The sequence below is a fragment of the Mesoplodon mirus genome (assembly GCF_964341445.2).
Source record: "Mesoplodon mirus genome assembly, chromosome: 11".
Classification (NCBI taxonomy): Eukaryota; Metazoa; Chordata; class Mammalia; order Artiodactyla; family Ziphiidae; genus Mesoplodon; species Mesoplodon mirus.
Window position 1 is genome coordinate 40962112 of NC_138987.1, and position 72089 is coordinate 41034200.

General features: G+C 48.7%; 1 protein-coding gene and 1 pseudogene across 2 annotated transcripts; both read right to left on the bottom strand.

Moving 5' to 3' along the window:
- Positions 1–34195: 34195 nt before the first annotated feature.
- On the bottom strand, positions 34196–40139 carry RTL6 (retrotransposon Gag like 6). Its single transcript, XM_082634697.1, has 2 exons — positions 39803–40139; positions 34196–39585 (listed from the first exon to the last, which is right to left on the bottom strand). Exon 2 carries the CDS (start codon positions 39269–39271, stop codon positions 38552–38554), a length of 720 nt encoding a protein of 239 aa, XP_082490823.1. The 5' UTR covers positions 39272–39585; positions 39803–40139; the 3' UTR covers positions 34196–38551.
- A 7656-nt stretch (positions 40140–47795) lies between these two features.
- Positions 47796–48211, bottom strand: LOC309811560 (ufm1-specific protease 1-like; annotated as a pseudogene). Its single transcript has one exon. The product of its transcript is annotated as an ufm1-specific protease 1-like (transcript).
- Positions 48212–72089: the final 23878 nt, after the last annotated feature.

The window sequence follows — 72089 nt, forward strand, 5'->3', positions numbered from 1 at the left end:
GAGGGCTGCTCCCCTACCCCTCGACGCTGCAGGGCGCTCTGGGGCTGGGGGCACCTTCAGGGGTGTCCCAACCTGGGGCATCAGCTGGTCAGTCCCTGGGCCTCCCGCTGGGAGGGGGTGAGAAGTGGAGGGGCCAGTTCTCTGTGTCAACCGTAGGGATGGGCACGCCTGTCCCGAGGGGCATGTGGGTGACACGCGACAGTTCCCACCACAGAGAGGCTGACTAAATTGTCTGCATAAAAGTGGAAACTCCTATGTGGCAAAAGAATGAAAACAAAGTGAAAAAGACATATGCCAAAGGAAGAGAAGTCTCTTGCGACATATATAACGAAAGCTTAATAGCCTTCTTTTGCAGGAAGTGTGCTAGAAAACAGTAAGAAAAACACAAACAATAGAAAAAGAGGTAAAATAGTGAACGAGTAAAAAATAAAGAGATGTGTTCACCTTCACCAGTGATCAGGGAACTGATAATTAAAACAATGCCGTCTTAGTTCTCACCCATCAGAATGCCAACAAAGAAAGGGTTATGATGTTGCAGTCAGAGGAGCTGGCACTCTCTCAACGTTCCGGGCTCAGGGGGTCCATAGGGTCTGCTTTTGTGAAAGGCCAGGGCATCAAAATCACAAATGCAAGCACCCTCTTGAGTAAGAAAGTCCACTAGTTAGAGCCCCTAGTATAAAATATTCATCAGGGGACTTCCCTGGTATCGCAGTGGGTAAGAATCTGCCTGCCGATTCAGGGGACATCAGTTGGAGCCCTGGTCCAGGAAGATCCCACATGCCGCAGAGCAACTAAGCCCATGTGCCACAACTACTGAGCCTGCGCTCTAGAGCTCACGAGCCACGACTACTGAGCCCGCGAGCCACAACTACTGAAGCCTGCGCGCCTAGAGCCCGGGCTCCACAACAAGAGAAGCCACCGCAACGAGAAGCCCGTGCATCTCAATGAAGAGTAGCCCCCGCTCACTGCAACTAGAGGAAGCCCGCGCGCAGCAACGAAGACCCAATGCAGCCAAAAATAAATAAATAAATAAATTTATAATAAAAAAATATTCATTAGGTGCCCCAAGATAACTGTGCATTTTGTTACAGCATCACTTGTCATGGAGAGAAGCCGACACCACCTAACCGTTCAAAGGAGCTGCACAGCACGTGTGCAGAGACCGTGGGTCTATTTATCCTGCTCGGGAAAGATGCCGTGAGTTGTTACAGGAAGACGATCCAGAAAGCATACTTCTCGTATGAACTTATGTGGCAGGAAAGCGCCAGCTCTGTACAAGCGTGTGGGAGTGAGAACACGTGATGCAAGCGTGGCTCTCCCCACTCTGCAAAAGGCTTGCTTCACACCTTCCCTCTTTCTTCCCACCTCCCACGTCCCACGTTCAGCCGGCGACCTTGCTTCGTTCTTCACTGAGGAACCAGAAGCAACCAGGTCAGGCCAGTCCTTGCCCAGCCCACGTGCCCACTCTCCTTGCAGGTCTGTAAGGCGGACGCATGTCCCTGCCCCTGATGCAGACCGAGTTCTCCCCTCCCCTCAGCAGCCTTTCCCCTCCTCTTCCTGCATCATCCAAACTCCCCCTTTCCTGGATCAATCCATCAGCACACAAGTTTCTGCTGGTAACTAGAGCAGAATGGCTAATGGGGAGAAGAGCTTTCTGCTGAGCTAGGGACAAATTTGAATGCACAGCCCGGCACTGCTGCCTGGGACCCCCAGGCAGCACTGAGCTCTGGACACAGTGCCCAGCTGGGGAATGCAGGATGCAGCTGGCAGGGCCCAGAGCCCTGGCACTGTGTCACCAGCTTCTCCAGGGCTCACTGCGGCCTGGGAACCTGGGGGCAGGCTGGGGGCGGGGATGTGCTGGCAATGTGGGTGCAGCAAACCACACGCTTGGCTTCAACGAACCCCTCCTTCAGAGACAGAATCCTCACACCTTTTTCACAGGGAGAGACTAACACTCAGACAAGTGGCCCAGCTGGGATTTACCCAGGATATTGGACTCAGGGGCCATGACCCGCCTCCTGCCCCGTGCTTCCTGCATCCTCCTGGGTGGGGGGCAACGTCCTATGTGGAACTCCTGAGACTCATTCATTCCTGTGACCCAGCTTTTGCTTTGCTTTTGGTTTTGACAATTTTTTACTAATGTGTAACAAACACACAGAAAAGTTCACAAAACATCAGTGTCCAGTTCCCTGAAGTTTTCCAAAGTGAGGACCCCCACGTGGACACCCCCAGACTGAGGAGCAGAACCCTCTTGTCTCCAAGCGTCACCCAGCTGGTAGCCCGTGTCAGAGTCCCCTTCTTTTTTAAGGCTGAATAATATTCCATCCCGTTTTGTTCTTGACAAAGAAAAGACACTGTCCAGTTATTACGTTACTACACAAACCCTGACGAACCCTGGAGAATGTGCCAGATGCCACAGAAAGAATGGGGGTACCTGCAGAAGCAGCCCCTATGCAGCCCTGTGAACTGGAGACAAGAATGGACACTTTGCCTTAGGCTTGAGGCAAGGGGACGCGTCCATACAGGACGGCTCTGAGCAGGGGCAGCGCACGGCATGTGCTCAGTAAGGATCTGTAATTACCAGACTTGCTGCGCACTCTGACAGGGCACTTGACAGGCCCAGTTAGGATCCGTAATTACCGTACTTGCTGCGTGCTCTGGCAGGGCACCTGACCGGCCGGTGCCTGGCACAGAGTGGATGACCCCTAAACGCTGCCATGAGGGGCACACTGGTGACCTGGCAGAAAGCCAGCCAAAGGCCTCCCTCATGTCCCTTATTTAACTCACCCCACCTCTGCAGGGGAGGCCCTCCAAGACCCATTGGACAGATGAGGACACTGAGGGAGGGAGAAATGGGCTGCTGGTGATCGGAAGTGCAGGCCTGGCTTTTTTGAGTCCTGTACTGGCCTCCTGTCCCCATGTCCCCACCCAGAGGCAGCCACAGCTTTATAGGAGTGGGAGTAGGGCACACAGAAGGAGGGGATGAGCTGCAGGCGGGAGAGAGCTGCAGGGGTGAGGCTCTACCCCGCCACACACGCCTTGCTGCCACCCGTTCCATCTATGTTGGAAGCTGGGATTCAGGCGTGTGGGTGTTGGCCCAGGGCTCAGAGGCCCAGGCTTTACTTCCAGAAGTTTCTAGTCCTTGCCCAGACCTTTCACTGGCCCAGGAGAGCTCAGTAGAATCTGGCCTAGCCGGGGGGAGAGAGGTCAGCCTCTGAGCAAGGGAGGGGGCTTGGACTCTCCCACGGACCAGCAGACACAGAGGCCCCTGAGGGGCTCCACGCGTGCTGGGCAAGGGCAGAGCCCATCTGGGGTTGACGCGTCAGGCTTTGACAAGCTGGAAGGTCCTGGGTCCCCTGATGGGGGCAGAGGGACAGTTCCCCGCAGCCCAAGAGCTGGCCCTCCAGGCACCTTTGCAGGGGAGGGAGCGGAGGCCCAGGGAGGGGGCCCAGGCTGGGGCCACACGGCCGGTGAGAAGTAGAAGTAGGCCCAGCCTCTCAGGACTGCACCTGGCGGAGATGGGAGCCATGTTCCAGGGGCCCGACCAGTGGAGACAGATGGAAAAGGGGTGGCAGCTTGGCAGGCAGCCGTGTGGCGGGCTGGCTGCAGCGTTACCTGGGGTCACGTTAAACTGGAAGTGACAAGCCACAGAGTGAGGGCGCAGATGGCAATTCATCTGCTCCTCTGGACGGGAAATCTATCCAGCAAACGCCGGGCTCTCCCACCTCCAAAGCTTACACTTCATGGGGAGAAATAGGAACAATCTGGGTTCTTCTGCCACTTTCCTGGGGCCCGGGGACCAAGAACAAGGGCAGGGTGGAGGTACAGAGGGCTGCACGGGGGAAGGTGTGGGGAGCAGAAGGCTGGCCTCAAACCTGCAGCCGGGTCCGGGTGACCCTCAGCCCATGGATCGTATCCCATTCCCACCCACGGTGAGGGGGTTCTGCCCTGGGCATCAGAGTCTGGAGTCAATGATAACGATGTTCTTGATGATATTGGGCCTCTCCGGGTGTGCCCAGCCCGGGCCCACCTCCCTTGAGGCTCTGGGAGGGAGTGATGGGATCCGCCAGGGTTGCGGGGGGAGACCCTGCCTGGTGGGACCCTTGGGGTCCGCCGACCCTGGGCTCAGCATGAGGTAGGGGTTAAAGCCACCAAAAGTCACCAAAGCTCAGAGCCTCCCCAGGGAACGGTTTCCTCGCAGAGCTGTGATCTGTCACCCCCCATACCCCCTAACCCCCGCTTAAACCTCCCAGTGGCTTCCCAGGACTCAGGGAATGAAACTGGCGCCCCCGGCCCGGGCTCCTGTCTGGTCCCCCCCGGCCCCCAGGTTGCTCGCCCTCCGCCTGCCATCACCCCTCTCACTTTCCCCATCATCGAGCCCTCTGTCCATCTACTGATGTGCTCATTTGTCATCTGGGTGCCCTCCGCCCCCAGCTCCAGCACGGAAATTCCCTGGAGGCAGGGTTTTGTCTATCGTAGGGGCTGCTAACACCTAGCATGGGCCTGGCCCAGAGCAGGTGCTCAGAAACGCCGGTTGGATGAGTGAGGGTCTAAGAGCGGTGACCCCGACACCGGCTCGATGGTCTCCTTCTCGATGCTGCGATGACCACAGGAGCACGACTCCCCAAGTCCGAGGCCAGGTTGTGCAGCTGCTTGGAACGTGGTGTGGGCCAGAGTGCAGGGTTGGGATCCCAGCTCCGCCGGTCACTCGCCGTATGGCCTTGGGTCAGTTACAGATGCTCCCTGCCTCAGTCTCCGCACCTGTGTTATGGGACAGCAATAATAGCCCTTGCTGGGCCCTCCTCTGTGCCACGCACACTTCTAGGTCCTAAGAACCATCGTTTAATCCAGACAACAATCCAATACGTTTATTGTCCCCATTCTTCAGCTGAGAAAACTGGGGGCCAGAGAAGTCTTCACCTGCCCCAGGTGACAAGGCTGGGAAGAGGCACAGCCAGGACTCGAGGCAGGACCCCTTGGCCAAGCAGCCCGGCGTGGGTGGGGTGGGACTGGCGGGCTCCACACTGGCCCTTCCCTTTGCCACAGTGCTTTGTGAGACAGAGGCCACCTGGACGGACTTAACCGCTAGGGGGAGGAATAGGGGTGAGGCGTCGAAGGGGAGAAGGGGTCCACTGCCTGGCCCTCCCCCAGAGGCACACTCCTCCTGTGAGCGGTGTCCATGTATCCGTCTGCCCTGAGAGCCCACCCAGAGCCGACCATCTCCTGGCACCACCGGCTGCCACCCCCCGCCAGGCGCCCACTGGGTCCGCTTCTCTCTCCAACTCTCAGCCTCCCAGCCCTGGCTCTGCAGCTGCCCTCACCCACTGCGGCCTCGGCCAGGATGCTGCCCACCTGGCTCCCAGGTGATCAGAGGAGAGCGGTCACCAGCAAGCACCCGTTCTCTTGTGGACCCCGAACTCCTTCAGAGCAGGCCTTGCCCTGTCGACCTGTCCGAACACCCACACCCGGGGACGCTCAGTGGAGGGTGAGCAGGCAGAAGCGCTCCGGCCACGGCGGCACAGCTGCGAGGGTTATGGCCAATGGCCGGCAGAGAAAACCCACTCTTCTTCTCAACAAGGCCACCTGCCAGGAGCCAGGGATGCCTGGAGGGCCAGAGAGGATCCAGAGCATCTCCCTGGGAGCCAGCAAGAGCCTGGGGGTGTGAGGGCCTGAGGGTCCCAGGCTCTCCCCACCCCAACAGTCAGACCCAGTCAAGCCCCTGCTGGTCCCTGACATGCTGTGTGGCTTTGGGCAGGGTGACCCCCTCTCTGGGCCACATCTCCAGGATTGGAGCAGGTGAGCCTTGGGGGCCCTGGCAGCCCAGCGGGGCACCGCCTCGGGCCCCTCAGACCATTTCCCGGGAGCGCTCTTCAGCAGGACCTGGGGACAAATCCACGTGCAGACTCTCCGTCTGTTCATCAGAGTCAGCCTGCAGGCATCACTGCCTCGGTCCTCGAAGGCCCCATGTCTGGAGGAGGCGCCTACACGGATACGTTCCCCCCGACCAGCTGTCCACCAGAGGCTCCGCCGCTCACTTGTCCAGCCACTCCCAGGGGAAGCAGGACCTTCCAACCTGTGTGTCACCGTCACCATGTGAGTCAGCATGGGAAGAGGCTCCCTGGGCCCGGGGCCACATGTCCCCCAGGGGCCCTGGATCCAGGTGCAAATCCCACCTCCAGCTCTACTGCGCAATGCTGTCCAAGTCACAAACCTTCGCGGAGACTCAGTTTCCTCACCTGTAAAATGGGAATGACCATGTCTGCTCTGCTTGCCTCCTTGGGATGTTGGGAAGATTGAATGTGAGCATGAATGAGAAAGCACTGGCAAACTGTAGAGGGCTGTGCCCAGGGTGGGGAGCATTGTCCAGACAGCTGAGCTTCAGGGCTTCCGTGGCCAGGTACCAGCTTTGAGGGGTCTTGGGTCTGCCAGCTGCTGAGTGCAGTGCACACTTGCTTGCTTGCATCCTGGGCCTCCATTCCAGCAGGACCTTCAAGCTCAGTTAGGGTCTGGGTGTGAATAAGCCCAGTGGGAGTGGCTGAGCTCACTGAGACCCTTACAGGCAGAGCCGATGGGGTTTTGGGCCAGGGTTTGTGCCGAGAAGCTTCCAGAGCCTTCCTTCTCCCCTTTCCTGTTCCAGAGCTTGTCTGAAACCAGGGCCCTGAAAATCTCAGAATTGGGGTGCTAGGGGAAGGCCAGGCAAAGCATGGGGGGAACCCAAGTTTTCCCTCTTCCAAGCATTTAGGCAATGGTGTGGGCCTGCTGGACAAGAGGCTGGTGAGGGAACCAGGAGGGAATTTCTTTTTCTAGATCCCTCCTGAGTCTCTGGCAGCTCCAGCGCCCCAGCGTCCCTCCTTCCTGCCCCCCGGCTGTGGCAGACAGGCCAGATGGCCCCTGTGATGGACTGTGCAGCCCTGGGTGGCCCAGAGCGCCTTCCCAGCATCCCTGCGCTGCCACGGGCTGGACCCCTGAGGATTCTCCCTGCCTCCATGGGAGGGATACAGGCTGACTGAATACAGTCAGCCCTGGCCTAGGTCCTCCCCACTTTACCTACCCAGCTTCCATCCAGCCCCAGCTTTGTGGGAGGTGGGTGAACACGAAAGCCTGGGGTCCCGGTTTCCATAGCAACTGCAACAGCCAGAAGACTCTGGCTCAGGCTCCTAGAGGGCAGGGGCTGTCCCCTGGGGCCCAGCAGCCAAGCTGTCCTTTCAAACCCTCTGGGTTTTTGTCCCCCGCCCCCCTGACTCTGGGCTCCTGGGACAGTGCTCTGTGGGAGACTGGATCGAGGGCAGGAGCTGGCCTCAGTCTCAGCCCTGGGCCTCAGATACCTGGCAACAGGCCCTGGGGATGGACCTGCCCACATCAGGGCAGGATGCAGCCTAAGGCAGAGGACGGATCTGCCATGGGGGCACCGTGCACCGTGAGCTTAGGGGCAGGCACAGCGGGTGCCGTCAAGGCAGACAACACAGACCCCCGTCTGATGCCTGAGCCCCTGCCCTCCATCCACCCTGAGTCCCAGCACCCCGCAGGGACCTTGTGGGCCAGAGAGTGCACAAGCCCTGGAGAGCTGCAAAGGGCAGGGATCCCCAAAGAAGGAGCCCCTGGGGCCAGGGCGGCCCCCCCTGTTCACCTCCACCCCACCTTCTGCTTTGGACTTGGCAGACTTGACAGTCTGCTCTCCGGGAGGCAGGTGACCTCGGCCCTGCTTTGCAGGGACAGACGTAGGGGCCCCAAGGAGCTTCAGACCTGGCCAGGGACCTGACCTGACTCCAGGCCTCTCGGGTCCCCACAGACTTAGAGCGGACCTCAGCTCTCAGAGGACATGCCTGGGGATATGGGCACAGCATCCTTCAGGCCTAACGGGCAAATGCTGCTGAGAGGGCAAGGGGACCAGACATCCCCAGGGTGCCAGGGTTCACTGCCTCACTGCAACCTTGGCCACAGCCACCTGGGTGAGGGATGGCAGCAAAGCCCATCCTGAGGGTTGAGGTGGTGGGTGCACAGTGTGGCCAGCAAGTGTAGACAACATTCCCAGAGGACCGGCTGGAAGAAAAAGGAGAGAGACACTGGTGGGGGGGGTATGCGGAGGGGGTCTCCTGAGCACAGTGGTGTGGGGAGGGGCAGAGCTGGGGCATGAGTGGAGGGGGCTCTTCCCTTCTCCATCCCCCAGCCCCGCGCATGCCCCGCCTGGCCCTGGCATCTGGCATCCTCCATCCTCCTGTCGTAGGAGTCCCAGGTGACCCCTCCCAGGAATTTGCTCTGACTTGCTGTCAGTTCCACTCTCTGGCATCCATGGTCCAGCGCTTCCCCATCCCCAGGGAGCTCCCGACGTGAAGGGGAGAGACAGTTTGTGCACAGGGTTGAGGCTGCAGAGACAAGCTGCTGGATTCAGCCTTATTTGTTCTTGAATTACAGAGAAGGGAAAGCAAAGTGCAACAGAGCCGCATGGGGGTCGGGCGGGGGGAAGGTGACTGGCCCGGAGCGCTGCACCCCCTACAGATGATTGCACAGGGACCCCACTCCAGCCCAAAGACCCCACAGGCCAGCAGAGGCCTTCCTCAGCCCCTCCTGGCCGTCAGCCCCTGCCTCAAGCCCTCCTCAAGGCTCTCCCCGGCTGTCATGCAGAGGAGTACTTTTTCTAATAACCTTCAGCGTCTCTGACTTTTATCATTCAGCAGCGGCTTTCAGGATTTACTGGGATTTCCCCTGACATGCTTTGACAGTTGCTTTGAGGAATTGGACAGTTTAGCTGCAGAACTCAATTTATCTGCGAGCGGCACGTTCCGATCCCCGGGCCACCAGGCACCTCTTCATGTCAGCTCTCGGGGACAAGCCGCATGCCGGCTGTGCTTTTGACAGACTAAGTGGCCGCCCAGAGTGGGGAACCAGCCGGGGGCGGCCGCGCTGCAGTCAGAGGCTTCTCTGAGGACGCCTGGGAAGCTCGTAGTATATTATATGATCGTGTTCTCCGTAACTAGGGTTTGGGGAAAAGCAATTCTGGAGCCAACTCAGAGAAATGGAGATGATTTCTCCAAGAGATGAGAGCTGAGCTGTGGCCCTGCTTCGTGCAGGATCTCGGGGGAGGAGGCTTTTTCTCTCTCGTGTGCAGACAGAAGGTGTCTTTGGAAAGCCGGGGTGAGCCTGGGTTATGAGGATGAGGCTGGAGCTCCCGCCTCAACACTCAGAATCTCTGTCTCCCCTCTGAACACTCCCGCCGTCTCTGTCCCACTCGCGTCACGTGTCGCACATCCTTCATCCGGCTCCTGCTTCCCTTGGCCCGTGTGGATCTCTCCCCACCTGGGGTGCAGGTGCTCTCCTTGCTTCTGAAGCCCAGGAAACCGCTTCCTGTTCCAGACTCAGCTCTCAGGTCCCCCTCCCAGGGGAGCTCGGCCTGAGCGCCCTTCCTCTCTCCCTCCTCCGGGTTCTCAGCCCTTTGTGCAGATGAGATGGCCACGGGGAGCACACTACATACGTGCTTAGGCACCCGCTGCATCCCACTCCAGGCACATCCTCCATGCCTTCCAGGACACTGAGAAAAAATGCAAGGAAGACGTGTGCTCAACATCCGTCTTGGAGCTCCTACTAAGTGCCCAATGCCGCTAACAGCTGGGTCTGCACCGTAGCAAGACAGACCTACCAGACGCTCCCTCCCCGACTATTCCTCTCAGAACCCAGATCAGATGAGCAACGTGGCTGAGGTCACCTCCGTCTGGAGCCGGTGACAGGCCCTGGGATGGCAGGCGGGTGAGTTGGCCTCTGCCTGGCCACATACCATGTGAACCCCCATCCCTTGCTGTCCCTCAAGTCTCCTGTCTCGGGCTGCAGGGTCAGGTGCCAAGGCCACAAAGAGAAGGCGGCATCCAGCAAGCCCTGTGGAAGCAGAGGCCAGGTGTGGTCATCTAGTGTTGGGAGAGGAAGGGCAGGCAGGAAGAAAAGAGGTGGAGGAGGAAAGACGGAGGGACAGAGGAAGGGATGAGGGATACAGAGATGGAGGGACGGGGGATGAAGGGATGGAGAGATGGAGAGAAGGAGGGATGGAGGGAGGGGAGGAAGCAGGAAGAGGGCAAGGGAAAAGAAGCTTGAGCAATTCTCGGAGGAAGAGCCTACATTATCGTGATGATGGCCATGAAAACTGCCCTTAAGAATCTTGCCGGGGGGCTTCCCTGGTGGCGCAGTGGTTGAGAGTCCACCTGCTGATGCAGGGGACGCGGGTTCATGTCCCGGTCCGGGAAGATCCCACATGCCGCGGAGCGGCTGGGCCCGTGAGCCATGGCTGCTGAGCCTGCACGTCCGGAGCCTGTGCTCTGCAACGGGAGAGGCCACAACAGTGAGAGGCCCGCGTACCGCAGAAAATAATAATAATAATAATAAAATAAAAGTTAAAAAAAAAAAGAATCTTGCCGTGGATACTGGCTCTCTGCACCATCCTTTCTGTATTCTTGGGACTGCAGAAGGAGGTGCTGTCTGGCCGAGGTCTCCAGAAAAGCTCTGGAATCCTCCCGCGGCCAGGATGGTGGGGTGCATAGAGCCTTGGAGCCTGTCACATCACTCCATCGCTGATCTGCCCCCAGGCCCAAGGAGAGACGCATGGGCCCAGCCCCGGGGGATGGGGGTGGTAACAACAGTCACCAAAAGGAAAAAGTGCCAGAACAGTTCAGCTCAGTCCCAAAGGGCCAGGCGCATCGGACTGGGGGTCCCTCTGGGTTCTCTAGCCTTGTTCCCTCCAGACACCCATCCTCTCCACAGAGGGTCTGGTGGTACTTGTGGACACACAGAGAATTCTGCCCACATTCCAAGCCCTGGCTCTGGGAGTGCTCCCAGGACACATCCCAGCCTGATGGAGGCCGACCCAGAGGACAGAGGCAGATCTGGGCTTGGACTCAGACAAGTGACCTCTCTGAGTTTTGCCTTCCCCAGCTGTCAAATGAAATAAGCTGAACCCTCCATGGCGTTCCTGTGAGCCTTGAGTGTCTCCCGTGGGAGTGCTTTCAAGGAGCCTGGGACATGGCAAGCGCCTGCTGCGTGGACTCTTTTGGTGCTTCTCCTACCTTTCCTCCCAGGTTTCCAGGAGGACTGTGCGAAGCCAGGCTGTCTGCACGTGGTCAGCCCTTGATGCCCCTCGGCAATAGGATTTTCACTCCCACTGCTTCCCTTGCACAGACTCAGGCAAGGGCCCCCCAGCAGATAAAGAAGCTTCTGGGGGCTTCCCTGGTGGCGCAGTGGTTGAGAGTCCACCTGCCGATGCAGGGGACACGGGTTCGTGCCCCGGTCCGGGAGGATCCCACATGCCGTGGAGCGGCTGGGCCCGTGAGCCATGGCCGCTGAGCCTGCGCGTCCGGAGCCTGTGCTCCGCAACGGGAGAGGCCACAACAGTGAGAGGCCGTGTACCACAAAAAAAAAAAAAAAAAAAAAAGGCGTGAAAAAATAAGCATAGTAAGCAAAGAAAAATGTTTATCCTTTCCAAAAGGAGAGGCAAAAGAGGGCAGGTCTAGCACTTATAAAATCTTCACTGCATTTAATAAACATTTAGTGAAACCCTGCTATGAGTTAAGTGCTGAGTATGTATCAATGAAAAAGCTTCAATGTCTGACCTTAAGGAGTTTACATTCCAGAGGTGCATTGGGTCACTGGACCCATGGCCGCAGCCATACACGGCGCTCTGTAAGGGGAGCTCATGGGTTCCTGTTGGAGGGGTTTAGGGACAGTCTTTCTGATAAACTGACATTTAAGATGGAATCTTAGGGGTTTGTTGGACCAAGGCAGAGGGCAGCTGAGAAGGGAGAAAGAATGGTGTCTTGGAACATAAATAAAACTGTGTGGCTGCATCTACGTGTGTGTATGTGTGTGTGTCCATGTGTGTGCATCCTGTGTGTGTGAATGTGTATGCACATGTATCCCATGCCTGTGTTCATCCGTGTGTGTGTGTGTGTGTGCATGTGTTTGGCACACGGTAGGTAAGCAGAGTCCAGCTGACACCCTAGGACATCCTTCCTGCAGTGGAGTGAGCCCTGTGGGAGCCCATGTGGCCACCCTGGGAGCATCTTCCTTGACCACTGCATTTGGAGGGGGGACCCGGGGGCACTGGCTCTGTCTGTCCAAGGTCCAGGCCTGTATCAGGGCTAAGCCCCCGCACCTGTCTCCAGATCTAGACACCTGTCCCTCTCAGGCCTCAGGTGGCCCCTGGGGATTTGGTTCCTGAAGATGCTGTGGGCCAGGGACAAAAGCCAGGGTTCTTTCTGAGTCATGGCCTGAAAGTTGGACGTCAGCCTTGAGATTTCCGTCTCTTAGCAACCATCTTCCCCAGCCGCTGCCTCCAGGCCTGGGTTATCTGTCAGCCGGGGGTGCAACCACAGCAGTGTGCACCCCAGGCTGGTCTATACCTGGTGGGGGGACTTTTCCAGTGGGCTTCTTGTATTGGGGTCCCTTGTGTCGGCTCAGCCAGGAATGTAGAGCAGGGGTATCAGGAGGGCCTGGCACGGCCCCCCAGCTCCCCAGCTTCCCTCCCCCACTGCAGCTCCCACCTCCCACCTCTGCTCATGGGAACTCCAGCTTGGGGCAGAGAATTTCGCTTTTGCAGCCTTGCCAAGCAAAGTCCATTCCTGGACTTGAGGCCCCAGGCAGAAAGAGCTCCTTTGACCAAAGCTGTACTTTCTTCTCTGTTTGCAGGCTTGTCTCTGCAGGAGCTTTACTGGTGCTGTAAGGAAGCAGCCACATCTGCCCACCTCCAGATGTTTCTCCACCAAACCCCCAAAGGCTCCGGCTTCTGCAAAGCCAGCTGCTTCGCTCCCGTGGGACCAGGGCTGGTGGCCCCAGAGAGGCCCCTGGCACCAGCTCCTTACTCTGCCCTGCCTGCTGCACACAGAGGGCTGCATCCCCTGCGACCTGCAGCTTCCAGGCATCTGTTTTCATGTCATCAAACAGGGCAATCTTTGGCTGATGGTTCAGAAAATGGTCAACAGCTCTGGCTCCAGTAGGGCGATTCCTCCAGGGCCCAAATGGCATCCGGCTTCTCTCCCTTTTCCTCTCTCCTCTTCTTCCCCTGTGCCTTGGTCTTGCTCTGTAGATGTCATCTTCTATGGCTGGGAAGTTGGTCCAGCTGAGCCTCACTCAGGAAGCCAGGGAAAGTCCCAGAGAAGACCCTGATTGGCCAGTTTGGGTCACATGCCCACCCCCGGAAATCATCTCTGGGGGCCAGCTTCTGGCACACACCTGTTGTTGGCAGGATTAAGAGCCCCATGATTCATGGTCCTCCCAGGAGAACCACCTGTGTCAGCCTATTGTCTGGTCTTTCTAGATACCTCTCCTGGGTCCTTTCTCAGATATTACAAGTAGGCTTGCTCCCAACCTACTTTGCCCAATTGTCTTCTCTCTGTCCATCTCTCCATCCACAGCACCCAGCTCTCCAGTCAAACCGACCCCTGCCTTTTTTCCCAGCCCACCCCCTCTGCTCCTCCGTGCCTGTGTCTGCCCATCTTCACCTTACATATCCTCCCAGGCCCAGTTCATATGCCACCTCCTCCAGGAAGCCTTCCCCAACGCCTCTTTAGAACTCTCCCCTCACCCAAGCCTCATTCCTCTTATTGTCCCTCCACCCTCCCCACAGGCTCTGAGGCTAAAAAATACAGCCACACAGTTGCCCGGATTCCAGACGCTTGAGGGCAGAACTCATTCCCCATCTGGACCTGGAATGGCCTTGAGTGTAAGCATCCCTTTTTGTGTCCCCTTTATTTTAGTTTGTTCCTAAAAAGACCATATGAGAGAACGGAAGCCTGTGTGAGTGAGACAGGCCTGAACTCTCGTTCCCGACCTCCTCATTTGCTCATCATTAAGCAGCTCCTATATGTCTGTAACAGTCTGGGGCTTTGAGAATAGAGCTGCCAACAAAACAGTCTCTGTCTTCATGGAGTTTATGTTCTAATTTGGAAAGGTGGACTTAGGTAAGTGCTATGGAGAAGGGACTTAGGCAAGAGAAGGGAACAAGGGAATGTCTGCATCCAGCGATCTACCCATCCATCCATCCATCCAACCATTCACCTACCCATCCATCCATGAATCCACTCAATGACTCCTTGATCCATCCTTCCATCTCCCCAACCATCCCATCCACCCATCTTCCATCCATCCAACAGTGACTTACCAAGCTCCACGCCAAGCCTTGGGCTGGGTGCTTTAACTCAGACATGGTTTTTGAGATCAAGGAACTCACATTCTAGTGAGACACACGGGCATGGATGCAATTCACTGTGGTACATTATGCTGAGTTCTTCAATTCACCTGGTTCAAGCAAAGTGCTACAGGAATGAAAGGGAAGCTGCAACTGATTCTGACCCTGGAAGCCAGGCCTCTCAGAGGAGGTGTTTGACAGGGCTCCCAGGGGATGAGAAAGAGCTCACCACCAGGGCCAAGGGAAAGGCATTTCAGGAAAAGGGAATAGCAAAGGCACAGAAGCCTAGAAGACATGCCTCATTTAGGTAATGGAGTATCATCTGAAATGCCTGCAGTGTTGGCTAAGACAGGGAGGGGAGGCAGGCAGGGGCCAGATAGTTAAGGGTCCTGTGGTCCATGCCAAGGAGATTAGGCTTCATCTGAAGGGCAGTGGGGAAGCACTGAAAGTTTTTAAGCAAAGGAGGAAGGTGAAGATTTTGAAAGCCATCTGTCAACATGCAGAGCAAGGCTGGATGTGGGAGGGGGAGGGTGCCATTAGGAGGAGGCTGCAGTGGTCCAGGCAGGAGATGATGGCAGTGGGCGGGTGGCGGGGTGTGGAGGAGATGGAAAGAGAAGAGCTTCAGAAGGGAGGGTGTGTTGGGAGGAGCCCAGACATGAGGGTGGGTAACAAAGCCAGTCACTGAGATAGGGAGCAGAAGAGGAAGAGGGGGTGTCATGGTAGAGGATGAATTCCACTTAGTGGCTGCTGAGGATGACCCTTCTATCATTGATCCAGGAGGAGATGCCAGGAGGGGCTGAAAAAATAGGAGATGCTTGGCTTCTGCCATACCCTGTCCTCCAAACTCTTCTCGTGTCTCCCCTCACGCTCTCTCTGCAGGACTCTGCTTCCACAACCTGTCCCTTTCTAATGCCAACATCCCAGCCTTTCTCTGGGCCCCTTCTCTTCACCCCAGGAGAACAAACATCCATTGCAAACAAAGTTCTCCAGCTAACTGAGTGTTTCCAACTCCCAGACTGCCATCTTCAACCAGATGTCTCACCTGAACTCCAGACAGATGGTCCATCCCACTACAGCAGTTAGTACTGCCTGTGACAGAGTTCTGAGCCCAGGGGCAAATGAGGGGCTTGTTATGGCTCATGAAAAAGTCCAGAGGTCCGGTTCAGCTGCTTCAGTCCGACAATGTCATCAATGCCTAGGCTCCTTTGTCCTTCTGCCCTGTGCTCCTCAGCCTGTGACTATGATCCTCATTGTCACAAAATGGCTGCTAAGATCAAGCCACTACCTCTGCATTCTGGGCAGGAGGAAGGACACAAAGATCCAAAAAAAAGAGGAAGTGGTATCTAACTCTGGTACTTTAACAAAGCTTTCCCAGAAGCCATCCCCAGTGACTGTCACACCTTTTTAGCCAGAATGGTGCTGCTGGGCCACCGCTAACTACAAGGGAGGCTGGGAGAGAAAGTGGTTTAAATGGGCATTTTGCAGCTCTGACCAAAATCAGGGAGAGTGGCTATTAGCTAGGTGACCGGCAGCATCAGCTACCACCTCTAAGAGTTCACTCTAGCTTTGATTACCTCAAAGACAGGGAGCTTGTTCTCCCCCAGGGTGGGCGGACTGCAGCTGGGACCCTGAGCGGAGGCAGCAGAACTCCCAGGCTCAGGCTCTGGAGCTCACAACTTCTGCTTCAGGGGCAGACTCTCTGATAATTTCACGGACACACCAGGACTCTCAGATTCTTACCAAGCATGCTCGATGCCAGCCATCAAACGGGATACATTCATTTGAACCACATTTCTGGGTAATGATGCTTCCTTACACAAAACCATCAGGATTGTCTCCAAGAAAAATCACCACCTGGACCACACAACAGTTTTTCCATTATCTCTGTGTAACCAGCCTCCGTGGAGTGATAAACAGCCCAGAGTGAAACGCTGCTTCTGCAAATTGAACTCTGTGGGGTTGGAGGACTACCATTAGTTAATTGTATTCCCAAATTTTCCATTTATCTCCTGCCTGCCACTCCAGATCCCAGGCGGATGTGTTTGTGCACATTTATGAATACACATTTCTGGCTCAGCCCTTAGCTTCCTCTTTGAGAGGCTCTCTCTGGCTATCTCTGAGACCTCTGCTCTCTCCCTCTCTGTGTGGGTTTGCTTGAAGGATGGCCTTGTCCAGGTGCTAAAACTTTGCTTTAGATACGCGTGGGTTTGCGAGGTCCCAATCTGGGGAGGTGGAGCCCAAAGGCAAGGTGCACACTCTGGCCTCAGAGCCAATTACCACCTTACACGAATCCTTACGTTAGCATATCACCTGCATAATGGCTGGTCTATTTGTAAGCCACCAAAGGGACAAAGTCCAGCCTGAAGTTCTCCTCCAGTCACAGCACCCTCTTTTTTTTTTTTCGGTACGCAGGCCTCTCACTGTTGTGGCCTCTCCCGTTGCGGAGCACAGGCTCCGGACGCGCAGGCTCAGCAGCCATGGCTCACGGGCCCAGCCACTCTGCGGCATGTGGGATCTTTCCGGACCAGGGCATGAACCCGTGTCCCCTGCATCAGCAGGCGGACTCTCAACCACTATGCCACCAGGGAAGCCCCCACAGTACCCTCTTCGATTTGAGGCTATTCCTACAGAAAGGACTTCTTTGCATGGAGGGGAGACAGGGCTGGAAGAAGACCTACATGTGGGTCACCCCTGCCCTGGACCCCTGGGGTGTGCAGTTGATCCAGCATCTGTGGGAGCCGGCGGGGCTGTGAGGCTGGTCCCAGGGGTCTGGGGCAGTCAGCAAACACCTTCAGCTCAGCACGGAAATGCGGTCATGCTCCTTCTTCCTCCAGGCTTGGAGGCAGACAGAAGCCACTCCAAGATGCTCTGAGAGCTCAGACCAGGAAGGGACATCAATTCTGCATGTATAGATCCTGTGCCCCTGCCTGCCTGCAGCAATTGAATCTGTTCACACATCCCCCAAGCACAAAGTGATGGCAATAGTCACAGCAGGAAGTCATATAAACGTGCGAGTCCTTCCACTCAGAAGGTCTACTTCTGGAAATTTATGCTGAGCACATAAGTAAGGGCATATGGGCAGAGCCGATTGCCGCCACACTGCTCACAATGGTGAAAATGTACCCAGGAACTGAATGGCTGACACTAAAATTGGTGATGCCTGGCAACATGGCAATATTCATTCACAAACTAAACCACTCAACACACAGTGCTAAGTTCTCAAAGGAGGTTGTGAAAAGTGGTTAAAAACATGGCCTCATTTCTGTTAAAAAATAATTATATCCATCCATACACATACACACACACACACACACACACCCCACAATTGATTGAGCAATGGTTTCTTAGATACGACACCCAAAGCACACAGACAAAGAAAAAATAGATAAATTGGACTTCGCTGAGATTAAAAACTTCTGTGCTTCAGAGGATACCACCAAGAAAGTGAAAAGACAACTCACAGAATGGGAGACATTGTTTGCAAATCATATATCTGATAAGAAATTTGAATCTAGAACACATCAAGAATTCTTACAACTCAATCCTAAAAAGACAACCAGTAAAAAAAAAAAGAAAAAAAAAGGGCAAAGTTTGTGAACAGACATTTCTCCAAAGAAGACATACAAAGGGACAATCAGCAAATGGAAAAGACACTCAACGTCATTAGCCATCAGAGAAATGCAAATCAAAACACAATGAGGGACTTCCCTGGTGGCGCAGTGGTTGAGAGTCCGCCTCCCGATGCAGGGGACATGGGTTCGTGCCCCGGTCCGGGAGGATCCCACATGCCGCAGAACGGTTGGGCCCGTGAGCCATGGCCGCTGAGCCTGCGCGTCCGGAGCCTGTGCTCCGCAACGGGAGAGGCCACAACAGCGAGAGGCCCGCGTACCGCAAAAAAAAAAAAAAAAAAAAAAAAAAACCACAATGAGATGGGCTCTGGGAGAGTTACAATTAAAAAGACAGATAATTGCCAGAGTTATCAAGAATGTAGAGAAACAGGAACCCTCATACACTGCTGGAATGTAAAATGGTGCAGCCACTTTGGAAAACAGTCTGGCAGTTCCTCCAAAGGTTAAACATAGAGTTACCATATGACTCAGCAATTCCACCCCTACCTAACAGAAATAGAAATATGTCCACACAAGAACCTGTACACAAATGTTCATAGCAGCATTATTCACAATAGCCAAAAAGTGAAAACAACCCAAATGTCCATCAACTGATAAATAAACAAAATGTGATATATACATTTATATAATTTATATATTAGCCATTATCAGATACATGATTTGCAAAAATTTCCTTCATTATGTGGCTTGTCTTTTCTCTTTCTCGATGGCATTGTCAACTGGGGGGAAAAAACACACACAACATGAGAGCTGTGAGTTTCAGGGGTTTTTTATTTTATTTTGTTTTGTTTTTTGCGGTACGCGGGCCTCTCACTGTTGTCGCCTCTCCCGTTGCGGAGCACAGGCTCCGGACGCGCAGGCTCAGCGGCCATGGCTCACAGGCCCAGCCGCCCCACGGCACATGTGATTTCCCTGGACTGGGGAACGAACCCGTGTCCCCTGAATCGGCAGGCAGACTCTCAACCACTGCGCCACCAGGGAAGCCCAAGTTTCAGCTTTATTTGGGGACTTACTGAGGACTATAGCCTGGGAGACAGCCTCTCAGATGGCTCTGAGGACCTGCTCCAAAGAGGTGGGGGGAAGGTCAGTAAAAATATGATTTTGGTGAAGGGGGTACATGCAATCAGGCACACATCTCAAGAGAAGGTCGCTGCTAGTCACGAGGAACAGATGTCTCCGTTCATGATTTTAGTGCTTTTCTAAGTATACAAAGATACAAGAAACTGGGTACATAAAATTTCCTCCTGAAAGTATTTAAGCAACTGAAGGTCTGTTCTGCCAGTTTTTCCCAGAGCACAAAGAGCCTCATTCCTGATCTTTACCCTGAATTCCTGATGACCTAATCCTTGTAGAGCTGGATGGCAAGTGACGTTCTTTAGTTGGCAGTGTCCTTTGAAGTACAAAATTTTAATCTTGATGAAGACCCAAATTACCTATTTTTCCCTTGATTGCGTGTGTGTGCAATATCTAAGAAATCATTGCTCAATTCAAGATCATGAAGATTTAGGCCTGTGTTTTCATCTAAGACTTTTTACAGTTTTCCCTCTTACATTTAGGTCTTTGATAAATTTTGAGTTAATTTCTTAGTTTAGGGTGTGAGATAGGCATCCAACTTCATCCATTTGCATGTAGATATCCAATTGTCCCAGCACTATTTGTTGAAAAGTCTATTCTTTCCCCATATAATGGTTTTGCTTTCCTTGCCAAAATCAATTGGCTATAATTGTGAAGGTTCATTTCTGGTCTCTTAATTCTATTCCATTAACCTATATGTCTATACTTAGGCCAGTACTGCACTGTCTTTATTCCTGTAGTTTTGTAGTAAGTTTTGAAATCAGGAAGTGTGAATCCTCCAACTTTGCTCTTCATTTTCCAGATTGTTTTGGATATTCTGGGTTCTGTGAGTGTTTGTATGAATTTTGGATCAGTCAATTTATACAAAGAAGCCAGCTGGAATTCTGATAGAGATTGCATTGGATCTATAGATCAGTTTGGGGAGTATTGCCATCTTAATAATATTAATCTTTTTTTTTTTACAGCAGGTTCTTATTAGTTATCCATTTTATACATATTAGTGTATGTATTAGTGTATGTCAATCCCAATCTCCCAATTCATCACACCACCACCTTTCCCCGCCCCCCCACCACATTCCCCCCTTGGTGTTCATATGTTTCTTCACTACATCTGTGTCTCAATTTCTGCCCTGCAAACTGGTTCATCTGTACCATTTTTCTAGGTTCCACATATATGTGTTAATATATGATATTTGTTTTTCTCTTTCTGACACACTTCACTCTGTACGACAGTCTCCAGATCCATCCACATCTCTACAAATGACTCAATTTAATTCCTTTTTATGGCTGAGTAATATTCCATTGTATATATGTACCACATCTTCTTTAACCATTTGTCTGTCGATGGGCATTTAGGTTGCTTCCATGTCCTGGCTATTGTAAATAGTGCTGCAATGAACATTGGGGTGCATGTGTCTTTTTGAATTATGGATTTCTCTGGGTTTATGCCCAGCAGTGGGATTGCTGGGTCATATGGTAATTCTATTTTTAGTTTTTTAAGGAACTTCCATACCGTTCTCCATAGTGGCTGTATCAATTTACATTCCCACCAATAGTGCAAGAGGGTTCCCTTTTAAGGAATACAAACTGGAAAAGAAGAAGTAAAACTGTCACTGTTTGCAGATGACATGGTACTATACATAAAGAATCCTAAAGATGCCACCAGAAAACTACTAGAGCTAAGCAATGAACCTGGTAAAGTTGCAGGATACAAAATTAATGCACAGAAATCTCTTGCATTCCTATACACAAATGATGAAAAATCTGAAAGAGAAATTAAGGAAACACTCCCATTTACCATTGCAACAAAAAGAATAAAATACCTAGAAATAAACCTACCTAGGGAGACAAAAGACCTGTATGCAGAAAACTATAAGATACTGATGAAAGAAATTAAAGATGATACCAACAGATGGAGAGATATACCATGTTCTTGGATTGGAAGAATTAATATTGTGAAAACTAGAACAAAAAATCTTAAAATTTTACAGAGACACAAAAGACCCCAAATAGCCAAAGTGGTCTTGAGGGAAAAAATGGAGCTGGAGGAATCAGACTCCCTGACTTCAGACTACACTACAAAGCTACAGTAATCAAGACAATATGGTACTGCCACAAAAACAGAAATATAGATCAATGGAACAGGATAGAAAGCCCAGAGATAAACCCACACACCTATGGTCAACTAATCTATGACAAAGGAGACAAGGATATACAATGGAGAAAAGACAGTCTCTTCAATAGTGGTTCTGGGAAAACTGGACAGCTCCATGTAAAAGAATGAAATTAGAACACTCCCTAACACCATCCACAAAAATAAACTCAAAATGGATTAGAGACCTAAATGTAAGACCAGACACTACAAAACTCTTAGAGGAAAACATAGGAAGAACACTCTTTGACATAAATCACAGCAAGATCTTTTTTGATCCACCTCCTAGAGTAATGGAAATAAAAACAAAAATAAACAAATGGGACCTAATGAAACTTAAAAGCTTTTGCACAGCAAAGGAAACTACAAACAAGACGAAAAGACAACCCTCAGAATGGGAGAAAATATTTGCAAATGAATCAATGGACAAAAGATTAATCTCCAAAATATAGAAAAAGTTCATGCAGCTCAATATTAAAAAAACAAGCAACCCAATCCAAAAATGGGCAGAAAACATAGACAATTCTCCAAAGAAGACATACAGATGGCCAAGAGGCACATGAAAAGCTGCTCAACATCACTAATTATTAGAGAAATGCAAATCAAAACTACAATGAAGTATCACCTCACACCAGTTAGAATGGGCATCATCAGAAAATCTACAAACAACAAATGCTGGAGAGGGTGTGGAGAATATTAATTACTCTGATCCATGAACATAAGATGTGTTTCCATTTATTTATTCTACTTTAATTTCTTTCAGCAATGTTTTGAAGTTTTCAGAGCATGCTATTTTGTACTTCCTTTGTTAAACATATTCCTGTTTTATTCTTTTTTATGTTATTGTAAATGAATTGCTTTACTTTTATTTTCAGATTGTTCATTGCTAGTGTATAGAAATATGACTAATTTCTGTATATTGATCTTGTATCAATATCTTTTTTTTTTTTTTGGTGGCACCACATGTCTTGTGAGATCTTATTTCCCTGACCAGGGATCAAACCCGTGCCCCCTGCAATGGAAGCGCAGAGTTCTAACCACTGGGATGCACTGCCAGGGAATTCCCTGCTCTTATATCTTGAAACCTTGGTGAGCTCATTTACTAGTTCTAATAACTAATTTAACTAATAATGTAGTTTAGTGGATAGTAGATTCCTTAGGATTTTCTACATACAAGATTACATCATCTGCAAATAGAGATAATTTTACTTCTTCCTTTTCAATGTGGATGCCTCTTTTTCTTGCCTAATTGCCTTAGCTAGAGCCCCAGTACAATGTGGAATAGAAATCATGAGGGTGGATCTCCTTGTCTTGTTCCTTTTATATATATATATTTTATCCTTATCTTGTTCCTGATTTCAGGGGGAAAGCATCCTGTCTTCCACCATTACATGTGATATTAGCTATGGGCTTTTTGTAGATGCCCTTTATCAGACTGAAGAAATTCCCTTCAATTCCTAGTTTGTTGAGTGTTTTTATCACAAAAGTGTGTTGGATTTTGTCAAATACTTAATCTGCATCTATTGAGAGGATTGTTTTGTTTTTTTATTATTTTATTGATATGGTGAATTATATTAATTGATTTCTGAATGTTAAACCAACCTTGCATTATTGGAATAAGTCTTACTTGGTCATGGTGGACAATCTTTTTTATATGTTACTGGATTTGGTCTGCTAGTATTTTATCAAGGATTTATATATATATATATATATATATATATATATATGTAAGAATATATATATATATATATATATATTTGTAAGTGATATTGGTCTGTAGTTTTCTTGTGATAGCTTTGTCTGGTTTTGGTATAAGAGTATTACTGACCTCAAAATGAGTTGTGAAGTATTCCCTCCTCTTTGATTTTTTTGGGAAAGAATTTATAAAGAATTGGTATTAATTCCTCCACCAGTGAAGCCATCTGGTCCTGGGCTTTCTTTGTGGGAAGTTTTCTATACTGCTAACATCAAGTTCTTTATTTATATGTTCAGCTTTTCTATTTCTTCTGGTCAATTTTGATAGTTTGTATCTTCCTATGAATCTGTCCATTTTGTCTAAGTTGTCTCAGCATACACTTTTTCATAGTATTTAAATGGTATCTTTTAAACTTTTCATTTTCTGTTCATTTCTGGTATATAGAAATCCAACTGACTTTTGTATGTTGACTTGTTAAACTCTCTTGTTAATTCTAATAATGTACCTATAGCATCTCTATAAGTCGAGACATATATAGTCACATTTTATGTGAATAAAGACACATCTGTTGCTACATTTCCAGTCCCTGTGATTTCATTCTTTTCATTGCCGTATCATGCTGGCTAGGACCCCCAGTCCAATGCTGAAGAGAAGTGGGGATAGCAAGCCTCTTTGCCTTGCTGCCAATCTTAAAAGGAAAGCTCTCACCATTTTACCAATAAATATGTATCTTGTATAGATTTTCGGTGGATACCGCTTAACAGATTAAGGAATTTCTTTATATTCCTAATTTTCTGAGAGTTCCTTTTTTCATGAGTGGATATTGAACTTTAACAAATGCCTTTTCTACATCCATTAATATAATCAAATAATTTTTATCTTCTAATCCGCTAATTTAACAAATAATATTTGCGTTCATAATATTAAATCTACCTTGTAGTTTGGTTGGGTTTTTTTTCACATTTTCTTTAGAATTTTGCATCTATGTTCATGAGTGAGATTCGCCTGTAATTTTTCTTTCTCATGTTATCCTTTTCCCTTTTTTATATCAAGTTAAACTGGTCTCACAAACTGAGTTGGGCAATCTTCCCTTTTTTCTTTCTCTGGAAGGGTTTGTGTAAGGGTAGCATTCTTGTTCCTTAAATGTAAGGTAGAATTCTCTGGTGAAACCATCTGGACCTGGAGTCTTCTTTGTGGGAAGGTTTTTAGTTATAGATTCAGATTTTCCTTTTCTTTCTGTGCCAATTTTGGAGCGCTGTATTTTTCTAGAAATTTATCCATTTCTTGTAAAATTTCATGCTAAATTGGCACAATTGTTCCCATATTGACCTCTATTTAGATTTCTATAGCTGTTGTAACAACTTATCACAGACTTGGGGCCTTAAACCGACACAAATTTATTCTTGTACGGTCTGGAGGCCAGAAGATCAAAATGGGTTACACTGGGCAAAAGTCAAGGTATCAGCAGGGCACGCTCCTGCCGTGCCTTGTAACCAGCAGACCTTGTACAGGTGTGTTGTCCACATCATCCATGACCATATTTCTCATCTATCTCAATGACACGTGGAGATGGCAGAATCAGGATCCAAGGTGATCTTCAATGGACTCAGGGTGCAGGGGAAGGGGAGAAAGAGACAGAGAGACAGAGAGAGAGAGGCAGAGAGACAAAGGGACAGAGAGAGACAGAGACACTAGACACATCAAATGGAACAATTAAGCACTAGAGGAGCGTTTCCCAGTGTGAATTCTGAGACATCTTAGGGCTAAAAGAAGATCAGAGGGAAGAAAAGGATTCTGTATTCTAATAAATTAGTTGGGCAGAACTTAAACTGTCCTCTGACATTCTAAATGAACACTGGTGCTTTTAGGTTTCTGAGAATAATTCTGGTGGGGGAGTGGGGAAATGAGTGAACTGTATTTATTTATTTGTTTATTTTAATTTTTTAAGCTGCTTTGGGTCTTTGTTGTTGAGCGTGGGCTTTCTCTAGTTGAGGCGAGCTGGGGCTACTCTTCATTGCGGTGCACAGGCTTCTCATTGCGGTGGCTTCTCTTGTTGCGGAGCGTGAGCTCTAGGTGCACGGGATTCGGTAGTTGCGGCGTGCGGGCTCAGTAGTTGTGGCTCACAGGCTTAGTTGCTCCGCAGCATGTGAGATCTTCCCAGACCAGGGATCGAACCCGTGTCCCCTGCACTGGCAGGCGGATTTTTAACCACTGCACCACTAGGGAAGTCCTGAGTGAACTGTATTTAACCCACTGTTTACCGGACTTAATTGCTTCAGAATCCTGTTGCCTCCCGATACCTGTCTACAGCCCAGGAAACTTAATTTTTTTTAATGTGCAAATGTGGAAATGTGGAAAGTGGATTCTTTGACTTATTAGGAAGCGCCGGTGTTGAAGGAAGGAAGTGATAAAAACATAAGCAGAAATTCATGAATATGAAACAGAAAAGCAATGTGTTAAATCAACAGCTGATTCTTTAAAAATAAATAATATAGTAGTCCATCTCTGACCAACCAAATCATTATAAAAAGGAAAATAGATTAAGAAGAAGAAAAAGGATGTTACAGTTACAGAGATGATTTTCCAAGCCTAGGAGAATACCATGCACAATGTTATGCTGGTAAATCTGAAAATCTCCATGAAATGGACAATTTTCTATTAAGGTCCCCGAAAAGGATTAAAGTAGAAGTAAGCTGATCTGGGATAAAAATGTCATTCATCACCTCTGTTACCTAATACCAGAAATTCCAGCCAATTAAATTTAACAGGAAGATAAACCAGTAGGTGGTGTTCTCAGTGAGGAGACAGACCTTCTCATCCACCCAGGAGATGCCGATCTTACTGGAAGCCCAGAAGCACCAGTAGGAAACTACTGGAACCACGGATAATTGAGAGTTGTTGCCTCTAAGTTGAAAAAGAGGGTGAAACCCAGTAATAATCAGATAGAGAATGGATGGTAAATGTGATGCCATTAAGCCAAGTAACTACAACAAGAAAGGCACAAGACCCAAGTAAAGGGAAGACCAAAACTTCATTGAAGAGCTGGGCTGGACTTGGTGAGAGCAGAGAGGTGCAGGGTTTAAGGGGTGCCCCCCATCCCCGGGTGACCTTGCACTTGTAGGACCCTGAGAGGGAGCTGCCTTAGGTTCCACATATGTGTTTACATTGCAAAAGGTCTGAAAGGGACACACAAAATGCTAACTGTGCATATAAGGCTTACCCAGGCTTGGTGACCACAAGAAACAGTGGGGACAGGACAGGAGGTCAGAGAAAGCTGTGCTTCCTCTGATACACAAACTTGCAATACCACTCCCTTTTCCACACACTCCTCTTATATCAAACAAAGCCTCAAGCCCTGGGGAGCAGCAGGAAGTCTTCCCAACTGCAAGGTCTGGGGAAGACCCACTGCTTCTGAAGAAGATAAGAAAAAGGCATCTTCCATCTTGCAAAATATGAAAAGGAAGAGCAAATTCAACCCAGAGTAAAAGCAGAAGGAAGGGAACAATCCAGAGAAAAACAGATGGAGAGGGTGTGGAGAAAAGGGAACCCTCCTACACTGTTGGTGGGAATATAAGTTGGTGCAGCCACTATGGAGAACAGTATGGAGGGTCCTCAGAAAACTAAAAATAATGCTACCACATGATCCAGTAATCCTGCTCCTGGGCATATATCTGGACAAAACTATAATTCAAAAAGATATGTGCACTCCAATGTTCATGGCAACACTACTCACAATAGCCAAGACAAGGAGACAACCTACATGTCCATCGACAGATGAATGGATAAAGAAGATGTGGTACATATATGCAATGGTATATGCATATACAATGGTATATAAAATGGTATATGTATATACAATGGTATATGTATACAATGGAATACTACTCAGCCATGAAAAAGAACAAAATAATGCCATTTGCAGCAACATGGATGCAACTAGAGATTATCATACTAAATGAAGTAAGTCAGAAAAAGAAAGACAAATATCATATGATATCACTTACATGTAGAATCTAAAATATGACACAAATGAAACTGTTTATGAAACAGAAACAGAAATCAGGGACATAGAGAACAGACTGGTGGTTGCCAAGGGGGAAGGGGGTTGGGGGAGGGATGGACTGGGAATTTGGGGTTGGTAGATGCAAACTATTACATGTAGAATGGATAAACAACAAGGTCCTGCTGTATAGCACAGAGAACAATATTCAATATCCTGTGATAAAATATAATGGAAAAGAATATGAAAAGGAATGTATATATATATATATATGTATATATATAATGTATAACTGAATCACTTTGCTGTACAGCAGAAATTAACACAACATTGCAAATCAACTATACTTCAACTAAAAAAATAAAACAAAGAGCAGAAATCAATGATATGGGAAACAGAAACATGGAGTAAATCAATGAAATAAAAAATGGTACTTTGCAAAGATCAATAAAATTGATAAACATCTAATCAGAATGTTTTAAAACGCCACAATATTAGGCAATAGAAGAGAGGAAAACACTCGAGATCCCATAGACTTCAAAAAAGTAATTAAGGAATATTATCAGCAACTTTATGCAAGTAAATTTGCTAACTTGGATAAAACGGACACATTCCCCCCAAAGACACGTTACCAAAGCTCACTGAAGAAGAAATAGATGACTGATCAGTCCCATCGAGCCCCTAAAGAAACGGAACTCCATAGCAAACACCTTATTACCACGAGAGAACTCCAGGTCCAGGTAGTTTTACTTCTACCAAACAGTTAAGGAGGAAATAATCTAATCTTACACAGACTCTTTCAGAAAACAGAGAGGAACAGTTCCCAACCTTTTATGAGTTGAGCATAAACCCTAATAACAGAGACGCTGCAGAAAAGAAAATGACAGACCAATATCCCTACTGATAAAAAACACATAAGGTACTTTAAAATATTAGCAAAGCAAACGCACTATTTTATAAAAAGGATAATACTCAGTTACCACGTTTTGTTTATCCCGAGAATGCGGGGTTGGTTTATCATCGGAAAATCAGTCCGTTTAATCCACCATGTTAACAGGATAAAAGAGAAAAAATATGATTGTTTAAATTGCAGAAAAAGCATTTAACAAAATTCAACATCCATTTGTGATTTAAAAAAAAGAACTGTCACAAATGAGAGACAGATGGAAATCTCATGAATCTGTTAAAAGGCATGTATGAGAAGCCTACTACTCAGCGTCATAGCGAATGTGAAATATCGACCACGTTCCCCCAGGTCAGGAATAACACACGGCTACCTGCTCTGTGACTTCTGTCTAACGCTGTATTAGAAAGTCCTAGACAGCGCGAAAAGGCAAGAAAGAAAAATAAAAGGCATCCAGAATGAAAAGACAGATGTAAACTCTCTTTATTCACAGACAATATGATCGTGAGTATAGAAAATCCTAAGCAGCCTGGGAAATAACTACCAGAACTAATACATGAGTTTAGCAAAGTCACAGAATAAAAGCAAATGTAAAAATTAGTTTGGGTTTTATACCTTAGCAAGAAACAATTGCAAAATGAATTGTTTAAAAAATTCCATTTAAAATAGCATCCAGAATCATAAAACCCTTAGGAATACACTCACAAAAGATGTGATAGGTCATTAACTACAAAACTGCTGAGAAGAATTAAAGAACTTCTAAACAAAGTGAGCAATAAACCATATTCATGTATTGGAAGACTCAACATTATTAAAATGTCAGGTTCCAACCACTTTAATCTGTAGATTTAATTCCTTCCCAATCAGAGTCCCAGCAGGCTTCCTTAATAGAAATTGATGAAATGATTATAAAATTTATATGGAATTGCAAAGAACCTAACATAGAACTATGATAGTAGAAATGCTCAAGTGAGCACTTAAAATATGGTTATTATATTCAAGGAACTAAATCTTTCATTTTACTTAATTTTAATAAATTTAAACAGCCACATGTGTCTAGCAACTTACTAACTGGAGAGCACAGATGTAGGGTACCCACAGCAATCTTGAAAAGGAAGAACATCATTGCAACATTTACACATCCTGAGTTCAAAGCTTACTACAAAGTCAACAGTAATCAAGACGGCATGGTGCTGGCATGGAAATAGACAAATAGATTTTTGAAACAGAAGGAGTCCAGAAGTAGACCAACTCTATTAGGTCGTTTGATTTAAACAAAGTCACCAAAGCGACCCAATGGAGAAACAGAGCATCTTTCAACAAGTTATTCTAAAGCGATTGAATGTCCATATGGGAAAAAAATAAATTTCAACCCCATCTCATATCATCAACAAAATACTTTTTTGAGATGAATCAGAAACCTACATGTAAAAGTTAATACTGGAAGAATCTAAAAAAGAATAGCTATTCATATATGTATAACTGAATCATCTTGCTGTATACCTGAAACTAACACAACATTGTAAATCAACTATATTTCAATAAAATCTTTTTAAAAGTTTAAATTATAATTTTTTAGAAGGAATTACAGAATATTTTTGTGTCTTGGGGATTGACAAAAGTATTTAGGACTGGGAGAAGTACTAGGGAATTTTCTGTGTGGTGATGTTCTGTATCTTGAGAGGGGCTTGCGTGACAGTGGTGGATGCATTTTTCAAAACTCCCCAGATGGTTTCACTGTATGGGAATTAATCCCCCTTCTGCCAATAAAAAAAAGAACTGTAAACAAATGTGGAAGTCTAGCTAGCGGTATGCATGCTAAGTGCTTAGAGGTAAAGTCTACTGATATCTTTCACTTACTGCCCTGTGCATTAAAAGTAAGACATATTGAGGATGGATGGGAGGATGGATGCTTATGCAATAAAGCAAATTTAGCAAAATGTTCATTGTAGAATGTAGTTGGTGGATGTATGGATGTTTATGATACAGTTTTTTTCAACTTTTATGTGTGTTTGATATTTTTCATAAAACATCAGGGCGGGGGGAGAGAAGATATATTAATGGTTAGCAAAAACAAGGCTCAGAATCATTAGAAATCAGAGAAACATAAAGTAAAACCATCATGGGATATTGCTACCCGCCCACCAGAACGGCTGAAATGAAAATGACTGACAACAGCAAGGGAAGAGAGGAAGCTGGACCAACGTGAACTCACACACACAACCACGAACGTCAAATGGTGCATCCACCCTGGAAGGCAGTTTGGCCGTTTCTTATAAGATTACACAGTTTACCTATGACCCAGCAATTCAGCTCCTTGCATTTATCCAAGAGAAATGCAAACATATGTGCACAAAAAGACTTTTCTGGGGACGTCCATAGCGACTTTATTTGTGTTTGCACAACCTGGAAGTAGCCTAGATGTCCATTAAAAGATGAATGGCAAAACAGCTAGGGTCTGTCTACAGAATAAAGTGGACCTTTAATCAACAATAATAAGTAATGAACTACTAATACATACACCAACACGGATGGATCTCAAAACATCATAGTAGCAAAAGAAGCTTAAATACAAAGGAGTGCACACTTCATGAATCCATCGATACGAAGTTCCAGAAGAGTAAAAGCTAATCTATGGGCATAGACATTAAAACAGCAGTTGCCTGGCAGCGGTGGGGAGAGGTTGAAGGCACAAGGGAAATTTTTGGAGTGATGGGAATGTTCTACATCCTGATTTGGGGTATGTGACACGGGTGCATACATTTGTCAAAGCACGTTGAAGTACGCACTTAAGTTCGGCTCACTTCACTGGGTGTAAATTATATCCTGATTTTTAAAAAATGAAGCCAGCCCGGGGAAGAACAGCTACGCAAGTTATATACCTCCATGTAAGGAAATATTATGAAATCGTCAGCTTATTTTCAAATAAACTTTTTAACAACATGATAAAATGTGTACCATATTAAGTCAGTTTTACGGAGAACAGAAAATTATATATTCAGTGTCATCTCAAATCTGAAAAAAAATACTTCCTTGAGTCTAAGGCAGTATAGATTTTAAGACTAAACACAGATTTGAATAACTTTTCCTCTTTGGGACCACAGTCAGGCTTGAGTCTAAGCCCACTTCACTCATTTCCTTGGGGGCTTTGCTCCGTATCAAGCCCTTGGAGAGATCTTCTTGGACCCCATCCACCCTCCTCCCTTGTATGAGATACACGTGGGTTTATCATTCTCTTCTCCTGGAAGAAGGAGGACTCCACAAGGGCAAAGTCTCTGTCTTGCTCACCCTTACATCTTCAGTTTCTAGAACCATGTCTCGCAGACAGCAGGTGCACTGCTGTGTGTTACTGTGGTCCTTTTCTCATTCAGATTCCAAAGATTCTTCTAAACCCCTCTGGGCAGTCGGCGTGCTAAGAGCAGCATTGCTCCGACACACTGCTTTTTATGCCCTAAAGCTCCTTTAACACTGAAACTACCAGAGTTGTCTCTGCTTTTCCTGTTTTGTTATTTCATAGCTTTGTGGGGGGTTTCATCATATAAGTGAATTAAGTGTAACTGGTTTATTGAAGCATCTCAACTCGTTAGGAATAGAAATAGAAAAACTTTTATTTCTTCCAAACCCTAATCCAGTGGGATCTGTCAAACCCCTTCCCACTAGGTAGGAGGTCCCTTAATGATATCTTGGCCACGTTAAAAGGTTTTGTTGTCATTTTTGTGTGTAGAACAGTCTCTTGTTAAGACTAAGCCCTGTTTGCTTCTGAAGAATGTTTGGCTAAAACAATTTGGGGTGTGTCTCATCCCCTCTCCCCAGGGTTGGCCGGAGCTCTTTGTGACGCTGGTGGCTTTGGAGGGGCTAAGAGGCCTTCTCTTGACTGGAATTTGCTCTTCCCTCGCTGGGCCACATTGGTGCTCATGTCAGGGCCACTCGAGGAAAGAGGACATAGGGTTCCTGGAACGGCTGTAGCAACCGCGGGCGCTCACTCCTCCTGGGGCTGCCACCCCCGCCCCCGCTCCCTGCTCCCACCTGCTCACCTCTGGGAGCTGACCCCCAGTCATGCCCAGTGCCCCAGGCCCATGGGGATCCTGGCAGCTCTCCCGCAGACTGTGGCTTGGGGTCTCTGTTGTATGGATCTGCCATTTTCACTCTGTGTTTTCCAAGGTCACCTTGACTATCATCGTGGATCAAATGGTTGAAGAGGAGAGAACATGGAGCATCCCTCTCACCCGCATTCCACTGGTTAGAATTCCATCATTGAGCCCCACCAGGTTGGAAAGGAGGCTGGGGAATGTAGTCTAGCTTTTTGCCCAGAAAGAGGAGAAAACAGGTTTGGTAAAGAACCAGCCAGCCTATGCAACCGTTGGGTGCTGGTAGAATGACAGAGCTAAGACATCCCTTCAAGTGCGGGGACTGACGGATTGTCAGCAGCTGTCAAAGTTCAGAGTACAGGCTTTCATTCTCATGTGCGGGTCTCGGCTACAACAGGAAAAGCCCAGCTCGATACCCTGCTATAGCGTATGCCTAGAAATTAACTTTTCTTGACAGGAAGAGGCTTTAGCAGATGCCCAGAGCCTGAGTTGGCCGTTGGAAACTCACGGGCAGATCACACGAGACTCCTGTCTTGGGAATTGCTCAGATATGATCTGAGAGAGTCAGCAGTTTAAAATGTGGTGCTTGAAGTGTGACCAGCAGGTTTCTGGGGACACAATACCGTTTGGAATCCAGAAGACTCCCCAGCTACATCCAGATGTTCTGGAACCCAGGGAAGAACTTTTGAAAGACACAGCGAGGCCCTTGTAAACCTCTTAGGACCAGCCGTCCGGGGCCAGCCAGCAGGGCATCGTGTGCACTCCAGACTTTTCCAAGCAGAAGACCCTGACTAGGCAGCAGGCTAGCCAGTTGGGACACAGATTTTCACCCCTGATCGCAAGCCAGTCACCAGTCGTAGAGGAACGTTGGTTGAAACCCCAGGGGCAAGGCCTTCCGTGGGCACGAAGCAGCGGCCACCTCACCCTCCAGGGCTCTGGTCTGTGCACAATTTGCCAGCCTTGCGTCTGTGCTGGGATTCGGGGCAAATTTTAGAATTAATTTTTATGTTCATCTGGTGAGAACAGCTAAGAAAACCTGAAGGGGCAGACCCCCTATTAGGAATACAAAATATAAACCCGAAATCATTTTTAAAAGGGAAGTTTTGGGGGAGATAGATGGATCATTAGATATTGGGAAAGTCGGCGCCACAAAAGATAAGATTTTCAGATGTGCTGGAGGAAACACATGGATGAGGGGGAGAAAGAAGTCAGTAGGTGATCTCGGGTTTAAACATTGGGGAAGGCTTCCCTGGTGGCGCAGTGGTTAAGAATTCGCCTGCCAATCCAGGGGACACGGGTTCGACCCCTGGTCCGGGAAGATCCCACATGCCGCAGAGCAACTAAACCCGTGCGCCACAACTACTGAGCCCGCAAGCCACAACTACTGAAGCCCACGCGCCCCAGAGCCCGTGCTCCACAAGAGAAGCCACCGCAATGAGAAGCCCGCGCACCGCAACAAAGAGTAGCCCCCACTCACCGCAACTAGAGAAAGCCCGCATGCAGCAACGAAGACCCAACGTGCCAAAAATAAATAAATAAACTAAATTTATAAAGAAAAAACTGGGGAAAAGTCAAGTTGGAGTCTCACCTCACACTACAAGCCAAACTAATTCCAGAAGTGCCTTTATTAATTCTGGAGGGAAACAAAGACCTTCAGTTTAAAGCAGTGAAGGAAACTACAAAGGACAGATGGAGGTGTTTGCAGCTCGGACTACTCTTGTCTCTTCTCAGACCAGGGGATCTCAAAGTGGGCAGGACCCGTTCCGGTTCTGGAAGGTATTCCTGTTTTCGTACTACTACTAAAATATCCTGTGTCTTTTCCACTCTTGCTGTCTCCTGAGTGTACAGTGTAATTTTTCAGAGGCTACGTGATGTGTGATCCTGCAAAAGATGAAGTACAGGGGCAGGTCTGAGGTGCCAGCTGTCTTCTATCGATATTAAGCCAGACATTAAAGAAATTTGCAAAATGATGCAAGAACGCCACTCTTCTCACTGAATTTTTTTCGAAAATAGTTTTCTTTAAAATATACTATTCGTGTTGTCAGGTAATGAGTTTATTTTCAAAATAGTATTTTGAAACATTCTCCATTTTAATTAGTAACATGGTGAATGTTGATAAGCGAAATCTACATTAGCAGAAGCTCTTTGGGGTCCTAAAGGATTTTTAATGGTGCAAAGGGATTCTGGGACCAAAAGGTCTGTGAAGTGTTCTTGGTCCACAAGCACTTCGGGGGCGGGAGTGGTCTGTGTGACGCACCATGGATGTCCAGCACATCCATCCACGCCAGTCTCACAAACATTTGTGGAGTACCTACTGTGTGTCAGCCACTGCTACCAGTGCAGTGGTACAACTGTGAACAAAGGGGACAAATATATGTGCCTACCTTGTGTTAAGAGTCTGGTGGGCACAGGGCCAAGTGAGGGAATGGATCAGCTACGTATCAAGTTAAAATTTCAGTAAAACACACAAAAAAGTAAAAAGGTGGAAACGTGCAACGAGTATGACACACAGCAGGTTAATATCTTTAATATATAACGAGCTCATACAAATTTATCAGACCCCCAGTAGATAAGAGCAGAGGACACCGACAATCCACAAAAGAAATACAACTGCTTGACATGAAAAGATGTTCTACTTTGCTAGAAATCGAAAAAATGCAAACTAAAATACAATGTTATTTTTTTCATGATCAGATTAGCAAGTATTTGGCCAGATGAGAATACTCAGTACTGGCAAGATGGTAAAATGAGCACATTTATCTTTGCTGGTGGCAGTGTAAATGGGTATAAACATTTCTGGAGACCATTTGTCAGTATGTAATCATGGTCTCACAAGTTTTCATATTCTTTAATGCTATAAATCCCACCTCTGAGAATCTACCCTAAGGAAATAACTTGACGTTGGGGGAAACTTTATGCACAAAGATATTCATCAATTTCTAATGGTGAAAAATTAGTAAGAGCATTGGTGATCAACCATTGGCACTGCTTGACGGAAGACTACACGGCCTTTCAACATAAAATTAGAAAGAACACGGGGAAACGCCCGTGACGTAAATGAAAATACACGATATTGGATCATTGCAGTAGGTAGTATCACAACTATGTTAAAACAAAAAGCAGAGAAACCATGGGGGGCGGGGGGCGGGGAGAGACTAGGAGAAACACCAAAATGTTAAAAATTGTACTTCTTTCTACTACTTTATTTTCCAAAATTTCTGTGTGTAGGTTGGCTTTGATAATGAAAACCACCAGGACATTGTTACTTGGTTACCCAAAGGAGTTACTGATGTCGCGGCAAGCTGGTGTCACCCCACCCCCTCTACTGCGTCCGTGCTCTGCCAATGGCCACACACGACGTTGGGACCCCGAGACCACACCAGTCATCAGCTCTGTCCACACGTGGTGGGTGATGGAATTATCCTAAACCCCAGCCCTCTCCCCACACAGGCAAGCTTTTGCTGCCAGCCCAACAATCGGTGCTGTGTTGCCTTCTCCAGAGCCCCATCTGTGTCTTCAACTCTAAGCCCCTAACTTAAGGCTTTCCGAGCAGAGGGGATCTCAGGCTTACAGCTCTGGTTGCAAGATGGTAGGGACGGCTGCTAAGATCTCTCCCCTCTTCCCGCCCAAACTCCACCCCTGGTAGCTGGCCCCGTTGTGTGTGTGCTCGTTCAGTCACGGGGCTGCTCCCTTAAGGTAACCTAAGTACCTGCCCAGCTCTCCCCACATTTGCTCCTCCTCCTAAAGGCCGAACTGCCAGGATCATGGTCCAGCAGGTAGTTCTGTCCCTCTTGACAACAGCAGCTCGTGCATCTTACCTGCATCTTCATGGGGGTACTTTTGGGCTCCGTGTCATGACTTCCTTATTATATACTCACCTGGGACCAGTGAGATGGGTCTTGGCTTTTTCCCAGAAGTCACCGAAATGCTTCAGGACATTAAGTCAATCCCAAGGTCACACTATACAGTGGGCCAGAGGTCACCCCTTCTTCTACATCTGATCTCGAATGATGCCCTGTTAAGCACTGAAGCTTCCTTACCAGATGGGGTACCACGGAGACCAGCAGACAGACACAATATAGTCCAAATAATATCAACACCATGAAAAACATAAAACTTTCCCTCACATGCACTGTTTAACACTACTAACTGCCTGTCCCTTTAATAAATCAACACCTGTTCTCTTAAATTTAGAGAAATTATAAACCCCAAATATGTACAAAGCAGCTCCCCTCCCCTGCTGCCTTCTCCAGCTTGGTCCTCCCAGTCACTTGCTCTTGCTCTGGGCTGCACAGAGCTTGGGTCTCATCCTCTCTAGCTGGGGACTAGGGTGTCTTCCACTAGAGCCACCAGGGGCTCCCAACGTGGGGCTTCTTCCAAGTCCAACCCCAAGCCTCGCATCTACTCCGGTTTCCAAGGTTGAGGAAGCGATCAAGAAGGTCGCAGGCGTCCAGCAGCACCAGTCCCCAGCCCGTAACCGTGAGCAGCAACAGGCAAAACCCAACCCAATCACCAACCCAGACGAAGCTGCAGCAGCAGCCCAGGCTGGGCACGACGACCCCTATGCAGAGGGCCGGTCACGGGTGCGGGCAGGCAGCATGGCCAGCCTTGCCTAGTGGTTCTGGCCTAGTTACGTGCAGCAGCTGAAATGCAGTACGAATGCAAACACAGTAGGACTTCTAACGCCACTTGGGCACAGCCAGGTGTTGGCGAGCAGTTCCTGCCCTGCTCCCATGCTGGGTCTCCTACCCTGGCTGGGCTGGGCCACTAGGAAACCTTCAACGTGTCAGTTACCCCTGCAGGCCTCCTTTTCCCCGGGTGTCATTGTACCCCTTCAGCTGTGGGCACCTCCACCTGGCAGGTAGGCAGAAGAGAATAGAGCAGGAAGTGCAAGTGATCTCCACAACCCCCCACCGGAGGGCCCGCCCCCCAGAAGAGTGGCCCACTGTGTGCCCTCCCCCGCTTCACACTTAATGAGCACCATGGTCCCACCTGAACAGCCTTGGCTGGAATCCAGGGGGGCCTGAAGCCTGGGTTCAGGCAGTGGTTCAGCAGGGCAACTGGGCTAACAGAGTTTATGATGAGTGGGCAGCAGTGGTCCACGAACCCCAGCAACCACTGATCACCCTTGACCTTGTAGGCGGTGGTTGCTTCAGGAACGCAGTCACTTTCCCCTGCACCATCGAAACTCTTAGGAAGAGGGGATGGGCCCTAGGAGCCAACCTCTGGGGGTCCCAAGACGTAGGCCTGCAGGACAGAGGCTGTCCTCCTGCAGTCAGGCCAGGACCAGCAGAACAGGGGCAGATGAATCCAAGGTAAGACAGCCCATCTCCCACCGCCCGGGGGGTCATGGAAATGTGGTTCATTTGGCATTGAAATATGGTGGGAGCATCACAGCCCAAAGGGCTTGGCCAAGACTCATTCAGAAAGTGATTCTGGGCGTCCCCCGTGAGGAAGCACAAGGCCACCCACCACTAAGAGGCACAGGTTTGTCCCTCAGAATCAGAACACGGGCACCAGCTCTGCACTGTCACCGCATTAGGACCGAGGCAGTCCTCAGCTCTTTTCCTTTGAAAATGCCAGCAAGGCCTTGGCCGGGGCTGCAGAGGCAGACACCCTCTCTCCTTAAGGGTTCAGTGATGCATCCCAGAGGAGGTGGGTCTCCAGCCCTGAGTCCATGTTTTCTGGGACAAAGGCTGGACATCTGATGGACAGCCCAGGCCTGGGGAGGACACGCTACACAGAGGTTTTGGAGACCTAGAGACCGTGTGTGTGGCTCAAGGGGCTGAGGTGAAGGCCACGTGTCCCCTGCAGGGAGAAGGGAACAGGTCTCAAGCTAGACAAGCGCACCACCAAGTGCCAGGGGGCAAAGAGGAGGGGGGACTGCTGATTCCCACAGTGGGGGACACCACCGCTGATTCCCACAGGGGGTCCAGGGCAGCAAAGTGAGCCTCTAGATCCCACCCTCAGCCTGCCGGGGGTCTCAGGCAGGGATGGACATGTATGTGCTGCCTGTGGAGGCTTGATGGAAATGCCCAGTGATCTCAAGTCACAACGACCTTCCTAGCAGGCGAGCTCCGGATTCCCCCCAGTCCTGGCGCTATCAGAACACTGGCAGCTAAAGCCAGGCACTGATGGGGGTGCAGCCTCCGGGGGATCCCCCCTAAGGCTGCATTATCAATCTTTCCCAGTGGCAGCAATGGGGCACAATGACTGCATACTCATGTGCAGAGTGAAGCTGGCCCCCCGGAAATGCTGGAACCACACTCCCAGCTGTGATCCTTGGCCGCTGACAGCAGAGACGAGGCCCCTGCCTGCTACACTGGGCCCTGGCAGGGCTGGCAATCACCTACGGGCAGGATGCCAGGCTCTCCACTCCAGGTACCCCCATCAAGCCACCCGCCTGGCCAAAAGGGCTTCTTTCTGTCATCAGCAAGCTCACTACTGAGAACAGGGCAACCAGGTGGGGAGCTGCCGTGGGGCCTGCAGAGGGTGGAAGAGGAGCGTCTGTGAACCTGGTCAGGCTGGGAAAGGTCAGGCCAAATGGTCCAAAGTGTGTTGCGGGGTCAGCGTGACCCAGCAGCAGAGCTGTGGTCACTAGAAGAGCTAGAATTGCAAGCGAGAGAAGGGAAACATGCAGTGGAGGTCCCAAGCTAGCACGTAATACCAGGAAGCAAGGTGGGTCACAGGGCGCCCAGGAGCAATGACAGATGTCCTTATGGAACGAGAGAGGCGGGAAGGGATGTCTTCAAACAAGGGTGATGCTGTGGTACGGACACTTCTTCTACGCAGCAAAGGGGGTATGCTACCTGGGTGGCGGCAGACGGACCAGGGTGGTGGCCGATTCCTAAAGGTTCCGAGCTCTGGTGGGCAGGGCCGGGGCTGGACTGGTCCCGTTGGAAGCTGGGTGCACAGGGCAGGGCACCGTGCCCGTGGCGGCCAGCTGGCGGCAGAGCGACTGCCGTTCCCGCACGGCTCGATTCGAGGCCGAAGTCTTTCTGATCTGGGCGCGCCGGGCGTGCCGCAGCGGAGACTTGTAGGTTCTCCGCAACTCGGCCAGGAATCCCTGATAGTTGTTTCGCAAGGGGCTGTCGGGTTGCATGTGGGGGATCGCCCACTTCTCCGCCTCCCCAGTCAGCCGGGACACGAGGAACGCCACTCGCTCGGCCTCTCCGGGGAAGCGCGAGGCCTGGAAGATCATGAATCTGTCCATCTGCATCAAGAACCCCGCCAGCTGGCCAGGGTCTCCGGAAAAGGGCTCGGGCAGAGAGGTTGGAGGCGTTGTCATCGGCCGGGTCCCACTGGAGGTAATGGCCGAGATGGGTGGGGTGATCTGCAGCGCCCCGGGAATCCGAGCCCGGGTGCGTAACAAGGTCAGCTCCGCCATCACGCTCTCCAGCATGTTGGTGAGGTTGGCCTTCTCTGCCCGCAGGGTCGAGGCCTCCCGCCTCAGCGCGGAGTTGGTGAGGCGCAGGGAGGTCAGGGTGTCGATGACGTCATCCATTTGGGCATTGGTAGAAGCTGCAGAGGCTGGGGTTTCAGCTTTTGCGGTCTGAGGTTGAACCATGGTGGCCAGAGGTCGGCCAAAGGCTGAGACTGATGAAGCGGGAGAAGGGGATTTGGGTATCCCAGAACCTGAGCACCTGTAATGCTAAAATTGGGTAGACCCAGAGAGAAATCAAGGAAAGGGTAGGGTTCAAGACCCAGAGTGGCTGAGAAGCCCAAACAAGAAGGCAGGGCAGACGGACCGAGAGATGAGCACAGCCAGACCAGGCAGGGGGTGCAGACCCTTGGGGATCCCCAGCTCCGGATGTGGCTCCTTGATCGCCGCCCTCACAAGGCCATGGCGGGCTGCACTGGAGGGTGGACTTGTTCTGGGCCCTGAAGGATGAAAACATGGTTTAAAAAAGGTTTCGACTGCGGAAACGGGGGTTAGAAGTAAGGGACGCGGCGTGGGAGGAGCAAAGAGCGGGCGGCGAGGCGGGCGCCCCCGCCGAGGCCCCCTCCCTACGCTGGGCCCGGCGCCCACCTGGGGCAGAACAAAGGGCCGATGCACCCGCGGCGGCGCCGGGGCCTGGGGCGGGCGGCGGGCGCGTACCTGGGTCTCCGCGGCTTCCTCCGCGGCTCCGTCTGCCGCGCCGGCCGCGACCAAGATGGCCCGATCGGGGAATGCGGACAGGCAGATGAGTCACGGCGGCGGCGGCGGCCCGCCGGAACTGCTTCCCGGTCAGGTCAGGCCAGGGCGGCGGCGGCAGGAGGCAGGCGCGGGCAGCCTCTGGCGGGCGCACAAGCCGAGCTGGGACCCGGGCCGGGGTCGCGGCGGAGGGCTGGTGGCTGAGCTGCCTGGGTGCGGGCGGGGCCTGCGCGGCGGTGGTGGCGGCTCCAGGCTCGCCTCGCTTGGGCCCCGCTGGTTACCATGGAGACCACCAGCTCGCGCGCGGCCGAGGCCCCGCCCCGGAAATGGCGCGCCCAGCCCCGCCTCTCGGGCAACTGCTCTGTGACCGTCCTCAGCAGCCAATCAGTGATGACTGATTTTATTACTATGATAGGTGTTTTCCTTTATTTTAAATTCTTTCTTAAGACCGCTAGTAAGGCTCTTTTTGTATAGGTTGCAATATTTTTTTAACGAAGTTTGCTTTACATACTGTAACTTCAATACAAGTTCAATGTAGTGTATATTCACTGTAGGAAATTTTGATATCCAAGAAGTCTTTTTTGAAAAAGTTTATATTCAGAGCCCCTCCACCTGCGAGAACAAATAGTGATATTTCTCTACTTCCATCCAGTCGTTCTTCTATGATATATTTTTCTATTACAAAATATTAATTATTGGGAATTCCCTGGCGGTCCAGTGGTTAGGACTCTATGCTTTCACTGCAGAAGGCACGGGTTGGATCCCTGGTGGGGCAATTAAGATTCCACAAGCTGCGTGGTGCGGCCATAAATAATTAAATAAATAAATATTAATTATTGTACCTTATGACATGTTTTGCGACCTTAATAGCACACTGAATTTGAGCATTTTCCATTAAAGCTATTTCAAAAGCATAGTTTTCAATTACTGCCTATGTTCCAATGAAATCGTGTACCCAGTTTATTTAATATGCCCCTTTTGATAGAGCTCCATCTTATTTTACATGTGGAAGTTTTATAAACCTCACTTGTGTATGAATCCCAGCCCCTTCCTCTGCCAGCTTTGCCAGGGTAATTGCCCAGGAGTGAAATTACTGGGCAAAGTGTATGAGCTATTTGACTCAGGATCTGGATGCCTTTCCCACTTGACCTTGCTGAGCTACTTCTAAATGGTCAGTTCCAGGATGGAGCATGGATGGAGAGAAAAGACGCCCACCGTTGCCAGTCTTTCGAGGACACCGTCTTCAAGGAGGCTGAACTACTGGCGGCCACTTGCACCCCTCTGGCAGGCCTGGGCAGAGTTGGCTTCACTCATGCCTTTACAGTTTTTACTTCTATAAAATGGGAATTGGAATATGAGGGTGTCAGTACTTGGAAAAGATAGACTAGCTGTGCCCACAACTGTGTGTACCCCAGTGTGACAAAAAGTGCACCTTTTGTGACCAGCTGAAAATGTCTAGTACATGAAGCAAGAGGGGAAAGAAAGGAGACAATGTTTCCTTAAACTGCTTCTGTGAGTTCTCCCACCTCACGAGGGGGCAGGAGCTGCATTCATCTTGACTGAGGTCGGTGACTTCAAATGCAGAAGTTGTCCTGTACCCCTCTACCCCTCCCGCTTTTTCCAAACACACAGAGGAATCCACTCCTGTGAGTCACCCCACCGGTTTTTCTGCCCTTGGTGCCTGTATTGCACCTCCGCAGGTTACTGGATGCTGTGCATATGAGTGAAGTGTCTGCTTCATTTCCAGGTGTGGTTGACACCATACATCTTAAATTCTCAGATGCATTTAATATAAGGTGTGCCTTGATTTGAGAAATGATGAAACATAAACTTGAAGAAATATATAATTTATTTGTATTTCACCTATCTCAAACAGGATACAAAGTAGCATTGCATAAAATAGAGCTAAATAAAGATGAAAATAAATATTAAAATAAGAAAAACAGAGTATTCGGCTTCAGATCCAGATAATGCTATGATTCAGGCTGTGAGGTGCTGCTCTCTGCCGCAAACACACAACAATAAACTATACAATAAAGTGTTGAGAGGATCTGTCTGGGCTCAAAAGCAATATAAACTCCACTGTGGTCCAGAAACACAAACTGCTAAGTATGGACAAAGCCATGGGCTTGCTGGACTCTGGATCCCAAGGCATAATGAGGACACAAGGCTGGAAACAGAGCCAGGATTCCTATTTGAAATGAGGGGAGAGAGTGCTCACCCCTATGTCAAAGAGGAGTCTGAAAAATCTCTTCAACCATTTCATGGGGCAACACCTTCTGTGAAGGTGTGGCCCTAGGACAAGGGAGAACATCCAATATCATTAATCTCATGCCCCCTGGTTGACAAGTAGACCCCAGAGGGCCAGGAATTGTGAACCACCAATATAAAACACGTTCCTGTACTGCAGACCAGGCATCATTGGAGTGACCCCAAACTGCTAGACAAGGGGGGAGAAGGGGCCCCAAGATGGAGGGGGGTTGTGTACACAAAGAGGGAAAGAAAGTGAAAGATACCCTTTTACCCAAAATTGAGCCTAAAAATCAAAACTCTGAAGCCCATGAAGACATCTAATGCTAAGAATAATGGCCACCAAAATCAATAATCATAATATGAATTAACTCCAGATGAAATTAAATAATAGAACAGTCTGAAAAAAAAGACTTTAAGTAAGCATATTTAGGATGCTCAATGAGACTAATGAAGGAATAACATTTGTGAAAAGAACAGACAATGGGGGTGGGGGAAGCAGAAATGTAACAAGATAAAGTGGCTGTGAAAAAGTACCTTCTTAAAAGAAATATAGTCAATTTCCATTTCTGGGAAGATGGAGTAGTTTCATGCTTCCCTATTCTTTTTTTTTTTTTTTTTTTTTTTTGCGGTACACGGGCCTCCCACTGCTGCGGCCTCTCCTGCTGCGGAGCACAGGCTCCGGACGTGCAGGCCCAGCGGCCATGGCCCATGGGCCCAGCCGCTCCATGGCACGTGGGATTCTCCCGGACCGGGGCATGAACCCGCGTCCCCTGCATCGGCAGGCGAACTCTAAACCACTGCGCCACCAGGGAAGCCCCCATGCTTCCCTATTCTTTCAGCAAAGCACAACTGAAAACAACTAAAAAAAAAAAAGACTCAAAAATGTGGAAGAAAAAAGGCAGACTGGCTAGGTTGCTCAGGATCCAAGGAATGACAGAGTGGTGGGTCCCTTGGGTATTCTTTTGTATCATATAGCTCAGAGTTGCAGCCAAAGAAGCTGGCAACCTGGAAGAGGAATACAAAAAAAAAAAAAAAAAAAAGCTCCTCCAAAAAGCCTGCCCTCTCAAGCCAAAGAATGAGGAAAGAGATAGCCTATGAAGATGGAATACTTAGACAATAACCACTCTACTCCAGCCAAATGCTGCAGAAAAATCAGTGGCCCCATCACTATTCATGCCAGCAAAGGCTAAGTAGGGAGCCTAGACTTCCACCCTTGCCAAGCTAAAATGAGTTTCCCCACCCCACCCCCTGCCAGGGATGGTATCAGAGAAATCAAAAAATTTCCCCAAATTTGATGACATACATTAATCTGCACATCCAAAAAGCTCAACAAACTCCGAGTAGGATACACTCAAACACCTAGACACATCATCATCACACTCTTGAAAGTCAAAGACAAAGAGAAAATTTCAAAAGCAGCAAGAGAAAAGAAAGTGATCTATATAAGGTGTCATCAGTAAAATTAACAGCTTGCTTCTCATCAGAAACCATGGGAGCCAGAAGGCAATGGGAAGATAGATTTAAAGTGCTGAAAGAAAAAGACTATCAATGAAAAATTCTTTACCCAGCAAAACTCTCTTTCAAAAATGTAGGGAAAATTAAGACATTTCCAGGTAAATAAAACTGGAGAGAATTCATCACTAGCAGACCGGCCCTACAAAAAATAATAAAGAGAGGTCCTTCAGACTAAAATGAAAGGACATTAGGCAGTAACTGGAATTCATGTGAAACATAAAAAGCCCCAGTAAAGGTACCAACATAGGTAAATAAAAAAGACAGTATAAGCGTATTTTTGTTTGTAACTCTATTTTCTCCTGTATTATTTAAAAGACAACTGTGTAAAGCAACAATTACAAATCTATACTAATGAGCATACAATATATTTAAAACGTAGGGACTTCCCTGGTGGCGCAGTGGTTAAGAATCTGCCTGCCAATGCAGGGGACATGGGTTCGAGCCCTAGTCCGGGAAGACACCACATGCCGCAGAGCAACTAAGCCCGTGCACCACAACTACTGAGCCCACGTGCTACAACTACTGAAGCTCATGTGCCTAGAGCCTGTGCTCCACAACAAGAGAAGCCACCATAATGAGAAGCCCACACACTGCACTGAAGAGTAGCCCCCACTCACTGCAACTAGAGAAAGCCCACACACAGCAGTGAAGACCCAACACAGCCAAAAATAAATAAAATAAAATAAATTTATTTTTAAAAATGTAATTTGCCTGACAATAATAGCACAAAGGGGGTAAGGAGGAGATGGAGTAAGGAGGAGATGGAGTTATTTAGAAGTAAAGTTTTCTAAATGGTTGAAATTAAGTTGGTATTAATCCAAACTAGATTTTTACAAGTTAGGATGTTAATTGTAATCCTCAGGGCAGCCCTTAAGAATATAATTCAAAAAATATGTGAAAGAAATGACAAGGGAATTAAAATAGTACAGTAGCAAATATCTATTTTATATGAAAGAAGACAGTAATGGAGGAATAGAGAAACAAAAAAAAAGGACATATAGAAAACAAATAACAGAATGACAGATGTAAATCCTACATTATCAATAATACATTAAATGTAAATGGATTAAACATTCCACTTGAAAGGTCGAGATTGGCAAAATGGATTTTTTAAATGACCCAATTTGATGCTATCCACAAGAGGCACACTTTAGATTCAAAGACATAAGTAAGTTGAATAAAAGAATGAAAAATGATATACCATTCAAACTAACAAAAAGAACACTGGAATGGCTATACTAATATCAGACAGAACAGACTTCAAGACAAAAATTGTTACTAGAGAAAAAGAAGGGTATTTTGTAATGATAAAAGGATCTATTCATCAAGACAACAATTATGAACATATATGCACTTGACAACAGAGCCTTCAATTTCAATATTTATCTACAAATCTATGGTAATCAAGAATGTATGATCTGGCATAGTTGAATGGAATAGAATTGAAAGACTAGAAATAAACCCTAACATTTAGTCAATTTATATGAAAGAGGGTGCCAAAACAATTTAATGACCAAAGAATAGTCTTTTCTGAGACTGGATATCCATGGCGAAGAATGAAGTTAGACCTCCTACCTCACACCCTATACAAAAATTAACTCAAATGGATCAAAGACCTAAATGTAAGAGCTAAAACTATAAAACTCTTAGAGGAAAACCTAGGGATTTTGTTTGTGAGCTTAGATTGGACAACAGTTTCTTTGATATGACACCAAAGTACAAGTGACAAAAGAAAAAAATAGGTAAATTGAATTTCACCAAAATTTAAAACTTTTTGTTTGAAAGGACACTGGCAAAAAAGTGAAAAGATAACCCACAGAATCGGAGAAAGTATTTGCAAATCATATATCTGATAAGGATCTAATACCCAAAATATATAAAGAATTCTTACAGCTCAATAATAAGAAAGACAAATAACCCAAGTTTTTTAAATGGGCAAAGTATTTGAATAGATGTTTCTCTCAAGAAGATAGACAAAGGGCACATAAGCACATGAAAATATACTAAACATCATTAGCCTTTAGGAGAATGCTAATCACAACCATAATGAGATATCACTTCACATTCCCCAGTATTGCTATAATCTAAAAGACAGACAATAACAAATGTTGGTGAAGATGCAGAAAAACTGAGACTCTTATACATAGCTGGTGGGAATGTAAAATGGTGCAGCTACTGTAAAACCGTTTAACAGTTTCTCAAAGAGCTAAACATAGAGTTTCTATATAACCCAGCAATTCCACTCCTAGGCATATGTCCAAGATAATTGAAAACACGTGTCTACATGAACATTTGTACATGAATGTTCACAGAAGCATTACTCATAATAGAAAAAAAAAGGAACCAACCTGCATGTTCACCAATTGATGAATGGATTGACAAAATGTGGTACGATGGAATATTAATCAGCCATAAGAAGGAGTGAAACACTCTTGTCCTTCAGTGCCACGGGGGACTGGTTACAGGACCCCCCATAGATACCAAAATCTGTGGGTGCTCAAGTCCCTTATATAAAATGGCATAGTATTTGCATATAACCTATACATACCCTCCTATATACTTTAAATCATCTCTAGATTCTTATAACACCTAATACAATGTAAATGTTATATAAATAGTGATAAATACAGTGTAAACACTATCTAAATAGTTGCCATGCACAGACAATTCAAGTTTTGTTTTTTGGAACTTTCTGGAATTTTTTTCAAATATTTTTGATCCACGGTTGGTTGAATCCACAAATGCAGAACCCACGAACACAGAGGGCTGACTGTACTGGTGTGTGCTACCACATGGATGAACCTTGAAGGCACTATGCTAAGTGGAAGAAGTGAGACACAAGGGCTACATATTGTATGATTTTATTTACATGAAATGTCCTCTGTAGGCAAACCCATAGAGACAGAAAGCAGGGTCCTTGTTTCCAGGCTCTGGGGAGAAGGAGGAAAGGGATAGTGACTGCTGAAGGGGATGGGGTTTCTTTTTGGGGTGATGAAAATATTCCAGAGTTAGTGTTGATGTTTGCACAACATTGTGAATATACTAAAACCCACTAAATTGTATACTTTTTAAAAGTGAATTTTATAGTATGTGAATTATATCTTAAAAAAAAATCAACTGCCATTCATGATCAAAAGTCACAGAAAGGGCTTCCCTGGTGGAGCAGTGGTTGAGAGTCCGCCTGCCGATGCAGGGGACACGGGTTCGTGCCCCGGTCCGGGAGGGTCCCACGTGCTGCGGAGCGGCTGGGCCCGTGAGCCATGGCCGCTGGGCCTGCGCGTCCGGAGCCTGTGCTCCGCGAGGGGAGAGGCCACAACAGTGAGAGGCCCGCCTACCGCAAAAAAAAAAAAAAAAAAAGTCACAGAAAAATGAGCACAGAGGGGAACTTCCTCAACTTGATAGGGAGTTTCTACAAAAACCAATAGCTAACTTTATACTTGATGGTCAAGACTGAGTGCTTTTCCCCCAAGAATGGGAACAAGGCCAGGATGTTCCCTCTCACTATTTTCATTCAACATAGTGCTGGGAGTTCTAGCCAGAGCAATGAGGAAAGGAAAAAAAGGAAATAAAAAACATTCAGATTGGAAAGGAAGAAATAAAACTGTCCTTACTTGCAGTTGGCCTGATTGTCTACATAGAAAATCCCAAAGCATTTACCAAAAACAACAATAACAACTTCCTAGAATAATAAGTGAATTCAGCAAGGTCACAAGATACAGGTGAATATACAGGAATCAATTTTATTTGTATATGCTAACAATGGACACAAGGTCAGCGAAATTTAAAATACGATACCATATACAATCACTCAAAAATACATAGATGTATATCTAACAAAATTTGTACAGGATTTGTATGCAGAAAACAATAAAACACTGATCAAATTAAATTTTATTAAATTTAATTTAAAATTAAATTTTAAAAGATTTAAATAGAGAAAGAGATGCACTGTGAAATAGTTTGGAAGAATCAACACAATAAAGATGTCAATTCTCCCCAAATTGATACGCAGGTTTAATGCAGTGTCTATCAAAGCCCAAGCACGATTTTTTTTGAGGGGGGGGGGTGGGCGCTGGGCCTTGCCACTTTATTGACACCAAAGATCCCAGGCTCTGCTGGGACTTCCTGGGGCTCTGACATCAGGCAGCCTCTGCCTCTGAGATGGGGTAGCTCAACTGGGTCCTTAGCCTCAGTCCAGGGTGGGCAGCTGCTTTTCTGAGTCACAGCTGGTCAAGCACAGGTTGTAGAAGGAGTTGGAATCAATGGCTGAGTTTATCTCTCGCCAGCCCACCCACCCAGCAGCCTGTAGCTCACTGGGGTTTTTCGGATCACCCCAGCAGTGAGAGTCCAATACCAGGACGTAGGCTTCCGTGCCTGGGCCCAGCAACGCCTTTGACTGGGCATCCGCATCCCCTCCAACCATTACAGGCCCCCGGCCCCTGCCAAGTGGGAATAGAGCCTCTCCAGTTCCCCCTGAAGTGCTGTTCCACGGGGCACGTGACATGGGAGCCTTGGGCCCCCCCCGAAGTGGTCAAGGCAGAGGCTGGCCTCTACACAGCCGATCCATCCCCGAGAGCCCCAGAGCCCGGGGGGCTTGTCGCCCATGTCCTCCAGGGCCGCCTGCACTGCAGCCAGTTCGGGTACCCCCGCTGGCCGGCCCTCTGGCCACGAGCACAGTGTTTGCAGAGTGAGGTAGCCGCGGCCCCAGCTCCAGTCGTCTACGCCGTCGCAGCCGTAATGGTAGTAAATATAATGGCCCGAGAGGAGGGCCAGGCGAGCGCGGCAGCGGCCGGACGGGGCCAGGCCCAGGTGGACGTCCTTCAGCCGCTCCAGGGCGGTGGGCGGGGCAGATGCGTCCTCCAGGCGGCGCGGGGCGAAGTCCAGGGAGAGCTCTGGGCTCTAGCGTTTCCTCTCGCCCCCCCCCACCACGCCCCGCCACCCCGAGTCTTGGGTGAACTGCGGGCAGGTGAACAGGCCCTGGGGTCGCTCTCGCCCGACCCCAGGCAGCAGAGCGTGGCGTGCCCCGCGGCAATGAGCCAAGATTTTTTGTAGATATACAGAAGATTATTCTAAAATGTATATGGAAAGGCAAAGGGACTAGCTAAAGGAATAGCTAAAACAATTTTGAAAAAGAATGATAAAGTGAGAGATATCAGTCTGCCTGATTCAAGACTTGTAATATAGCTACAGTAATTAAGACTGTATTATATTGGTGGAGGGATAGACATATAGATCAATGGAACAGAATAGAGAACCCAGAAATAGACCCACACAAATATGTCCAACTGATTTTTGACAAAGATGCAAAAGCAACCCAATGGAGGAAAGATAGCTTTTTCAACAAATGGTGTTGGAGTAATTGAACATTCATAGGTTTTAAAAAAAAAAAAAAAACTTAATCTGTCTCACATCTTCTGCAAAAATTATCTCAAAATGGATCACAGACTTAAATGTAAAATATAAAACTATAAAACTTTAAATAGATAAAATCTTTGCAGTGTAGGGCTAGGCAAAGAAATCTTAGATTTGACACCAAAAGTATGATCCATAAAAGGAAAAATTGATAAATTGGACTCCATTACAATTTAAAACTTTTGCTCTGTGAAGAACTCTGTTAAGAATATGAAAATACAAACCAGAGATTGGGAGAAAATGGCCTACAAAAGACTGGTATCCAAAACATAAAGAACTCTCAAAACTCAACAGTAAAACAACAAACAACCCAATTAGAAAATGGGCCAAATATGTGATGAAGAGACATTTCACCCAAGAAGCTATACAGATGGCGAATAAACACATGAAAAAATGTTTACCATCATTAGCCATTAGGGAAATGAAAATTAAAACCATAAAGAGATACCATTACACACATATGAGAATGGCTAAAATAAAAAATAGTAACAACACCAAATGTCAGTGAGGATGCAGATAACCTGGATACATTGCTGATGGGAATGCAAACCTGCCCAGCCACTCTGGAAAACAGTGTGACAATTTCTTTTCAAAACAAAGAGTGCAACAGCCATACAACCCAGCGATTGCACTGCAGACACTTATCCCAGAGAAATGAAAATGTCAGGGGCTTCCCTGGTGGCGCAGTGGTTGAGAGTCCGCCTGCCGATGCAGGGGACACGGGTTCGTGCCCCAGTCCGGGAAGATCCCACATGCCGCGGAGTGGCTGGGCCCGTGAGCCATGGCCGCTGAGCCTGTGCGTCCGGAGCCTGTGCTCCGCAACGGGAGGGGCCACAACAGTGAGATGCCCGCGTATTGCAAAAAAAAAAAAAAAAAAATGAAAACATCAGGAGGCATTGAGGTGGAAGAGAAGTGGGTGTGGCTATAAAAGGGCAACAGGAGGATCTTCTGTTTCTTGACTCTATCAAGGTCGATATCTTGGTTGTGATGCTGCACCATGAGTTTGTAAGATGTTACCATTGCAGGGAATGGAGTAAAGGGTACACAGTTCTCTCTGTATTGTTTATTACACATGCATGTGAAGTGGGCTTTGCTAGGGAGGACATCACTGAGAGTGGAGCTGAGGGGACGTTTTCCATACCTTCAAGTGGAATATCCAGCTGGCTCTGGATGTGATCTTGGAGTTCTGGGGAAAGGTCCATTGGAAAGTATTTATAGACAGATGGTGTTTAAGACCAGGAAGAGAGTGTAAACAAAAAGTAGCAAAGGGTTGAGAGCTGTGCAGTCTATGGTTTAGAGGTCTAGGAAATGAGGAGGACCTGCTGAAGAGTGGCCAGAAGGGAAGAAGGAAACCGTGGAACTCAGAAGCCAAGAATAGGCTTCAGGGAGGAGGAGAGGTGGCCACCATGTCAAAGTCTTCTCATGGGTATGGTCATCGTTCAGACTGGGATGCTTTTTTTTTTTGCGGTACGCGGGCCTCTTACTGTTGTAGCCTCTCCTGTTGCGGAGCACAGGCTCCGGACGCGGAGGCTCAGCGGCCATGGCTCACGGGCCCAGCCTCTCCGCGGCATGTGGGATCTTCCTGGACCGGGGCACGAACACGTGTCCCCTGCATCAGCAGGCAGACTCTCAACCACTGCGCCATCAAGGAAGCCCCAGACTGGGATGCTTTTGAGAGCTAAACAAGTTGACAAGATAATTAAACTAATGCATTTTCTGAAACATTGTTTATGGCCCAACGAATTAGTTTATTATATTGTTCTATGGCCATGTCACTGATATTTTTCTGAAGAATGCTCTTTTTTTCAATATGGTCTTATTATTCTTTGTTTTGTCATAAAATCGCTTGCAGTCTTACTCAAAGTTGCATTCTGCGATGATAAATTTAAATCTGTTGATATTTTCCACCGACTCTTCTTTGTAGACTAGAGTTTAATTGAGAAAGTCCTCTTCCTATGGGTACTAAGATACCAGGTAAACTCAGAAAAACTTGAGTAAATGGACGATATTCTCAATTCTATTTTTTAAAATAAATTTATTTGTTTGTTTACTTGTTTATTTATTTATTTTTGGCTCTGTTGGGTCTTTGTTGCTGCTTGCGGGCTTTCTCTAGTTGCAGTGAGCAGGGGCTACTCTTCGTAGTGGTGCGCAGACTTCTCACTGCTGTGGCTTCTCTTGTTGTGGAGCACGGGCTCTAGGTGCACAGGCTTCAGTAGTTGTGGCTCACGGGCTCTAGAGCTCAGGCTCTGTAGCCATAGCGCACGGGCTTAGTTGCTCCGCAGCACGTGGGATCTTCCCAGACCAGGGCTCGAACCCGTGTCCCCTGCATTGGCAGGCGGATTCTTAACCACTGTGCCACCAGGGACGTCCCTCAATTCTATTTTTTAATTGAATGTATAAATATTCCAGCTCAATCAGCTCCATAGGTTGTCATTTTGACTCAATTTTGACAGAATAGGCTACCGTTCTATGACAAATATTTTCATAAGCCAAAACACGTTCCCTCAAATTTTGTTTATTATTCTTTTGAGTGTTTCATCAAATTTAAAGACTGCAAAATTGTAGGCCTTCTTGATTTCCTCCCATTCCAGTACAGAATATAAATTTATCCAATTAAAACTAGGAATCTCACCAAAAGATTCTACCCACATGTTGAGATATTCCAAAAACAATTATGGAATGTGAAAATCAGAACTTGAACACATTGTAATGCTCAGCATTTAATTTCTTCAGCTCCTCCCTTGCTTTTGTAGAGATGAATTTCAATGTTTCCCTGTTGGCAAGGATCGTTTCTAATAATTACAATTCGCTAAAGTTTCACAGCTCAAAATTCTTGACACCCATTTAATGAATACTTTGATTAAAGATCTCCAACAGATTCTGAATACAATGTAACAAAAAATTAGAAGACTCGTTTACAGAAAGTTCAATCCCCTTCTAAGGCACTAGGTTGATGTACAAAGTAGGTCTTCTAAGGTGCCAACATTTCAAGGGTCTGATTAATGACCGCAGAAAACCCAGAAAAGAAACACCAGGAGCCTAAAGTCTGTTTTTTTATCCAATACTAACATTGTCACAAAAATTTTTGTAGCCTAATTTCTCTAATGGTATGTCTGAAAATACTTCTCATTGTTGATGGATAAAATATCACAGATTATTTGGGTGCAACTAAGAATAACATGTTCACTGCAACCAATCCCAAGTACATCCGTGCTCCACTGGTTTTTCAGTTTAGTGAAAACACAGCTGGGCTTCCCTGGTGGCGCAGTGGTTGAGAGTCCGCCTGCCGATGCAGAAGACACGGGTTCGTGCCCCGGTCTGGGAAGATCCCACGTGCTGCGGAGTGGCTGGGCCCGTGAGCCATGGCCGCTGAGACTGCGCATCCGGAGCCTGTGCTCCGCAACGGGAGAGGCCACAGCAGTGAGAGGCCCGCATATGGCAAAAAAAAAAAAAAAAAAAAAAACCACGACTTTTTCTCAGGACACTGTTATAAATCACCCCTGTTATCAAACTCTCCTCATTTACCTGGATTGAGTGTGTTTTTTTTTCTGCTTAGACCCAGGCTGATACTCATCCCTTCAGAGAACATCTTGGCATGTATCAGGAAAGGTGAAAATGGACGGAGCCAAAGTCCTGCCCCCAAATCTCATGCACAAATGCTGTGGGAACACTGTGTGAGACTGTTCGTAGCCGTGATGTTTATAACAGCAAAAGAACTGGAAATAATGCAAAAGCTCATCAACCGTAGGCTGGAAAAATAAACTGGAATCATGTTTAGTAGTGAGTCTCAAATTTTAACGTACATCGGAATCTCCGGGGAGGGTTGAGACCGTTTTGCCCCAGACCCCTGCACAACCTCGGTCAGTCTCAGCCAGGCCACTGCTGGTGGCTCTCGCTGAAGTCGGGGTGGGGGGAACTCACCTGGCCTTCCTTCCGGGGAGCCTGCTAATGTAGGGGAGTCACCACCCCTCAGGACAGTCCTCAGCCAATGGGCAGGGGCACCTCCTGTCGTCCAGGTGGGCAGCTCCCAAGTGCCCACGGTGTCCCTCCTCGCCTGCCCTACTCTCCCCACGCCCCCCTTTCTGCTTCCTGCGAGCCAGCCTGCACCACACCTCGGCTTTCAAGGCAGCCCAAACAGAGTCACTTTCCTCACAGGCTTGCCGTGGGATCCGATGTGTTAATACAGAAGAGTCTAGAGCAGGACCTGTGATGGAGAGCTTTCCCAGGCGGAGGAGACAGCAGATTCTCACTTAGAAACAGCCACTCAGGCAGGTGACTGGAAATGGCTTTGGGGGAATTCAGAGCACATTAGGCAGGTTGGTTGCGGTCTGGATGGTCCAGCAGAGGGATGGGGCTCAGATCGGGGCAGCCATGGAGATGCAGGGAGAGGGTCAGACTCCAGATACTGCAAAGAGGTAAAGTCTCCAAGATCTGGTGATGACTTAGGAAAAGAAGACGAGGGAGAGAGAAACGTCAAGTCTGACTTCCAGACTGAAGTGCTGAGTGGGGGTCGGTGTCAGTCTGGGGGTGGGAGGACCAGCCAAGACTAAATTCGGGAACCACCACCCCCTGGTCCTGAGGCTGGGGCCCAGTTGTGATGCCCCAAGGGGGGACTCGAAGGAGAAAGGGGGAGCAGATCCCCCGCCCCAACAATTTGGGGAGCTGTTTTCTCTAGAACATCATCCCACTTTTTAAAAGCAATTAAAGCAAAGGCAATGCTATAAAAGTTAATAATAACCACTGTTTCCTGTAAGTTTGAGAGATTAAATCATTCTAAATTTCTATAAAGGTGGCTATCGCCTTCTGGAGAATGGAGAGATTGACTTGTACGTTAGTTTTCTTTCCTAGTTCGTTATTTCTACTGAATTAGAAAAACTCAACTCAGAAGGACCAGGCTCTGACGATGGCAGGGAGCCCACGGTGACTCTTTCTAACGATTATGGAGGCTCAAGTCAAACGGGGCCAGAGAGATTGTTATGGAGAGACTCCAGGTATATTATATGCAGTGTAAATGCAAACCTAATCTAAACCTCCCAGAAAATGAACTCTACCACTTTGCCCCAGACACTGGAAAGTGGAGCTTTTCAGTGCAGGAGGCAGCAGTGAGTGGACCCCTGACACACTTGTTTCCTGCACTCAGGAAATATTCCGGAAATGTTTCACGTCCTTTTGCAGCTTGTGGATGTGATCTTTTAAATGTGTCCAATCCCCGATTCCTTTTTCCAACAGTTCTTAGGATGGTGGTCTCTGTAAGGCATATGTGACTTTTCTGTCCTGAAATGACAGACCCAGAGTTGTGATGATGCTAAATAGATACTAAACAGAACTTCAAGGTATGCAAATGATCCACTTGATATCCTAGGAACGGCCTTTACTTGCTTTATCTGTGTCAAGAAGTAAAGTCTTGGGCTTTCCTGGTGGCGCAGTGGTTGAGAGTCCGCCTGCCGATGCAGGGGACATGGGTTCGTGCCCCAGTCCGGGAGGATCCCACATGCTGCGGAGCGGCTGGGCCCATGAGCCATGGCCACTGAGCCTGCGCGTCCGGAGCCTGTGCTCTGCAACGGGAGAGGCCACAACAGTGAGACGCCCGCGTACGGCAAAAAAAAAAAAAAAAAAAAAAAGAAGAAGTAAAGTCTTATCTCTGTTCACATCTCAAAACTCCCATGAGAGAGTTTTAATTAATTCAGCAGAGTGAAAGAAGCCAGCTCAGCATCTGTGCTGGGTTGCATTGATTATTTGTGATTTTTCCTTGTATAGTGAGGCAGGACCAGGTCACGGTTGGACTATTAAGTCTTTGCAATAAATAAAAGGTAAGTGTATTGGCAACCTCTTCACTTAGCGACTTCCTTTCTTGCTGTTCAAAGCTGGTGCCAGGTCAGAACTGATTCTAATGTGCCTTTTCCAATCCACACCATGGCTACCAGAAAATAATATTAATTTAACTTTGTGAGAAGCCTCTTCTTCTGAAATGTGGGCCTACAGTCAAGGAGGAAAAATCCGGGACTTCCCTGATGGTCCAGTGGTTAGGACTCGGCACTTTCACTGCCATGGGCCAGGGTTCGATCCCTGGTCAGGGAACTAAGATCCCACAAGCTGCACGGTGTGGCCAGAAAAAAAAAAAAAAAAAAAAAAGGAGGAAAAATCCACTTGTCGCTCACGTTTGGGCAGAGGTTGGCATGGCCATAAGAGTGTGTGTGGACACAGCCGTCCTGGCAGCCATCTCTCCTCTGCTAACCAGCCGTGTCACCTGGGGCCAGCTCCACACCCGTGTGGGCCTTGGGCTTGCCAAATGTGCATAATAAAAGTATCTTTTATTAGATAAATAAACTATGATAATAAAAAATAAATAAAAGTAAAGGTTGCTTGATTCTTGTAAAGTGCCTTGAGGGCTTCCCAGCCCCAGCGCATGCCCAGTGAATGTGGCCCTGGAGGCTGGGACTGCCTTCATAAGCGTTGTCATCTGTCTCCATCCTGCCAGGGGCTGATACGTCCTCATCACAGCGAGGATTTTCCTGGGTGAAGAAGAGCATGTGCTGGCAGGCAACGCACAGGAATGTCTGTTACGCATCATGTACTTGCCGTCAGACAACATCCCAAAGCATCATTTGATAAAGGATTCTGCAGGTACTTCTCTTGGCTTTCTCCCTGAGTGTGATATCTGGCTCTCACCCTGGGGCTCATTAAGAAACAGTAACTTCACTTCCTCTGCTGTTGCTACAGAGAGGGCAGTTTTGAATGATGGAGTTTTCATGTCACTTCAGCCTTTATTAGTAAAATTACTCAATTTTGCACTGGCAGGTCTTGTTTTGCCCTTGTTCCAAAAAACTCTGTTGCTTCACCAGACGATCTCGACTTTTTTTTTTTAAAGAAGTGAAATCATCTTCTGCTTCAGGCTGCTGTTTGACACTCTCACACCAGTAATGTTCCAAGGCCTGGGGACAAGAGTTCGCTGGTACAATGAAATCAATTTTTCAGATCCTTGAACTTACATATTTGAATCCATGCTCGTGTTTTTTGGCAGCTTGTGCAAAGCCCTCGTATAGGCAGATTCACTTTCCCAGGACCCACACAGCCACTTCTTACCCCTGGTTCACGATTGTGAACTTATTCTACATTCTGGTCACCATTCTCTGTCTTGACCACACTTTCATGTTGGAATGAACCACTTCTGCGAGCTGATGCATTTCTGTGAATTGGGAATAAAGCCCAGCAAATTGTAATGATAATAAATGTACATTATCTCAAGGAAATGATTAGAGAGAAATGATGTGAAAATACAGCCCAGAGACATGCTGCCCCCTCTTGCTGAGGGTTCCCGGCCCTGCTCTGAGCAGGGCAGCACCTGGAGTCGGTGGCCTTTGTGTCCCAGGGACCGATGGGCACCAGGGCTGCGAACAATGCTGACACATCGGTGAGTGAATGAGGAACGGTGTCTGCAGTCATATCCGCCCTGGCACTGCAACCTCAGTATGGTGTCACGGTAGTGTCAACCCTTCTAAGGAGTTTTCCGTTGGCCCCCAAAGGCCCCGGGACCCGTTGATTTAGCGGGTAGGTACGGAAAAGCAGAATGTGAGGGATGGCCCCAGGGACCAGTGTCTTTCATCATCACAGATGCTCGTGTGGCATGCCAGGCGGCCAGGCACTCTGATTATCTCATTTGACCCTCTGAAGCAGTTGCCGCCATGTCCCCATTCTACTGACGCCAAGATGGAGGTGCAGAAACGGAAGCCACCCACGCAGCCCCATGAGCTGATCAGTGGCAGAGCCATGACGTGAGGGCCCCCCCGAGGGCCCGGCTTTGTCACAGCCTCAGTAATCTCTACCAGGAACACAGATTTCATTTCCAGGGATGGTGACCTCTTGGCTTTTGTTTCCAAAGAGTAGAGCTTTTCATGGCAGGAACTTAGCAGAGACAGTTGCTGGGGGGCTCTTTCTACGTCTTTCCGGCAAAACCAAGTTGTTTGCATATCAAAGATTCTCCTTTCTGAGTCTGCGAGCAGGCAGGGAAGGTGAGGATGAAACAGAAAGGCAAAGTGGGCTCACAAAGCCTGCAACATAGCCGGCGTTCAAAAATGGGAGGCTTAGAGTGATAAGAACCATCATAAATGCTTTCATCTCAATATTTTTTAACTTCTTTATTCGCCTGACACACACATCCATAATTTTACAAATTGCACAAACATGATCCTATGATGGATTGCAATAATCTAGATACTAGGGAAAACTGGAAACTACCCAAGGGCCCAAGCAAAATGCTAGAGCAGGAAAGGGTGAACTATTAGAAATTAGTAGAAGAGCACAGAATTCTGTGACATTCATTCATTCATTTGTGTATTTGTTCATTCAATGTATACTGGTTGATACAAGAGTATATGAAGGCCCCTTCTGTCTTGCAACTTATATTCTAACAGGGAAGGCAGATAATAACCTCATAAAATAGACAGGATGAGTTAATAAAACAAGTGAACTGATGGAAATAAAAGGGGGGCGCATTGGAAAGTGCTGGAGACAGAGTGAGGATGCACTTTAGCTGGAGTGGCCAAGATTTGAGAGCTGGATTTGAGACATGAACAAGGAGAAGCCTCCACCACATAAATACTTGGGGGCACCGGGTTCTGGGTAGCAGGAACAGCAAGTACACAGGCCCCAATAACCAGGGTTCAAGTCCCACCCACCTGTCACACCTGACAGACACCTGCTGCCCACATGACCGCAGGCAGAGAGCTTCCCCGCCCCCTACCACCTGAGCTGTGAGCCCGTCTGTGAAACGAGGGAATGATAATCACCCCGTCAGTCCTACTGCCAGGGCTGCAAAGGTGAGTTAGGTAAAGGGCTTAGCACAGGCACTGGTGCAAAAGTGTAATTCTGGTTATTACTCACGTCGGGGAGCAGACAGGGGCAGCTGGCTCTCCCGGCGTGCCAGACTGGGACAAAACTTTGTCTGTTTTATTAAGAGTTATTATTTTTTATTTATTTTTTGGTTTTTGGTTTTCTTTTTTTGCGGTACGCAGGCTTCTCACTGTTGTGGCCTCTCCCGTTGCGGAGCACAGGCTCCGGACGCGCAGGCTCAGCGGCCATGGCTCACGGGCCCAGCCGCTCCGCGGCATGTGGGATATTCCTGGACCGGGGCACGAACCCGTGTCCCCTGCATCGGCAGGCAGACTCTCAACCACTGCGTCACCAGGGAAGCCCAAGAGTTATTTTAATATGGCTAGCATGTTTGAGTGACATGAACGCAGATCGAAGTGAATCGTTCTCTCCTTCAACAAATATCACCCCAGTGGAATCACTGCCCCTCCCTCCCCACCCCGTACACGCGCACACATGCGTGCACCAACCCTAAATTTGAGTTCCAGCTCTGCCACTGACAAACTGCATAATTGCAGACAAGGCATCTCTCCTTCTGATCTGTTTCCTTATCTGTAAAATGGGAGGTTCCAACTGGATTACCCCTAACTCACATTTCTTAATCTGGCCCAATGAGATCATTCAGTTTCCACCGATCACGCCATCCTCCTGCAGCCTCCATGCCTTTGCCATGATCTTCACCTGCCAGAAACCCTTACTTCACCTGGCCAACTTTTCACGCCTGTTTTGGCTTATTATTGAAGTGTAATTTACATGTAGTAAAAGGCACAAATCTTAAGTGCAATTGACTTGAACAAATAAATACACCCGATGAAGCCAAGCCCTGCTAAGATATGGAATGTTTCTATCACCTCACAATGTTCCCTCGGCCCCTGGTCAGTCACTCCCTGGCCTGCCCCAGAGGTGACCACCACCTTGATTAGCTTTGCCTGCCCCGGAACTCCCTGTAATGGCATCTTTTATGTGTGTGGTTCTTTTGTGTCCAGGTTCTCTCGCTGAGGCAAGATCCACATTGCACGTGTCAACGGCTCTTCTTTATTGCCAAGTGATGCTGCATTATGAACAGACCACAACTCGCTTGGCCCTTCACCTATCTGGGTGATTTTTTATTCTGTGCTGGGCATCACGGTGGCCATGTATTGACAGTCAGGATCTTTTTATTGCCCTTTAAAAGCTGTGATGTTTTGTCCTGGAAGACATCTAATTTAGTGGGGTTTCCCCTTGATTCTCTCAAGTCTTGAGGCTTTGTCAGGAAGGGTCTGGAATAGTCCTAAGGTGCTGCCTTTCTGGAGCCTTGGCTGAATGAGTGCCCAGGGTCTTGGGCAAAGCCGTTCCACTTTGGCTGGTTGGAATGCCCATGGGTGCCAGCTGCTGTGCCCCCCAGGGTCCCCACCCAGCCCCCAGCCCCCAGCACCCGGCAGTGATTCTGTGCTGGGCCTTGTGGAATCTCGCCCTGCACTGTCCCCTGGGTATTTACCTGGAGAACCAAGGGACCCTGTGCAGTTTTCTGGGGGTCCTTTTCTACACTCTGCCCGTCTTATTAACATGCTCTGCACGTCCCGGCCACCTCAACAGCCCCAGGTTGTACATTCTATTTCTTTTATACAACAAGACCTGATCTTTGCTTGAGTTCTACCTTGGCAAGTGCCCCAGGCTGAAAGCTGGGGGGCAGCTGGAGCTCACTTTCCGTGTTTCCCTGCTGAGGACCGCAATCCTGCCCTGCCGCTACCCAAGGCCCAGAAGTCGCAGCTCGCGTACGTTTTCCGTCGTCTGCTGGTGCACGTGGGGGCATAAGGCTGATACTCATCACCCTGTCACGTGTCCTGAGTGCCCGTCTTTATGGCCCTGCTGGAATGTCCATTTCTCGGGGAAATGTTCTCAAACAGCCTGAAGCATAGTTTGCGCTCTGTTTTGTGCTCCCCAGGCATCTTGAGAATGCCTGTCCGTCTGAACCCAGACTCATTTTTGCAAACCTGTCCTTCCACTGGGCTGGATGAGCCTCAAGGCAAGAACTGCATCTAGCGCTTGGCTCAGATCCTGGCACGTAAGGGGTGAGCCGTGGACATTCCTAGACACCCCCACGGCCCCCGGAGTTGACTTTAGTTTCTTTAAGTGCAGACTCAGACCCAAGCTCTAGACCAGTGTAACCTGTTAGAATCCAAATTGTCGCTGAGCCCTCAGGAGCAAGCCAGGCGTGGAGGGTGGCCTGGCCCCTTTTACAGAGCCTGTTCTGGTGACCAGGTATATGTCTCCAGCTCGCTCTGACTCTCCAAGCAAAGGAGGCCTCGGCCTCTGAGAGGAGGGTCGGCATTTCCATCATTGTCCATGGAAAGTGACATGAGGTCTGACCAGCTCCAGGGCTGGGCATCTGCTCTGGGCTTAAGGGCCCAGGACTGAGTCTGGCATTTACTCTGGGCCATTCTCCAGGGGAGGGCAAACCTGATGAATGGCATCTGCTGTGGGCTTTCCATGAATGTTTGTTGAATGAAAAATGACTTGCATGGCTACATGGCCCAGCCCGGGGCAGCCCACCCCGTCCCATAGCAACTACCTCCCCATCACCGGGGGAGGGAAGGGCTCAGAGCTGCTGGAAGGGTCTCCGAGGTCCTCTTAGGTTCAGCCACTCGTCTCCACTCCTGCCCTGGCCCTAGCTCAGACCTCAGTGCATGCAAGTGCCAAGGAGGTGGGCTCCCAGCCCAGGTCTCCCCCCATCCTATACCCGTTCCCCACAGAGCCACCAGAATCATCCGTCAAAAGCACAGCTGGACCACATCACGTCTCCGCTTTCAGGTCTTCAGTGACTCTGCACAACGTTGAGCTTGACTTGCTCACAGGACTCCCCAGATGGTGAGGGCCCGGCTGACCTCTTCTCTTCTCTGGCCGTTACCTCCACAGCCCTTGGACCTCACCGTGTCTCATCGGGGAGGGTCTCACACACACTGGCCTGTAGGCTTCCCTCCCATACCCCATGCTCTCTCTGGAGGGTCTCACGAGGGCCCAGGAAACTGAGATGCGGGCGTCCTGTGGGCAGATGGGCTCGGGTCCGGTCCCCGAGTGCTGGCCGAGGTGAGACCCGACCCCTTGGAGATGCTGACTCTACATCCACGTGACCCCATACCTGCCCTCATCCTACTCCCTCCAGGGCCACACCAGTGGCCAGTCTCCCCCAGTGCCTCCAGGCATAGGAGACCCCTCTGGTCCTGCTCAGGGTGTGTGAGTGGTGTCTCCCCTTTCCCTTGCTTCTCTTTTCAGCCCATTGCTAGAAATTGCTGCCCCTGCTGGGCCTCAGGGCAGAGCCTTCTGTCTTAAGGACCCAGCAGAAATGTGGAGGAAGTCAGACAGCCTGACCACAGAGCAAAATATCTCCAACTACCCTCTCACTGCGTTTACCTGAGATGCTCTGGACCCACACCCGCTCCGGCTCTGCACATGCTCTTTCCACGCTCTCTTGGCCAGCTGGTGAGCTCCTATTCAACGTTCAAAACCCAGCTCCTGTGTCCCTCCCGACGGCAGCCCCCCGCCCCTGCCCCATGCCCCTCCCTGCATCTTGGCATGCCCAGCGCAGCCCTATGATGGTTGGTGGATGTGGATGGCTCTCCACTGGGCCTTGGCCTCCTTGAGGTCAAGAACCACACCAATCACCTCCACGGCCCCAGGCCCAGAGCTGAAGCACCTCCCTGACCCACATAGAACTTCACACTCCACAAACCCACTGCCTCATCTCATCCTCCCCGGGAGGAGGGGTGTCATCTTACCCCACCCCTGGGGAACTGAGATGTGGGTGGGAGGGGGACAGAGCTGGGACTCCAACCAGATTTGATCAATTCCAAAGACAAGGCACATTCTACAAACCCAGTGGCCCAAGGAAACATCTGCCAAACTGTCTGCTGAATCATTTCCTAAATTGCTTCCCTCTCAGAAGAGTAAAAGCTTCTGCTACAAAAGAAGATGCTGATCTGAAACACAATAGTTGCCTCTCATCAGCCTGGTGTGGGCCATTCTAGAATATTCTATGTGGTTATTACCCACTGGTGTGATGATGCCATTGGGCACCCCGCCCTCCTGGGAGAGGTGTGACCCTAACTCACAGCCAGTTATGCCCCCTTGACTCAGTCTTAGCAGCTGAGACCATTGGTGCTGGAGTCAGACAGACCCCAGCCCCCAGCCCTGCCTGGTCTCCTTCCAGCTGCCTGACCTTGGGATTCCCCCACAGATGTTGACACTAACCCCCCAGGGCCCTTGTGATCATGGCTGGTAACATATGTCGAGCACCAGTAGTTGCTCAGTTATGAAAGCTTCATCTATGCAGGGGGCACGTGGTTCACCACCCAGACCCTCCCTCTGGGGGCGCGGCATTCACAGCTGCAGCCGCTGATGGCTCCCAGCTGCATCTCCCCAGGCATTGACTTGGCTAAAGGGAGCCTCCATGACAAGGCCATTCCCTCCCAAAGGGAAGCCTGCATCCCATGACTGGTCAGTGCATGGATGTACAGAGCTGGCCCGCAGGCCTCAGTTCAGGCTGTGTCTGCAAGGCCCTCCTGGATCAGGATTCCCCATATCAGCTGAGGTCCCCACCATGGCTCCATTGCAGACTGACCTCTCCCTCTATCCGATCCGGCATCCTTCACTCTGGCTGGAGCTCTCCCCAGTCAACCCCCTGCACACAGGAGCCCAGCCTAAGGAAGTAAGTTATTTATTATCATCTAGGTCCTTCTACGTGTAAACCCAGAGGCTTCACATCCCTGGCAGGGGGGAGATGTGATTCAAATCACACACTGTATTGGGCAGGTTTTGCTGCAGTTAAACAATGCTGATCTTTGCAGCAAGAAATATTATTTCAATAAAATACCTAGGAATAAACCTACCTAAGCAGACAAAAGACCTGTACTCAGAAAACTATAGGATACTGATGAAAGAAATCAAAGACACAAAAACAGATGTTCTTGGATTGGAAGAATCAATATTGTGAAAATTACTATACTATCCAAAGCAATCTACAGATTCAATGCAATCCCTATCAAATTACCAATGGCATTTTTCACAGAATTAGAACAAAAAAATTTACAGTTTGTATGGAAACACAGAAGACCCCAAATAGCCAAAGCAATCTTGAGAAGGAAAAACGTAGCTGGAGGGTTTAAGCTCCCTGACTTCAGACTACAATACAATATACTACTACTGTAGATTACTACTACAGTAATCAAGACAGTATGGTACTGGCACAGAAACAGGAATATAGATCAATGGAACAGGATAGAAAGCCCAGAGACAAACCCACACACCTACGGTCACCTAATCTATGACAAAGGAGGCAAGAATATACAATGGAGAAAAGACAGTCTCTTCAATAAGTGGTGCTGGGGAAACTGGACAGCTACATGTTAAAGAATGAAATTAGAACACTTCCTAATACCATACACAAAAATAAACTCAAAATGGATTAAAGGGGCTTCCCTGGTGGCGCAGTGGTTGAGAGTCCGCCTGCCGATGCAGGGGACATGGGTTCGTGCCCCGGTCCGGGAGGATCCCACATGCCGTGGAGCGGCTGGGCCCGTGAGCCATGGCCGCTGAGCCTGCGCGTCCGGAGCCTGTGCTCCGCAACGGGAGAGACCACAACAGTGAGAGGCCCGTGTACCGCAAAAACAAAAGAAAAACAAAAAAACCCACAAAAAACAAAAAACAAAAAAAAAGGATTAAAGGCCTAAATTTAAGGCCAGACACTATAAAACTCTTAGAGGAAAATGTAGGCAGAACACTCTTTGACATATATCACAGCAAGATCTCTTTTGACCCACCTCCTAGAGTAATGAAAATAAAAACAAAAATAAACAAAAGGGACCTAATTAAACTTAAAAGTTTTGCAGAGCAAAGGCAACCATAAACAAAATAAAAAGACAACCCTCAGAATGGGAGAAAGTATTTCCAAACGAAGCAACTGACAAAGGATTAATCTCCAAAATATACAAACAGCTCATGAAGCTCAATATCAAAAATCAAACAACCTAATGAAAAAATGGGTGGAAGACCGAAATAGACATTTCTCCAAAGAAGACATACAGATGGCCAACAAACACATGAAAAGATGCTCAGCATCACTAATAATTAGAGAAATGCAAATCAAAACTACAATGAGGTATCACCTCACACCAGTCAGAATGGCCATCATCAAAAAATCTATAAACAATAAATGCTGGAGAGGATGTGGAGAAAAGGGAACCCTCCTACACTGTTGGTGGGAAAGTAAATTGATACAGCCACTATGGAGAACAGTATGGAGTTTCCTCAAAAAAATAAAAATAGAACTACCATATGACCCAGCAATCCTACTCCTGGGCATATGTCCAGAGAAAACCATAATTCGAATGTGTCTAACATTCACCCCAATGTTCATTGCAGCACTATTTACAATAGCCAGGACATGGAAGCAACCTAATGCCCATCACAGAGGAATGGATAAAGAAGCTGTGGTACATATATGCAATGGAATATTACTCAGCCATAAGAAGGAACGAAATAGTGCCTTTTGCAGAGACGGGAATAGACCTAGAGCCTGTCATGAAGAGTGAAGTAAGTCAGAAAGAGAAAAACAAATATTGTGTAATATTGCTTATATGTGAAATCTAGAAAAATGGTACAGGTGAACTTAATTGCAAAGCAGAACTGGAAACACAGACGTAGAGAACAATGGACACCAAGGGGGGAGGGGGGTAGTGGGATTAATTGGAAGATTGGGATGGACATATACTACTATGTATAAAATAGATAACTAATGAGAACATACTGTATAACACAGGGAACTCTACTCAGTGCTCCGTGGTGACCTAAATGGGAAGGAAATCTAAAAATAAGGGGATATATGTATATGTATAACTGATTCACTTTGCTGCACAGCAGAAACTAACACAACACTGTAAAGCAACTATACTCCAAAAAAATTAATTAAAAAAAATAAAACAACAATTGAACTAATTTGCCAGATTAAATACATGATTCTCAGTTTAAATATATATATATATATATATATAGTTTCTTGTTCTCGTTCGCAAAAGCTGTGGTTCAGCTGAAATGGGCTCTGTGTGTCTTCTCATTCTGGAACCCAGAAGAAGGAGCAGCCTCTGTCCAGGACAGGACGTGCTGTTCTCCAGGTGGAGGGGAGGGGCGGGGCAGAGGAAGGAGGGAGCAAACCAGTGGTGCACATTTAAGCTGCTGCCCGGGCAGGGCACCTCCATCAGCCTAGTCCCCAGGTCAGGGGAAGGCTCGTCTCCTTCTCGGACAGCGACAGCAAAAGCTGACAGCGCGGTGCAGGAAAGTGAGGAGGGAGCCGGGGATGGTGACCACACCAATCTGAGGTCCTTCTGACATCACACGCTGCAGACCTCACCATCAGAGTCCAAGCCGGTAATATAATAGGGAGCTGTCAACGTCATTGTCATCAATGACGACATCGTCATCTTTACCTATCAACTCCACAGAGATGGAAAATAATAATTTACAGTGTTGGCTGGGGGCTATGGGTCAGGTTTGTACACTTTTATTAAGAACATGACTTGCTCAGTCTCTCTGGAGGGCAGTTCAGCAATGTGGTCTGAAGCCACAGGAAAAAGCCCATATCATTCACCAGGTATTACTCTTCCAGGAATTTAATCAGGTGGGGGACAAATATACTCATAGGAGGGACCTTATAAACAGATTATCTGGAGTAAGTAGAAAATCGTATGATTTTGTCACAGTCTCCCTTCCCTCCGCATCCCCGCCCTCGCCATGGTTCCCTGTGGGTGGAGCCAGCTTCTCTGCTTCACTGACCCCAGGCTTGGTCATGAGGCTGGCTTTGCACCCTGGAATGTGGGCAGAAGTGACAGTACTCGGGGTGCAGGCAATGGCCCTAAAGGCATCAGATCCCCCCTCCTGCCCTCCACCCTCAGGGGAGATGCCGCAGGTGGTCCTGCTCTTTCCTCCTGGGCTCTGAAATGAGAGGAGAAACAGGTGGGGCAGATCCAAACCCAGCCACAGCCCAGAGACAAGCATCACCCTCGTTGAAAGCCACTGAGAGGTTTGGGTTGCTTATTATGCAGCATTACCACAGCAAAAGCTGACTGATAAAATGGGGGAAATTTTAAACAACCTAGAAAGGGTGAAAAAACTTGTTTCAAATGTTTATTGTACTCTGGGCGCTTGTCAAGTGCTTTACAAATAACAGCTCAGTTAATTACCAGAGCAACATTGTGCGGTCTGTGCAGTGTGTGAACTTAGTTTACAGATAAGAAAACTGAGGCCGCAAGAGGTTAAATAACTTGTCCAGGATTTATAACTAGTACTTGGTGGGGCCCAGCTCTGAACCCACGTTGCTTGGCCCTAGTGCCCGCTGTTTAACCACACCAATAACAGAGACTTGGTTACATAAGCCATGGACTATCCAGATAGCCAACTGTTTGCAGCCATGAGAAAGATAGAGGCACATCATTTAAATGACCAGACCTCACCCTTTCCTTCTGCTGGAACTCCCACTTGGATGGCATCCACATGCCTCCCCATTCCACCCCTGAACACACCCACCTGGTGGGGTGTGGCCTGCACTTCCTGTCACGTGATCGCTACCCTCTCCCCTGTGTCTACCCAAACAAGCCCTGCAGCCCAACTGTGTCTGACAGCGACCTGGAACCCACTTTGATTTATGAAAAAAGTAATAGAGCTTCCAAAGTATTAATGCTTAAACTAACCATAGGTACAAACCGCTCCCAAGCCTTTGTGGAATAGTGGGTCACATCATCTTGAAGGTTATTATTTCCTGACGCAGAGAAAAAGCTGGGGGGGGAGGATGGGAGGTGGGGGGAGGGATCCCAAAACTGGAAGAAAGGAAGGAAAGAGGAAAGGAGGGAGGGAGGGAAGAAAAAGAAAGAATGCAAACAGAAGCAAAACAAAAATCTGGCACGGTTGGGTCCCTTTGCCTGTGTTTGCCTCGCGTGTAAATGTCATCCTAGGGTCTGTTCCTTCTGTCTGGCGTCTTCTGCTCGACATTATTTGGGAGAGTCATCGTGGCCGCTGCGTGTCTCTTCTACTTTCATTCTCAGTGCTGTGAAAATCCATTGTGTGACTGTCCCAGGTTTATTTCTCCATCCACTGTGATGGACGCATGGGAGGTTTCTAGTTTGAGACGATCACGAAACTTCCAGAATGTATCTCTGCATCCTTGGTGAGCATCTGCGCACGTTTCCGCCGTGTCTACACCTAGGAACAGGATTGCTGGGTCCTATGGGGGCTGAGGGTCAGCTTGGTAAATGTGGCCAAGCAGTTTCCAAAGTGGCTGACCAGCTGTGATCCTAGCTGCCTTGTATCTGTAGTAGGGAAGCGGGTACCAGGGAGGTGAGGGTACAGACTCAAGGAGAGTGAGGGAGGCTCTGAGGCACTGATGTTTCATTTCTGGATCTGGATGCTGGGTACACGGGTGTGTGTAAGTGCTGAAAATTCATCCACTTAGGATTTCTGCATTTTTCCATATGCGTATTATACTTCAGTAAGATGTTTTGGAAAAATATTTCTATAAATAAATATATTCACATGTACATAAGCACATGTGAATCAAATGTCTCCATGTCCTCTAGCTATTGTGGTCACCTTTTCCTTTAATATTTAGATATCTATGGGTCACCCGCTCATGCCAGGCTCTGTGGATACAGCGGGACCCCCGTCAACATGGTCCTGCCCCCCAGGGTGAACTTGCTAGTGGCAGAGAAAATTCATGAGCAAGTGACCAGAGAGGCACATCTACAAGGACTGATGTGACATGTGCACTAAAGGACAGGGTGCTGCCCAGAGTGGGGAGTCTGGGATGAGGAGGGAGTGGGGGGTGATGAGTGTCCGGGGCACTGGGAACAGGAGGGGAAGACGCTGGGGCACTCAAGGACCAGCAAGGAGGCCAGAGGCCAAAGGCAGAGAGCAAGGGGGTGAGTGGAACAAGATTAGGTGAGGGGGTGGGAGGGGCCAGCCAGGCAGTTGGGCCGAGGCAGCCAGAGCACAGAGGAGCAGGGGGGAGCATGCACCCATTGTACAGACATGGAAACTGAGGCTCAGAGAGGTGAAATGACTTGCCCGAGGACACACAGCAAGAAAGGGACAGAGAAAAAAAAAAAAAGAAAGGGACAGAAGGGCTTCCCTGGTGGCGCAGTGGTTGAGAGTCCGCCTGCCGATGCAGGGGACACGGGTTCGTGCCCCGAGGATCCCACATGCCACTGAGCGGCTGGGCCCGTGAGCCATGGCTGCTGAGTCTGCGTGTCCGGAGCCTGTGCTCCGCAACGGGAGGGGCCGCAGCAGTGGGGGGCACGCATTCCGCAAAAAAAAAAAAAAGAAAAGAAAAGAAAAAAGAAAGGGACAGAGCCGGATTCATACACAGTCCTTTCTGACTCCAAAAATCATGTGTGTGCACACGTGTGGGGGGCGTTTTCTTTTTCCATATCAAGATGAACTTGTTCTTATGGCTGCGTCAAACCCTCTCTGGAACTTGGGGAAGAGTACCAACGTATTCGATAAATAAATAAAAGCATGAGAATGTCTGGAGCCATAACGGCCAGCTGTCTGGGACCCTGTGTTTAGGCAGAGCCTGACACTTCAATTCTCCCCTGACGGCAGAGTGTGATCTCCCGTCTTCAGCAAAAAGCCCCAAATGTCAAAACTGGATTTTAATTAGCGGAACTCTGGGCCCACGCGGCGCAGGGATCCATCTGGATCACAGGAGGCAGCAGCTGTTTATTAGCTCAACAGCCAGAGGCAAGCGTGGCCAGGGTCCCTCCCTCCTCCGCTCCTCTGGGGTAGGTGACTTCCCGGGAGTGGAGGTAGCCAAGCTCCCTGCGCCCCTGCCCCAGGGCTGTGCCCGGTAGCATCACCTGGCCCGTGGAGCATGCAGAGGACCCAGGTGCGGGCGACTTTGGGCGCTGACAAAGCGCGTGTGTTACTGTGGGGGACAGCAGCCAATACCCATGCTCGCATCACCGGCTCAAAGTTGGGCAAGATCTCATCAGTGTCCCTCTTAGTGGCCCTTTCGAAGGACCCAATTATCCCAGACCTGGTCCAGGCGGTACCTTGGCTCTCTGAACCCCCAGGCTTGTTAAAAGCGTCTGACAGTGGCTTGTCACCCATCAGCTGCCAGAGTCTGAGCAGGCAATCAGAAACGCTCCTTTTTGATGTCAATTAGAAGGTCGTCACCAACGGGATTTGAAATCTGTTTGCCCAACAAGAATTTGCATTCATGCTCTTATTTCCTCAAGCTGGTCTCCACCGGGCGGGGGAGGTAGGGGGGGCAGGTGGGTTAAATCTCTGAGCAAAAGGTCTCCAGATGATTCGCAGGACAGTAATCTTGACTAAGACTTGCAGGCCCTGCTCAAAGCACTATACGCATATCACACTCTCCCGACGACCCTAACATGTAAGCAGGTAAGTGTTGCTCCTTATTCGTCCCCACTTACAAATGGGGAAACAGAGGCACAGAGAGCCGAAGCCTCATGTCCAATGGTGCATATCTAGTAAGTGGCAGAGCAAGGATTTGAATGCTGGTGACCAGACCCTGGAACCCAAGGCCAACCAGGGCATGCCCCGGGGCCTTTGCACCTGTCACTGCTGTCTCCACTGGTCCACCAGGCCAACCTGCTCAGCCTCACGACTCAGCTCAGACCTACTGTCTCCTGGAGAGGCTTCCAGGAGGTCCCAGGCGATTGGTGCTCCCCTCCCCCCAACCTTCTTTGTCCACCTTGCTGTCCCCTCTGCCCAGCCCCATCCAGCCTGGTACATCTCTGCATATCCAGGGCAGAACGTCAGAATGATTGTGGAGGGAAGGAAGCTACAGGGAAGGAAGGAAAGAGGCGTCACACCCCCAGGTGCAATGCTCTTAGAGCTGAGCAGCCATCGGCCACCAGCTGGTTCCACCCCAGCCCCAAGCCACCCTGAACAGGCAGGGCTGTCCCCTGGAGAATAATGACCACGGTGACAAGAGTTAACCTCACTGGACTACTCACTATGTGCAGACACCATTCCAGTTTGTCTGATGTATCGTCACCCCATGAGATGGGCAGAACCACTGTCCCTACGTTACAGAAGTAACAATGGAGACACAGAGAGGTTAAGTCACTTGCTCAGGGTCACACAGCCAGGATTCAAGTCTCAGGGGGCCTGATTTGCGGGCCCGGGCACTTAACCACTGTCCTGGAGGATGGCGGCAGCAAGCCGGGAGCCCCCCACCTGTCTCACAGCAACGCCTTTCTTCCCCCTCTGTCCCCACCCCTGTTTCAGACGATCCTCCTGGAGGCTTTTTGTTTCACACCTGCCTCGTGTTCCTTCCTCCATCTCTGTAAAGGAAGCCCTTGAACCGGGGGCCTCAGCTGGGGTGAGCCAGCTGCCTTGTGAGTGGGGGCTCCCTGGGCTCAGAAAGGGAAGGGTAGTGGGGACCCTCACGGTGGGCAGCACAAAGCCGGGTGGGGCAACGGGGCACTTCATGGACCAGAGAGGAGACGACCGCCCACGGGAGTCAGGCCTCGGCCCACGTGGCGCTCTCGGGGAGAAGGAAATGGGTGTTCAGCCTCCTCTTTCAGTATGCTCACCTCTCAGCTAAACTCACTCTGCAGTGGAAGCACGGAGTCTTCAGCACCGGACCGCTAAGGAAGTTCTCTTATGTTACTCTTTTAAAATAAGTAATAAATAAGCAAAACCCCATTCAAAACACAAATTCACAGGTTGTAACCAAAGAAGCCTCCCTCACATCTGTGTCCCTGCCCCAAATGTTGTCATTTCTATTCATTTCTTTTTGCATGTTTCCAATGTGTTACTTTATGCAAATACAAGCAAATCTATATTCTTACACAGAATTAGCATCGTATATCCGGTCTGCACTTGCTTTTCTCACTTCATAGCGTATTCTGGAGATCTCTCCTTGTCGATGCTGTGTGCGTGTCCCGGAACTGACTGTTCGTAAGTGGGCAGGGCTTTCTAGAGGACGGCTTCCTAGAAGCAGGATTGCTGGGTCAGCATATGTGCCCCGTAATTTTGGTGGATGTTGCCAGATTCCCTTCCCAAGGGGACCACCATCTCACACTGCAGCCACCATACATAAGGGCACCTCTTCTCCCAGCCTCACCCACAGATGCTGAAGCCAAACTTCTCTGCAGCATGTTAATTACTGAACCACCAAGAGTTTCACAGGGCTGGGCTGAGCCAGCAGATGCACCTTGGGGATGGTGTGACTTGAAGTTAGAGAGTGGCTCAGAGGATCACAGAGCCTGGGCTCTGCTGCTGACGCAACCTTGCCTGATCCCATGGATGGCCCCTCCACCCCCCAAATGAAGCAGCTGCCATCCCTCATCCCCCAGAATTGTCACGACCTCAGTCTTCACTGTTTACCACCCGCCCCGCACTGTCCTCCACACTCCACCCAGCCTGTCTGCTCCCAAGCCTCCCGGCCCTGACCTCTTGACACATCCTTGGTTTGCACAGGGAGATTAAGTAGCTTGCCCAAGGTCACACAGCTAGGAAACAACAGAGCCTGGCTGGAAACAGAGCTAGCCTGACTCTGGGGTCCTTGCTCTAAGCCAGGACCCTCCATGCCCCTCCCATCATGAGCTCTGCTCTGGAGCTGTTGAGTTTGAGAGGCCTGGGGACCATCGGGCTGGTGATGTGGGAGGGCAGACAGGGAAGAGTTCAGGATGCAGGTAGTAACGGGGGTGGCTGTCTTCAGCATCCTGAAGGGGCTTAAAGCCTTGGAGGGACCCCATAACCCAGGAAGAAGCAGAGACACAGTGGAGGACAGGATGCTGGGGAAGGCCAGGCCTGCCTGCCCAGATGTCTCCCACCAAGCTCTGCTGGTGCCCTCAGCAGGTGCTGCCCTCTGCTCCCTCCTCAGTGACCTTCCAGAGTGGCATTCCCTCCTCTAACCTCTGGATGCAGGGCCAGCGCCTCCTCTGGGCTTCCTCAGCCCAGGCGTCCTGCTCTCTCTGGACCCCTCCATCCCCTCTGGGCTCCTGGAATGCAGGACCTGGTGCAACCCCTCCCTCTGTCCCCAGCATGTCCAGCCCAGGCTGGGCCCAGAGGGACATTCACTCAACCAGGTTCCCGCACTGCTGCTGGAGGTTGGTCGGGGCCAAGCCGGGGAGGCCATGGGGACACGGGGAGGACATGTGTCTCTGGCACTGTGGCCCAAGGAGTCCGGACACCACACTGGGCAAAG

Coding starts and splice junctions, on each gene's coding strand:
- RTL6 (XM_082634697.1), bottom strand. CDS start 39,271: ATGGTTCAACCTCAGACCGCAAAAGCTGAAACCCCAGCCTCTGCAGCT.